Source organism: Triticum aestivum, chromosome 4A (genome assembly GCF_018294505.1).
Source record: "Triticum aestivum cultivar Chinese Spring chromosome 4A, IWGSC CS RefSeq v2.1, whole genome shotgun sequence".
NCBI lineage: Eukaryota > Viridiplantae > Streptophyta > Magnoliopsida > Poales > Poaceae > Triticum > Triticum aestivum.
In genome coordinates this window covers 631,364,018-631,430,665 of record NC_057803.1, presented here as the reverse complement: position 1 = coordinate 631,430,665, position 66,648 = coordinate 631,364,018, and the positions used below count along the sequence as shown (strand labels likewise).

Genomic DNA, 66,648 nt, shown 5'->3' with positions numbered 1-66,648 from the left:
AGCAAAAATGATCAAACATATATGATATTTTGGACAAAAATGAACATGTGAAATTTGACACAAACAAGTTGATGAATAAAAGTTCGTGCCCACAAGTTCATCCAACCAAGTTCAAAATCATGCCCACAAGTTCATCCAGCCAAGTTCAAATGCAAACTAAAGTTCAAGACATGAAAGACACATCAATCTTCATCTTCCTCGTCTTCGTCCTCATCTTCGTCCTCATCTTCCGAAGACGACTCTTCTGCCTCCGAAGATGAATCTTCCTCCCTCTCCTCATCACGCACCGCATCACGCACCGCATCATGTGAAGCTTCGACGGTGTTGGCAAGATCTTCAACGGCATCTTTATGGGAATGTGTGTGAGAAGCCATGGCGGCCGGAGGTGCACCCATGCCTCCCATGAGAGAAGCAAAACTCATGCCTCCCATGGCGGCCATAGCGTCGGAGGGTGATCCAAAGCCACACATGCCTCCCATGGCGGCCGGAGGTGCACCCATGCCTCCCATGGTGGCCGGAGGTGCACCCATGCCTCCCATGGCGGCCGGAGCTCCGCCGCCTTGTTCTTCTTCGCGGATGTTTTGCCCTTCTTCGTCCGCGCCGCATTGGGTACTTTCTTCGACGGTGCGGCGGCGGCACGGGACGGCGCCGGCGCGACGCCACCCGGCGCCGTGGTCATCCGCGGCGGCAAGAAGAGGCTGCGCGCGAGGCCGACGCTCGGCGGAGCTCCGGCGGTGGCGACGCCAGCGCTCGCCGCGCTAGGGTTTCCGGCGGCGGCGGCGGCGGCGGCGGGGTCGCGGCTGTACAGCGGGCTGAGCGGGGTGTCGGTGTGCGCGTCCATGGGTGGGTGGCAGGGCGCCGGCGCCGGCGCGCGCGGGGCGTAGGACGAGGTGAGCAGAGAGTGCGGCGCGAGCGCTCGAGTGTGCCGCGCGCTGTAGCTAGCGCCCCAAATACACCGCGCGGATAAGTGTTTTTGTCCGCGCGCCCAACCCGTTATAGCGCGCGCGCCGTTTTTGCGCGCCCGCTGGAGCGACCCGCCGCGTTGCGCGCGCGCTAAAACGGCAGAATTTGCGGCGCGGCACTAGTTTAGCGCGGCTGTTTGAGATGCTCTTACTTCAGCATTCTTCATGCTGTGGAATGTAGCTTAATTTGTTGAACTAATAATCATGCTGAATGCTGCAATGCAGAGGCTGGTGTATGGAGCCAAGGCAGAAGCTGCTGTTGCCATTGGATTTGATGCCTTCATTGCTGATGCTCTCAGAGGAACTGGGCACTACCGTACGGCCAACCTGGAGATAAAGCGAGCAGATGGGAATGGAGCGCTGCTTGCTGAACAGGTCTTTGAGAACACCAAGGGGAAATTTCCATTGAAATAATGTGTATATAAAGATATGATGTGATTTCTCATCACGGAAGCCCTTGATGCTCAGAAAAGATAATGTAATTGTCAAAATTATGTCGTCGGTGATGGACTACATACTATAAATTTAAATATGCCATTTGATTCTAAATTGATCTTACTTAATTCTGAGATACTAATTGTGGATAATAACATGAACATATGCAAAGAAAAACAGAAGTACAACTATTATGTTTCGCATGAAAACTGTCATGCACACTTTCGACGCTAACATGAACATGTACAAAAAGAAATTCACAACATTTTAAATTTACATTTCCTGGCTCCACAATCTGAATTTTCACTGTAATCCGCAGGTCATGTTCTCAAAAAACAAGAACAAAAAGATTGAGTGTGGGTTAGTGCCATGTCCCTGTCTAGATTGTCCCCATTAGAGAAGCAACAACAGAATACCTTCAGAGCTTTCCCCACACGAAAAGATATCAGGACAAGAAAAGTTTACGGAAGTGAAACGATTGTTTTGGTATTATAGGTAGTTCAAGACAACAAGTTCCCCTGTTCGTTCAAGACAACAAGTTCCCCTGTTCGTTCAAGACAACAAGTTCCTCTGTTCGTTCAAGACAATGTGTGGCGCTTAGCCATTTCCTATTGAGCAATGTGTTGTTCAAGACAACAAGTTCCCCTGTTCGTTCGACATTATAGGTAGGTTCATATCAGTAGTCGGTAAAAAAATCCAACTAGAGAAAACAAATCCGACTTTCAAAACTGACCCTAAAACCGAATGGTAAACAAGACCACGTCAAAACTGGGAAACCGGTGTGGTTTAGCCTCTTTTTTGTTCCTTTAGGTTTCCCATATTTGTTCTCGTTTCCAGCTGACTTTTCAAATCAAACAAAAAATATGAACATATATTTTTAGAAAAAATATGAACACTTTTCTATGGCTACATAATTTATAAGGGTGCATTTTTTACGAAATATAAATGAAATATTTTTAAATATTATTTTAGGACGCCGATAACTACCAAACGTCGGGTAGGGGCAAAACGAATGTTTTTTTGACGGTTTATATTTGTTGAGGATAGCAAGTTTAGTGGGCAAGCGTGGCAAATCTGTCTTAATTTTTTCTTTTTTGCAATGAAATTTCCTTGCTTGCCCACTAAACTTGGTATGGGCACGGGCACGAGCATAAGCAGGGTTTCATATTTTTTCCGTGAGTGCGCATGGGCACGAGCATGTGAAGATGATGATGGTGATGGAAATGGAAAAGAAATCCCGTTGACGGAGACCATGCCCCGATCTCATCGGACACGTCGCCTCCGGCGTGCCCGTCGGTCGAATCGAATCGAAGCAGAATAATAAAAGAAATAAAGCGCCACCGCTTCGTACTACTACTACGACGTGATGCACGTTGGCCTTTCTGTTTTAGAATAGAACCGATGCACCTTTACTTTGACGTACGCGACCGACCCACCGCTAGTTTCCTCCCTCTTTCCCCCTTTGCTTCCGGCGGCGGTGCCCCCCGCGATCCGGCCGCCGGCGGCCCTTTTTGTACGGTATTCACCGATGATTTTGCTGGCTCGGAGATCGTCTAATCTTGTGAGGAAGGTAAGCGCTTGTTAGAGGTTGAACATAGTCTGCTTTGTAAATTTCTATCCCCCACCGAGCCTTCTTAGGGCATCTATCTCTGACGGACGGATGATCCCTAAAATCGGACACGTATCCGTCCGCTGACTTGTCCGGATAGATTCGCCCACAGTCATGTGAAATCCGATCATTCAACCGTGCCCGCATCCATTTGAAAACAAATTTAAACATTCTTTTATTGCTCGGACTAGTGTGAGCTATTGAAAAAAAAAAGTGTAGAGCTTGAAGGAAAAAGGATGAAACAATTGTGCTTTTCATCATTGCGACTTGAAAAACTTGGTGCCTTCCGCCATTGGCGAAATATGACCGGCCTTCCGTCATTGGGAACACTTGAAAATAGGAAAAAGAGTGTACACTTGAACAAGAAAAAAATGAAACAATACTGGTTTCCCCAAATGCTAGTAGCCCTCTACCAGACTGGAAAAAACTCAGCAGCGGCCTTCCGTCATCCAGACATAGAGGATACGTGGTGGATTTGTCATGTGGATGTCCGGATTCCCGCAAAGCCTCATGATTTGCTTCGGGTTTATGGGAAAATGGATAGCCGGACCCAGTCAACGGACTTATTGGATTCCACGTTGGATGGCAAAATGTGTCCGAACAGTTGCCGGTGGTTTAAGGGTCCGTCTTGAAAATGCCCTTACTGTAAGCCATGATGAAATGGATTAGTTATGCTTGATGGGCTGCATAACCGACATCCATGTGATGTTATTAAAGCCTTCATGAACGTGAAGCAGGATAGTGCTTGCTTTTTTGTTCCATGGACCAACTTGACTGTGCTAAAATAGCCAACCCTAAAACTTGAAATAGTCTTTAGTAGGAGAGAAAATTGCTTATTTACCATAGACAAGCTTGACAATTGCTCATTTTGCTATCGAACAAACCAATGTTGCTCTTGTACCGCTTAAAAGCTCATTTCGTTGTCAATTTGCCAGCGATGTTGCACTGTCGTTATGTCTCTACCGTTAGATTGAATAACCATTGTCAGTTTATGTAAAAAAAATACCAATACCACCCTTCCATACAATGATCTGGTAAAACACAATCTAGTTCAAAAAAATCTTCTATCACCCAACACACCTCACCACAGAATTCCCAACGCTAGCCAGGTCATGGCGGCGACATGGCAGAACCGCCACTGCCACTCCCGCATCTGCTCCCACCGGCTGGAGATCCTCCAACCATCGTCGTCTCTCCAGCCTTCACCGGACCTACAGTTGTCGACCCTGCGCCTCCTCCCCCACTGTCATCATCGCCTCTACACCTACTGCTCCCACCGCCTTTCCTAAAGCCGTCGGCCTTGTGCCCGCGTCCCCCACAGCCGTCGTCCCTGAAGTTGCTTCTCCCACGTCACCGGCCCTGCAGCCGTCGCCCAGGACGCCATCGTACCTGCTGGGAGGGACTTCATGGCGCCTCTCCCAAAATATTTAGGTTCAAGCCATGCAGAAGCCATGATTTTTGCTCTGTCCACTCAATACATTAGGATGTTGCTTCTACGACATGGCCTTGATCCTCACAATGAATTCCTGTAGTAAGTTAGTGTTGGGGAACGTAGTAATTTAAAAAAAAATCCTACGCACACGCAAGATCATGGTGATGCATAGCAACGAGAGGGGAGAGTGTTGTCTACGTACCCTCGTAGACCGAAGCGGAAGCGTTGACGCAACGTAGAGGAAGTAGTCGTACGTCTTCCCGGTCCAACCGATCCAAGCACCGTTACTCCGGCACCTCCGAGTTCTTGACACACGTACAGCTCGATGACGCACCCCGAGCTCCGATCCAGCAAAGCTTTCGGGGAGGAGTTTCGTCAGCACGACGGCGTGGTGACGATCTTGATGTTTAACCGTCGCAGGGCTTCGCCTAAGCACCGCTACAATATGATCGAGGTGTAATATCGTGGAGGGGGGCACCGCACACGGCTAAGGAACGATCACGAAGATCAACTTGTGTGTCCTAGGGTGCCCCCTTGCCCCCGTATATAAAGGAGCCAAGGGGGGTGCGGCCGGCCCTAGTAGGAGGTGCGCAGGAGGAGTCCTACTCCTACCGGGAGTAGGACTCCCCTCCCTTTCCTTGTCCAGGTAGGAGAGGGGGAAGGAAGGGAGAGAGGAGAGGAAGGAAAGGGGGGGGGGGCGCCGCCCCTTCCTCCTTGTCCAATTCGGACTAGGGGGAGAGGGGGCGTGCGGCCTGCCCTGGCTGCCTTTCCTCTTCTCCACTTTAGGCCCATGAGGCCCATTAACCCCCCGGGGGTTCCGGTAACCCCCCGGTTCTCCGGTTTTATCCAAAACTTCCCCGGAACACTTCCAGTGTCCGAATATAGCCGTCCAATATATCAATCTTTATGTCTCGACCATTTCGAGACTCCTCGTCATGTCCGTGATCACATCCGGGACTCCGAACAACCTTCGGTACATCAAAATACATAAACTCATAATGAAACTGTCATCGTAACTTTAAGCGTGCGGACCCTACGGTTCGAGAACAATGTAGACATGACCGAGACACGTCTCCGGTCAATAACCAACAGCGGGACCTGGATACCCATATTGGCTCCTACATATTCTACGAAGATCTTTATCGGTCAGACCGCATAACAACATACGTTGTTCTCTTTGTCATCGGTATGTTACTTGCCCGAGATTCGATCGTCGGTATCCAATACCTAGTTCAATCTCGTTACCGGCAAGTCTCTTTACTCATTCCGTAATACATCATCCCGCAACTAACTCATTAGTAGCAATGCTTGCAAGGCTTAAGTGATGTGCATTACCGAGAGGGCCCAGAGATACCTCTCCGACGATCGGAGTGACAAATCCTAATCTCGAAATACATCAACCCAACATGTACCTTTGGAGACACCTGTAGAGCACCTTTATAATCACCCAGTTACGTTGTGACGTTTGGTAGCACACAAAGTGTTCCTCCGGCACACGGGAGTTACATAATCTCATAGTCATAGGAACATGTATAAGTCATGAAGAAAGCAATAGCAACATACTAAACGATCGGGTGCTAAGCTAGTGGAATGGGTCATGTCAATCAGATCATTTAACTAATGATGTGATCCCGTTAATCAAATGACAACTCTTTGTCCATGGTTAGGAAACATAACCATCTTTGATTAACGAGCTAGTCAAGTAGAGGCATACTAGTGACACTTTGTTTGTCTATGTATTCACACATGTATTATGTTTCCGGTTAATACAATCTAGCATGAATAATAAACATTTATCATGATATAAGGAAATAAATAATATCTTTATTATTGCCTCTAGGGCATATTTCCTTCAGTCTCCCACTTGCACTAGAGCCAATAATCTATATTACACAATAATGATTCTAACACCCATGGAGCCTTGGTGCTGATCATGTTTTGCTCGTGGAAGAGGCTTAGTCAACGGGTGCCACATTCAGATCCGTATGTATCTTGCAAATCTCTATGTCTCCCACCTGGACTAGATCCCGGATGAAATTGAAGCGTCTCTTGATGTGCTTGGTTTTTTTGTGAAATCTGGATTCCTTTGCCAAGGCAATTGCACCAGTATTGTCACAAAAGATTTTCATTGGACCCGATGCACCAGGTATGACACCTAGATCGGATATGAACTCCTTCATCCAGACTCCTTCGTTTGCTGCTTCCGAAGCAGCTATGTACTCCGCTTCACATGTAGATCCCGCCACGACGCTTTTTTAGAACTGCACCAACTGACAGCTCCACCATTTAATGTAAACACATATCCGGTTTGCGATTTAGAATCGTCCGGATCAGTGTCAAAGCTTGCATCAACGTAACCGTTTACGATGAGCTCTTTGTCACCTCCATATACGAGAAACATTTCCTTAGTCCTTTTCAGGTATTTCAGGATGTTCTTGACCGCTGTCCAGTGATCCACTCCTGGATTACTTTGGTACCTCCCTGCTAAACTTATAGCAAGGCACACATCAGGTCTGGTACACAACATTGCATACATGATAGAGCCTATGGCTGAAGCATAGGGAACATCTTTCATTTTCTCTCTATCTTCTGCAGTGGTCGGGCATTGAGTCTGACTCAACTTCACACCTTGTAACACAGGCAAGAACCCTTTCTTTGCTTGATCCATTTTGAACTTCTTCAAAATCTTGTCAAGGTATGTGCTTTGTGAAAGTCCAATTAAGCGTCTTGATCTATCTCTATAGATCTTTATTCCTAATATGTAAGCAGCTTCACCGAGGTCTTTCATTGAAAAACTCTTATTCAAGTATCCCTTTATGCTATCCAGAAATTCTATATCATTTCCAATCAGTAATATGTCATCCACATATAATATCAGAAATGCTACAGAGCTCCCACTCACTTTCTTGTAGATACAGACTTCTCCGAAAGTCTGTATAAAACCAAATGCTTTGATCACACTATCAAAGCGTTTATTCCAACTCCGAGAGGCTTGCACCAGTCCATAAATGGATTGCTGGAGCTTGCACACTTTGTTAGCTCCCTTTGGATCGACAAAACCTTCCGGTTGCATCATATACAACTCTTCTTCCAGAAATCCATTCAGGAATGCAGTTTTGACATCCATCTGCCAAATTTCATAATCATAAAATGCGGCAATTGCTAACATGATTCGGACAGACTTAAGCATCGCTACGGGTGAGAAGGTCTCATCATAGTCAACCCCTTGAACTTGTCGAAAACCGACAAGTCGAGCTTTGAAGACAGTAATATTACCGTCAGCGTCAGTCTTCTTCTTGAAGATCCATTTATTCTCAATTGCTTGCCGATCATCGGGCAAGTCAACCAAAGTCCATACTTTGTTTTCATACATGGATCCCATCTCAGATTTCATGGCTTCAAGCCATTTCGCGGAATCTGGGCTCACCATCGCTTCTTCATAGTTCGTAGGTTCATCATGATCTAGTAGCATGATTTCCAGAACAGGATTACCGTACCACTCTGGTGCGGATCTTACTCTGGTTGTCCTACGAGGCTCAGTAGTAACTTGATCTGAAATTTCATGATCATCATCATTAAATTCCTCACCAATTGGTGCAGGTGTCGCAGAAACCGATTTCTGTGATGAACTACTTTCCAATAAGGGAGCAGGTACAGTTACCTCATCAAGTTCTACTTTCCTCCCACTCACTTCTTTCGAGAGAAACTCCTTCTCTAGAAAGGATCCATTCTTAGCAACGAATGTCTTGCCTTCGGATCTGTGATAGAAGGTGTACCCAACAGTCTCCTTTGGGTATCCTATGAAGACACATTTCTCCGATTTGGGTTCGAGCTTATCAGGTTGAAGCTTTTTCACATAAGCATCGCAGCCCCAAACTTTAAGAAACGACAACTTTGGTTTCTTGCCAAACCATAGTTCATAAGGCGTCGTCTCAACGGATTTTGATGGTGCCCTATTTAACGTGAATGCGGCCGTCTCTAAAGCATAACCCCAAAACGATAGCGGTAAATCAGTAAGAGACATCATAGATCGCACCATATCTAGTAAAGTACGATTACGACGTTCGGACACACCATTACGCTATGGTGTTCCGGGTGGCGTGAGTTGCGAAACTATTCTGCATTGTTTCAAATGTACACCAAACTCGTAACTCAAATATTCTCCTCCACGATCAGATCGTAGAAACTTTATTTTCTTGTTACGATGATTTTCAACTTCACTCTGAAATTCTTTGAACTTTTCAAATGTTTCAGACTTATGTTTCATTAAGTAGATATACCCATATCTACTTAAGTCATCTGTGAAGGTGAGAAAATAACGATATCCGCCACGAGCCTCAATATTCATTGGACCACATACATCTGTATGTATGATTTCCAACAAATCTGTTGCTCTCTCGATAGTACCGGAGAACGGTGTTTTAGTCATCTTGCCCATGAGGCACGGTTCGCAAGTACCAAGTGATTCATAATCAAGTGGTTCCAAAAGTCCATCAGTATGGAGTTTGTTCATGCGCTTTACACCGATATGACCTAAACGGCAGTGCCACAAATAAGTTGCACTATCATTATCAACTCTGCATTTTTTGGTTTCAACATTATGAATATGTGTATCACTACTATCGAGATTCATCAGAAATAGACCACTCTTCAAGGGTGCATGACCATAAAAGATATTACTCATATAAATAGAACAACCATTATTCTCTGATTTAAATGAATAACCGTCTTGCATCAAACAAGATCCAGATATAATGTTCATGCTCAACGCTGGCACCAAATAACAATTATTTAGGTCTAATACTAATCCCGAAGTTAGATGTAGAGGTAGCGTGCCGACCGCGATCACATCGACTTTGGAACCATTTCCCACGCGCATCGTCACCTCGTCCTTTGCCAGTGTTCGCTTAATCCGTAGTCCCTGTTTCGAGTTGCAAATATTAGCAACAGAACCAGTATCAAATACCCAGGTGCTACTGCGAGCTCTAGTAAGGTACACATCAATAACATGTATATCACATATACCTTTGTTCATCTTGCCATCCTTCTTATCCGCCAAATACTTGGGGCAGTTCCGCTTTCAGTGACCAGTCTGCTTGCAGTAGAAGCACTCAGTTTCAGTCTTAGGTCCAGACTTGGGTTTCTTCTCTTGAGCAGCAACTTGCTTGCTGTTCTTCTTGAAGTTCCCCTTCTTCTTCCCTTTGCCCTTTTTCTTGAAACTAGTGGTCTTGTTGACCATCAACACTTGATGCTCCTTTTTGATTTCTACCTCCGCAGCTTTCAGCATTGCGAAGAGCTCAGGAATAGTCTTATTCATCCCTTGCATATTATAGTTCATCACGAAGCTCTTGTAGCTTGGTGGCAGTGATTGGAGAATTCTGTCAATGACGCAATCATCTGGAAGATTGACTCCCATCTGAATCAAGTGATTATTATACCCAGACATTTTGAGTATATGCTCACTGACAGAACTGTTCTCCTCCATCTTGCAGCTATAGAACTTATTGGAGACTTCATATCTCTCAATCCGGGCATTTGCTTGAAATATTAACTTCAACTCCTGGAACATCTCATATGCTCCATGACGTTCAAAACGTCATTGAAGTCCCGATTCTAAGCCGTAAAGCATGGCACACTAAACTATCGAGTAGTCATCAGATTTGCTCTGCCAGACGTTCATAACATCTGGTGTTGCTCCAGCAGCAGGCCTGGCACCCAGCGGTGCTTCCAAGATGTAATTCTTCTGTGCAGCAATGAGGATAATCCTCAAGTTACGGACCCAGTCCGTGTAATTGCTACCATCATCTTTCAACTTTGCTTTCTCAAGGAACGCATTAAAATTCAACGGAACAACAGCACGGGCCATCTATCTACAATCAAACATACATAAGCAAGATACTATCAGGTACTAAGTTCATGATAAATATAAGTTCAAGATACAATATGATCGAGGTGTAATATCGTGGAGGGGGGCACCGCACACGGCTAAGGAACGATCACGAAGATCAACTTGTGTGTCCTAGGGTGCCCCCTTGCCCCCGTATATAAAGGAGCCAAGGGGGGTGCGTACGGCCCTAGTAGGAGGCGCGCAGGAGGAGTCCTACTCCTACCGGGAGTAGGACTCCCCTCCCTTTCCTTGTCCAAGTAAGAGAGGGGGAAGGAAGGGAGAGAGGAGAGGAAGGAAGGGGGGGGGGCGCCCCTCCCTCCTTGTCCAATTCGGACTAGGGGGAGAGGGGGCACGCGGCCTGCCCTGGCTGCCTTTCCTCTTCTCCACTTTAGGCCCATGAGGCCCATTAACCCCCCGGGGGGTTCCGGTAACCCCCCGGTTCTTCGGTTTTATCCAAAACTTCCCCGGAACACTTCCGGTGTCCGAATATAGCCGTCCAATATATCAATCTTTATGTCTCGACCATTTCGAGACTCCTCGTCATGTCCGTGATCACATCCGGGACTCCGAACAACCTTCGGTACATCAAAATACATAAACTCATAATGAAACTGTCATCGTAACTTTAAGCGTGCGGACCCTACGGTTCGAGAACAATGTAGACATGACCGAGACACGTCTCCGGTCAATAACCAACAGCGGGACCTGGATGCCCATATTGGCTCCTACATATTCTACGAAGATCTTTATCGGTCAGACCGCATAACAACATACGTTGTTCTCTTTGTCATCGGTATGTTACTTGCCCGAGATTCGATCGTCGGTATCCAATACCTAGTTCAATCTCGTTACCGGCAAGTCTCTTTACTTGCTCCGTAATACATCATCCCGCAACTAACTCATTAGTTGCAATGCTTGCAAGGCTTAAGTGATGTGCATTACCGAGAGGGCCCAGAGATACCTCTCCGACGATCGGAGTGACAAATCCTAATCTCGAAATACGTCAACCCAACATGTACCTTTGGAGACACCTGTAGAGCACCTTTATAATCACCCAGTTACGTTGTGACGTTTGGTAGCACACAAAGTGTTCCTCCGGCGCACAGGAGTTACATAATCTCATAGTCATAGGAACATGTATAAGTCATGAAGAAAGCAATAGCAACATACTAAACGATCGTGTGCTAAGCTAGTGGAATGAGTCATGTCAATCAAATCATTCAACTAATGATGTGATCCCGTTAATCAAATGACAACTCTTTGTCCATGGTTAGGAAACATAACCATCTTTGATTAACGAGCTAGTCAAGTAGAGGCATACTAGTGACACTTTGTTTGTCTATGTATTCACACATGTATTATGTTTCCGGTTAATATAATTCTAGCATGAATAATAAACATTTATCATGATATAAGGAAATAAATAATATCTTTATTATTGCCTCTAGGGCATATTTCCTTCAGTTAGTTCTTTCTCTCATGTGTTTTTTATATGTTTTCTTGTGATATTTAGTTGCATAGTCACCTTGTGAACAAATTGGTTGATGATTATCATGGTCGCGTTTGTAGGGTGGCCTGGACCTCAACATGTGGGATCGAAGTTAGGATATGTAGCAGTCCGTTGCGAATCACACATACAAATAACATCAATCAAGCAAAGTCATTCCAATGACCCCCTACACAAATACATAGGGTTGCAAAGCCTTGCCTCAACCCATTGCCTTTAGGAACTACTCACACATCGCGTTTAGATCACAAGAATAAATATTGAAGACGACATAATGATTGATTATGTGACAAAAAATTTAGCATGAGTGCTTCAACAATTGGATCAACAAGCACAGGGGCCTAATGTTGTTTTAGTTGGTGGACAAATTTGGAAGGAAGATAGTGGTTCGGATGGAGAAGAGAAGGAGGGTTGGTAATTTTGTTTGGAAGGTCATTGTACACTGCCTAGTGTCATGAAGGAGTTGAATGCAAAGAGTTTTTGTCACTTGTTGCTTTACCAGGTTGGAGTCTCTGCAGCAGACCAGTTGGCGAATTTCGATGGAGATCATAGTTATAGGACATTTGAAGGAGGTCTTCATATTCTGCGATCTTTAAATTTTACCAAGCTCATACAAAAACAACATCCACATGAACACCTCAACTATATATAATACTCCCTCCTTTCCGGTTTATAGGTCCTGCGGTTATATCTAGGTCGTCCATCTTACCAATGAAATACATATTATATATCATCCAAGCTATACCATTAGAAAATATAACATTTGAAGTTTCTAACGATACATTTGTGGTATAAAAGTCATGAGACATTTGTTAAACCATGAACATAGGGATATTTCTGAGCCTTCCAAACCGGAAAGGAGGTAGTACTCTCTGGCTTCCAAAATGCAGTGCATATTTCTTTTATTTTCTAAAAGTCAAACACATTTATGTTTGAACAAAAAGTAGAGAAAGAAAAAACATCCATAATACAAAATCAGTATTCGTAAGATTCATCATCAAGTACACTTTCATGTTTTATTTATTTAGCATATAAGCTTGGTCAGCCACAAACATTATGGAGTGGAGGTAGCGTGGACATATATCTTATGACCGAGTCTAATGAAACCAGTTTGATGAATAAAAAGTTGGTATATTTTTTCTGTAGACATGTTTGGATTTATAGACGTTTGATTCGATGTGATCAATGTTTTGCCCGTGAATCAAAGAGAGGTGCTCATAGGAGTACGGCGTGCGTGGGCGCCATGGACCTGATGAAATTGGCACCGTATGCCAACATGATTGTAATGATCTCCGTTGATTAGCACAATTCTTTTACTCGCAAAGAACACACTTTCTGCTTAGACAGAAAGGGTGAGAGATAAAAAGTCGCACATGTGCGGCGGAGGATGAAGAAGAATCCCGGCGACGCAGGCCATGTTCCGATCCCATCCCACGAACACGTCAGCCTTTCGTGTCGGCTCATCCCACGTCGTCAGAAGGAAAGAGTAAAATGCGAACGCGCCGCGGCAGCGTGATGCACGCGACCGACCGACCATGCCAACCGACGGTGGGCCGCCCCGCCGCTCCATCACCGCCGTCCGTCACGCGCCGCCCTCCCGGTCCACCATCGGCGGGCGTCGGCGCTTGCTTGCCTCCCTCTCTCTATCCCTATCCGGTTGCGTCCGGCACTCCGCCAGTGGCCCGGCGCGGCCCTATTTACACGCCGCGCACGCGTCCACGACGACCCACACACCTCTTTCCTTCCTTCCCAATTCCCGTTCCTACGGACAGGCAGACACGCAACAGCCCGACGCGCATCTCGCTCGGGGAGCTCCGCCGCCGATCCGCCCGCCCGCTCGCCCCCTCACTCGCCCGCCATGGAGGAAGCCAAGGGTGAGCATACGCACACCCACGCCGCGCTCTCTCGTCCATCCGTCCATCCGCCCGCCCGCCCGCGGATCGCCACCGGCCGGCGGCAATTCGTCCTGCTCCGGATCGGTCGCGTGCTAGCTTTCCTTCTTCTTTTAGTTAATCGCTCTCGGGGGTCGCCGCCTCCTGCGCTGCGCCGGTCGATCCGGCGAGCGTGGGGCGGATCCGAGCGGGGGCGCGCGCCGGACGGGGGGGGGGGGGGGGGGGGGAAATGCGGCTGTTTTGTTTCGGATGGGTCCTCTGCTCTGCTTCGGCCTCACCCCACCCACCCACCCAAAACAGAGCAATGGCGCCGATAGCATAAAAGGCAAAGCCACCGCCCTGCTTTTGCCACATCTGGGAAGTCTTCTTACTTTTGCCACACAAAATCGTACTGCACCTAGCATTGGGAAAACAAACTAGGCCTGTAGATAGATAGCCAGTTCTGTGCTCTGGTTAACAATTTTGTTCTCTGCTCCGATCACACGCAGTCACTCCTTCAAGGGCTGCCCTGCAACTGTTTACAACCTTCCAAGTTCATTGGGAGTCTTGTTTGTTTGTTTGTTTGTTTGTTTGTTTATGTGATGTAATCCTTGTACGCATTTCATAGTTTCTTCTACCAGATTTTGGGAAAATCCTGTGCAAATTATGAAATAACATGGCTGCCTCAGTAATCATCTTCTTTGGTCTTCCGCAGTTGTGGAGACCAGGGATGGAACTATCGCAGTTGCTTCAGCGTTTCCCGGTCATCAGGAAGGTACTAATTACCATTTGTCCTCCCTCTAGTTCTTACTTACCACACTGCAACTCTGCAAGGCAAGGCATATCTGACCATTGCAGGGCCCTTTGCTACATTTGTTATTTTCTGTAATTGGGGGGCTATTCAGAAAGGCTTTCTTCTTTATGCTTATGTTTTGCCTCGTTCAACAGCCGTACAAGATAGGGATCACAAGTTCTTGTCGAAAGCTGTAGAAGAGGCGTACAAAGGAGTTGACTGTGGCCATGGAGGACCGTTTGGCGCGGTCGTCGTCCGCAACGACGAAGTAATAGTTGGGTGCCATAACATGGTTTTGAACAACACCGATCCAACTGCCCATGCTGAAGTCACTGCAATAAGAGAGGTAGGGTTCCATGTGCCCAAAGGTTATCCCCACCAACTACTTGACGCTTGTTGTTTGCATTTTGGTACTGAATAGTTCCTACCTTGTGGTAGCCTCACCTGCTGATATAGGTTGTGCCCATTTGGCCATTTGATTCTTCCTGCATATGAAACTAGTTCTCACCAACTACTTGGTGCTTACTGTCACCTGTCGATATAGTCTGTATCCAATTCAGGCTTCATGCTTTTGGAACCAGCACCACATCATTCTTGCAGAATGTATTTGTTATTTGTGCTCACCTGTCTACACAGATGAGACAGAATATGTTTTAGCCTCTTTGTCCATTCTTGTACATCTTCATGTTTTAGATTTTCAGCTTTCCTGATGCTCACGTTAGTGGTGATATTATCTTGTACCACCTTGTCAAATTATGCTACTTCAGTGCTACTACATAAAGTTGAGTGTTCAAGCGTGTTATATACTTTGTTGAAGACAGGGCTAAATAAAGTTCCATGGTGATGCAAACAAACTCTACCAGCCTAACAACTGTTTCTTTTAATTTTCATCAGAAAGCTTGGTAATTGATGAGTTATCAGTGATGGATAGCCTTTATATTTTAAAATTTCCTTGCTGAATGGTAACAGAGTAGACACTGTCCACATTAGTGGATAAAAATATAACATATTTATTTTGACACAAGAACATGCATTTATTTTTCGGAATAATCCACTAAGGGCTGTTGTCAGTGGCACTAGGTCGTATGGTTCATATTCCCTCTGAGCCTGTATATAATGCATGGCAGTTTTGCATTTTATATTGGTTCTTTTCCATTGTCTGGTTATCTGTCTCACACAATCAGTTTTCGCTTGTACTCTAGGCTTGCAAAAAGCTTGGGAAGATTGAGCTGTCGGACTGCGAAATGTACGCATCATGTGAACCTTGCCCAATGTGTTTTGGGGCTGTTCATCTATCCCGGATCAAGGTTGGCCCTTACCTTACCATTCCTCATCTGGTACAATATGGTTTGTCTAATCCTTAATGAGCAATCTTGTTGAATGCTTCAATGCAGAGGCTGGTGTACGGAGCCAAGGCGGAAGCTGCTATTGCCATTGGATTCGACGACTTCATTGCTGATGCTCTTAGAGGAACTGGGTTCTACCAGAAGGCCAACATGGAGATCAAGCGAGCCGATGGGAATGGAGCTCTGCTTGCTGAACAAGTCTTTGAGAACACCAAGGAGAAATTCCGAATGTACTAATGTGTAGCAAAGACATGGTAGAATTTCACAGCATGAAAGACCCTGATGCTCAGAAAAAATAATGTAATTGTCAACATTCTGTCATTGGTGATGGACCACAAACTATGAATTTGAATATACCATTTGATTCTCATTACGCTTCTATTTCTCAGAAATAAGTATGTTATTGTTCGAGGAGGATCAGTACTACCTTGCTCCTTCATTTGATCTTTCTTAATTTGGGTACATTCCTGGTGATAATAAGGCCTTCATCATCAGCCCATCTTAAAAAAATACGGCATTTCATAATTTTTACATAGCAGAAATAACTGAATACTGTTTTTCTAGCCATCCCATGTTTTTGGTTGTTTCCTCCTGCATTTCAGTTGATGTTTTTTGATTCGTTATTTGCATAGCAGCAATCATTGAATATGTTTTAATTCTGTGTAAGTGTTTAGATCTTTACTTGCTAAAAGTGAGTTTCCTCCTGCATTTCAACCATGCATACTCAACTTGCAATGAAGGAAGCCTGCTCACAAAACTGAACATATCTAATTGTTCTTAAATCTATGACTCAAAACTGAAATATTACAGTAATTTTGCTTTTGTTCTCATGCTCCAACAAGGCTTTGGAAACAGAGAACAAATCAAGATCATGACAGAACAAGCTAGCACTGACACTCATCTCCACATCTATATACAAAGAAACAAATTGCATTCTAAGCAAAACTGATTGCAAAAATAAGATATACATGGCTAACACGATGCATCCGATGACGCAAGCCCCTTTGCAACAAATAACAAGCATCTATATCTACCTACATTACAGCGACACCAACTGCAATAATGAATTTAGTAATATGTTGGCACTAGGCTTATTATGTATGGATGCCCGTGAACCAACGGCTAAAGAACTGCCACCGTCATAGCAGATCGATGTCTCTCACAATCAGTTCTGAGTTGCTCGCACGACTCTGGAGTCACAGAGTTTGAATATCCTTGAATAAGCGAACAATTCCACGGATGCCTGGATTGTACGCTGAGGGAGACATTGGAGATGCATATGCTGCTGAAGTTGTCGCCCTCAATGCCCTCCAAGATGCCAGCAACACCAACATCAACGCCAACAACGTTCTGAATTGTGATGTTGCTTATAATGGGGAGAGCATTCCTGTCATAATTGTTATCAGGATGTTCGCCGTAGTTTCCATTGATCCTTATGGCCATCGAAACATTGTGCATGCTGACATTAGCTATGTAGACGTTCCTTACATACCCTCCACGTCCTGGAGCGGTCTTGATTCTGATTCCATGCAATGAGTTCACAATGCGGAGGCCTTCAGCCCGGACTTCAGATATGCCACCTGACATCTCACTTCCGATGGCAATTCCTGCACCACCCCCAGTCTCTCCTGTGATGTTGCTGATGCTGATATTGGAGCTAGGCTGAGCAAAAGAAATGCCGTACTCATCCCAACCACTTTTGATGACAATAACATCGTCTCCATTTCTGACATAACAATGACTGATGCAAACATTTGTGGACGAATCTGGACAAATATAGAGTTGCATTAGTAACAGGACAGATTTAAGCCTTTTATGATTGCATAATAAGATGGCCTCGAAACTGTTGTGCATAGTACATCCAAATAACTAGGTTATAGTTTCATTTCAAACAATACATAATGTTGGCAATATTCTGAATTAACACAAATTTTCATATTTAGATTACAGGTGCATCTCATCGTAAGGCAAAGTAACTTTGCCCAAGATAGTAAATTATTTCAACTGGTTAGCTGCAATCTGTACTAACATAGTGTGATCAATTTACAAAAGAATATTTGCATATTTATTAGAATCTCAGTTATAAATGCAAGTTAAAGTTAACTTTCAAAACACAATGGAAGGAAAATAACATTTAAAAGGGGCATGTGAAATTATATTGCAAGAACTGATATTTTTCTTCCTTTTGGTGCTCCCAAGACACAGCGGCGTAAAAAGGGACATAAACAGGTATAACACTAAGAATAACAGGGATAGAGACCTCAAGTGGAAGAAACAAATCAGAGCTTCATATTACCTGGATTAATGCCGTCGGTGTTTGGCGAATTCAAAGGTGCTAGGATTGTAACGTGCTCGACAATAACTTGGCTGTTTATTCAGCAAAAGCACTCTAGGTAATGAATTGTCATTTGCAGATAAATTCTTAAGTTTTAAAAGAAAGCAAGTATTTGAAACACCAACCTGCAGTATACAGGATGGATATTCCAGAACGGGGAGTTCTTGAAAGTCAAATTTGATATAACAACATTGGTGGAGTACATCAACTCGACAAGATGTGGCCTAGTATAGTTCAGTGTGTTGTTATGGAACCAATCCCACCAAATGGCTCCTTGACCATCAATTGTCCCATTAGCACCTACCAAGAGTGCCACATTTAAGCACTTGCAAAACCAGCATAGTAATAAAAGGTCGCTGATGCAAGCATAGACACAAGTTAGCTACTAACCAGTAATTATTACATCTGTCAAATGGGAGCCAAAAATTAAGCTCTGGTGCCTTCCTCCGGGGAGCTCTCTCCCGCGCCCATAGGATGGAAGAGGGTCTATAACAGGCCAATCAGATGAGTGCTGCAGATACAGTATTTTCAATCAATAAAGTTGGAATTTACTATTTGTTCGGTAACCACTTCAAGAAAACATCATTTTGTAAAGCACATAAGAAGATTACATATATAGTTTTTCATTTAGAGTAAATTGTAATCAACATGACAGTATAAGATATCACGGGCATGCGCATCATGTCATAAGCATACAATTCAAAATAGTAACAGGATGCAAATTATTATGTGCAAAGAGCGATGAGCTATATTACCGGAGATCCGATTATTACTGCATCTTTGTCCAGCGACAAAGTGAGATGGCTGATCAGACTAAAACCGCCTGTCAGCCACCTTCCAGCAGGCACAAAGAGCTGCGCGCCACCCTTGTCCGCAAATGAATTGAGGTAGAAGATGGCATTCTGGAATGCTTTGGTGTTGAGAGTCACGCCATCCCCGACAGCACCAAACTCAGTTATAGTGACACTATGTGGTCGGTAGACGGTCGATGCCATGTCCGCGCAGTACATGCCGGATACGCTGGACCATTGGGTCTCAATTATTGTTATTAGGAAAACCAAAAGGGCTTGAAATACCTAGCAAAAAATCCAAAGAGAGTAACGTCAACAGTCATCGTGTATTCGCATATTTGAAATAACCAAAGCAAAATACTAGCAACAACATGGAACATGTGAACCGAAGAGTTGCAAGCAGGCTTCATTCTACTCTGTTTCCACAGACACGCAAGGTAACACAAATGGAGCAAAACAATGCCTCACAGAGAACAAAATCATTCTTTATGTCTGAATGCACTTTTTCTCACAAGCATCTGTACACGTAGAACACCTCCAACAAAGCCCAACAAACTAATCTGATCTTCGTTTATGTCCCCTGTTCCCCACAAAACTAATGGTCCCTGCAAGCACATGTATAGGCATCCTGAACCCACAAAATGCGCAGTATCATTTCACTCCAATTTCTGAATTCGCTATCGACAACCAAGCGTGTGGCATCAGGCACATGCTACGACAGGGCAGGAGGACAGGGCGCACTACACCATAATTACGCCTCACCGAGAACAGAATCATTCTTATGTTTGAACGAACTTTTTCTCACGAGCATCAGAACCCTCCAGCAAAGCCAAGCAGGCCAAATCTCATCTGGTTTATCCCCTCTGCTCCCCACTAACTAATGGCCCCTGCAAACACATGTATAAACCCAAGGCATCATGAATGCATTCCCAAATGCGCAACATCACTTCCGCCGGATTCCTGAATTGGCTATCGTGGGTGGACACAAGCAGGCATTTGGTGTGGCACACGCAAGGCAAGAGGACAGACAGGACACAACAGAATACAACTCAGTACGCACATTCTATCCACCTCTGAACACGGGCCGGGTGAAGGGCGGATCACGCCCCGATGCCAGCGGGGATCAACCCGCAGGAAGGACCAACGCCACTCGCCCAGCCACCGGACCGGTACCAATCCACCAACGGCAGGCACGGAGAAGGCAATGGGGGACGGATCCCACCGCCGCCGCCGCCACCAAAACCAAAACCAGGCGCCAGCCATCCATCTGCGATCCATCTCCCCTCCCCCGTCCGAGAAAAGAGATCGAGGAAGGAACACTTACAGACGCGGATCTCCCCATCTTGCCGGCGGCGACAGATCTTCTTCCCCTTCCTTGCTGCTCCCCACCGACGCCCCCTCTTAACTCGGGTCCGGTCAAAAACCGCGCCTTGAATGCGGCGGCGGCGGCGTGAACTGCAAACAAAAGACACGAACCCCATCAATCAAGAGAAAAAGACACGAAAGAACAGAGACAAACCGGCGCCGTTGGCTCACCCGCCGGACGGAGATGGATCGGGAAGAGGAACCTCCTCTTCTTCCGCTCGGTGAGGAGGGTGGAGAGGAGCGAGTCAGGTGGACTGGGTGAGTGAGGGGGGAGGAGTGATGTGGTGGGCAGAGGGTAGACAGGATCCAATCATGCTGCCGCCAGCCAGTCCGCCACGGTGGTGCGCGCCATCCGCTGGTACCAGGAGGAGTCAAAGGTCGCGGCAAGCGCAGAGGAGGAGCAGAGGCCTGGCTTTATAACCTGCCAGCCGCCACCAAACGGAACGGGAGGGGAATGAGATGCATCCCCACCCCTCCCTACCCACTCCACCCTAAAACCCCGGCCAAGTCTGTGGCCAAATCTCCTCCCTCTGTTTCTCCTTTCATTTTTCTGTTACCATATTGGCCCTGGTTTTTCATACTATCTATTCCGCGCGCGCTTGTTCCAACGCCCAATTTCGGACAGCAGTCTAAACAAAGTCAAGTTTCCTTAAACAAATCTGGGTGAGGGTTAATTAAATGACGCAGCGGGCCCCCCATCGGTTGAAATCACGGGGCCAGAGAGATTTATGGTAGGAGGCAGTGGGCCCCATCAACTGATTTCACGGAGCCAGACTTTTGACTTGGTTCATCAATCCCACCTGGTGGGTCCTACTTCCTTCGCTGATGTTGCCGTAAGAAAAGATTCGCTCGCTGCAGCGATCGACCGCGAAAGAGTCGTTTCGCATACTATATACCCACCATGCTTATAAATGTGCAGCATCTTTTTTTTTGCGGGCGTCTCCGAAAAATGTAATCTGATTTATCGAATGGGTACGAGTTATGGAATCGTGAAGCGGGTGGGATGCCGGGATGGCGGGATTGTCCACCGTCGTGGTGTCTAGTAACTGGTTACAGATCAAGCTAGTGTCGTCTGCTTTTGTTTTCTCATGTTTCGGTCGAGTCTAGCGTTTAGGCATAGGCGGAGACGGAGACGGCGCTGAAAGAAAGCAACGGGTAAGAGACGGGATGGCCTAGTGGCTTGTGGTGTCATCGAGGAGGGTGAACCGGGATCCAGCTAGAGACATAGCATCCACATAGTCATTTAAGGAGACGAGCCCGAGGATCGACTGTACGGGCGCGACATCAAGGTGATGGGTGGTTGCCACAACAGAGAATGGGATTTAGGGGGATGACCTAGAGTGGCAAAGGCGGCACGAGTAGGACGGCACCGGAGGCGACCGTTAGGCCGGTATTCGCTGACAAGCAACACTATTGGGAGAATTGTAGCATTTTTCTTGCGCGAACCTACGTGTGGTTGAATGATTAGGAGGACAACGGTATCCACGGCCTATCGAGGTTCAAGTCCTAGACTTGACATTCACGCTCACATTTTTCTGGATTTTATTTCTGGTTTTTCGGCGATGCTTCTGCAGTAGAAGAGACGTCACGTGGACTACAAGGCGCACATGATGACTTCGTCAATCTTAAGATGTTATGTTGGTTCAATCTCTTGGAGTTGCTCATAGAGATAGGGTGTACGTGCGTGCGTTTTTAGGGGTGAGTTGTATATGTGAACAACTTCGATTGTACTGTCGCTCCATACGTCGTTGGATGAGGCAAGATCCACGTACGTACCCTCGTGGCGCCTGCATACCACCTTCGTATCCTCATCCCTTATCTTTTTGACAAAGATTGAATTCACCTTAGCCACTCTCATCTGGTCATCTACCTCCTAGCACTCTCTCTCATCTCAAACATATGGATCCACCATGGATAGATTCAACCCGAGAAAGCTGCTACCGAGTTGCGCCACCGTCGCCAACCCCTTTCTCCTTCCCTCTCTCTCTCTCTCTCTCTCTCTCAAAACATGAGTTCGTGCCCAAGCTCCCACTGTGTGCTCTCCTCGGACTCCCTCTCAATTGAGATATGATGGATTGCAACATCGATGATGTTTCTGAAACATAATCGTTGTTGCAATGCGTGCTCTCGCCTTCCGATTCTCTCTCAATTGGAATTCAATTGATTGCAACAAAGATTATGTCTCTGAAACATTATGTTTGTTGCAATGTGTGAGGCAGGGGGGGTATGGAACATGATCTATGTTGCAACAACAATTGCAAAGATTTTCTGCAACACTAGCTTTGTTGCAAAGTTTTCTACAACATTAGCTCTGTTGCAATGATGGAGGATGACGCTCGGCCACTCGTTGGCGCGAATCTGACGGCTAGTGACCGATAGATCTTTTTAAAAAGATTTGCGGGCTACTAGTCGACGCATAGCATACCCCTAAAAGAAAAGGGATGTGCTACGCATCCATCGGCCGGCCGGCTCGCGAGCCATCAGATTTGGCTGGCACATGGCATCATCCAGCAGTTGAGGTTGACCTCACCATTGCAAACAGAGGCAACGTTGCAGAACCCTTTGTAATAGAGCTTATGTTGCAGAAACTTTTACAACAAAGATAATGTTGCAGATTTTTTTATCATCACTTTTTTTGCAACATAGATGTTATTGCAGAAGAAAGTTTTGCAACATAGATGATGTTTCAGAAAAAATTGTGAGAAGTATGAAGTTACATAAACGCCACTGTTGTTGCCATTGGCACCGGTGACCAAAGGTGGTCGTGGCGGCTACCATGGCAGCAGGGGCGTTGTAGGGTGGTCCTGTACGCGCCAGGCATGCACATGGGGACGTGGTCACTGCAACCGAGCCCATGTTGCGTTTAAAAAAATTGCAACAAAGGTCATGTTGTAGAAATAGAGCATGCGTTTTCCGTCCGATCACAGTTGATCCAACGGCTTGCGCTGCGCGAGCGCTGGATCGCAACCATTTTCAAAAAGAGAGGCATTTCCTTGTTCATAGAAAAGAAAAGGAGAAACGCACCGTTCCATTTCCTTTTTACGGTGCATGTGTAGATGTCCAGGTACGCGCACTGGTGTAGGCGTGTTTCGGGACATATAAATGAATATCACGAGGGGTTGCCCGATTAACCCAGCGAATCATGCGGAAAGAGAAAACCATGCGCGTTCGGAACCTAGCTCGCGGCGGGCAAGGTGAGTCGGTACGTGGGTCGGTGTACCTTAGAGCATCTCCAGCCGTTCGCCCTTCCAGGGTGCTAAAAAAGGATGGTCTGAAGTGAACCGGCGCTAGTTCGGTCTCTGGGGACGATCTAGCTTCCAGTCACGCCTCCAGGTGCCGCCCCCAGGACGTGAAAAAAATCGAATTTGGTCGTTCCCGCTCACAAAAGACGCCACAAGTCGGGCGACCGCAAGCCACAGTTCGGCGTACAAAAAATAGAGCGGCAGAAGTTCGCGTGCGCATCACTCGGCGGGCTCTGCCCCAGGCATCAGCAGAGTTGGCGTCCGCGGGCTTGGCGGTGTCGGAGCAGCCTCTGCGTTGGGCGGTGTCGGCGCGGCTTCGGTGGTGCTGGGCGTCGTGGAGGCGTCGTCACGCGGGCTCGGCGTCGGCGTCGGCGGCCTTGTCGAGGGAAGCTGGTTCAGGATGAGGCCGCGCTCCGCCAAGTACCACGCCTTGACCGCCTCATCGGTGCTCTGGAGCATGTCCGCCCCGCCCAACAGGAAAGCCAAGTCGGTGTTTCTCTTCTTCGCGGCGACGTTCGGTCGGAGCAGATCGAGGTTGACGCTGCTCGACATCAACGCCAACCACCGCGCCTCGGTCTTCTCTTCACGAAGAACGGCCGGGGCATGCGCGTCAGCGCGGCGGTGCTCGATGGACTCCTGCACTCGAGTGGGGGCCGTGTCGGCGTATTTCCCCTTCTTGGCAACTTTGTTGCCGTCCGGCCGCCCTTCCGATGCGCCAGGAGTCGGCGCGTCCGGCTTGTAGGTCTCCTTGGCCTTGTCGAGGGTGCGCCGGACTTTCGCCCACTTCTCACACTTGTCAATGCGCTTGTAGACGTGGAGGTACTTGAATTCGGCGTCGCGGTTGCCGCCGCACGGGGGGCGACGGAGGCTTTCGCGGTTTCCGCCGCGCGGGGGGCGACGTACTTCTTTGGTGGCATGACGGTCGGCTAGGAGGAAGGCGAGCGGGAGGGAGATTGGCGGGAGGAAGGAAGAGTACGGGAGGGAAGTGGGGAAAACGCGGGAAGACATGACGGGAAGAGGCGCTCGCCTCGCCGACAGGGCGGACCCACGCGCCCTTTTCGCTTGTGCCGGCGCCCCAGGCGCCTCAGGAAGCCGGGTTCGGCCTGGGTCCGCCGGCACCAGTTTCGTCTTGAACCGGCGAAAAACGGACTTCTAAGATGTGACTGGGCCATTTTTTCGACGCCGGTGCGGCAAAATCGTCTGGAGAGAACCTGTTGGGGGCGCGGCTGAAGATGCTGTTACCTCCTAGTCAACCAACATGACTACACCACACACGAGCTGGCCGCGTTAGGCTTAGGGCCTCGTGCCACAACAACCAACTCCCTCCCTTTCCGTTGGTTGGCGCGAGGATCCAAAGGCCATGGGCATGGGCATGGCGGTGTCCATCTCGACTAGGTCTGGTCTAGGCGCACCAGCGTCGTGGCGTGGCGTGGGGTTCATTTTCCTTCCATCTCGCGCGACCACGGATGAAGTAGAAAGGGAAAATGAGAGAATAAGATGGAGGCCCGTAGATAGACAGAGCACGGTGTTGCTGTCAGCGGCGGCAGGAGTGGAGTGGAGCGGGCACTTGGGCCTGCCTGCCTCCCTGGGCCCGCTGTAAGGCAAGGCGGACAGGGTGCCCTCCGCGTACGTACGCCGTGGCAACGGCAAAACGTGGTGTGTGCCCTTCTGGGGGCCCACCGCGCCCAACAACCTCGAACCCGCAAACTTCACCGTCGCTCACGGTTGGCTCTGCCTGTGGTGTGGGGAATCTTGCGCAGGGCCGGTCGTGTGATTCCGGTGGCGCCACCGTCCAAGCGCCCACCAGGCCGGTTGGCCATGCCCGGTGTCTCCATCGCCTTCTTAAATGTTTCTTAAAATGGATCACCTTGTTAAATATTACCGCTGTACCAAAATTCTTGCCTTAGATGTGTGTAGATACGAATGTATCTAACACTAAAACGTGACTAGATCATCTGTATCTAGACAAATCTAACACAAGAATGCCGGCACCCTGCTCCCTGCCGGCTGGAACCCTAGCCGCCGCTGCCAGGAGAGGCCTTCTTTCAGCGCCGTCCTCCGGCGGCGGATGGTGGGGGGGGGGGGGGGGGGGGTGTCGCCGGATTCACGCGCGTGGATCGTTTTTAGTCTAGGTTTTTAGGTTGTTCATCATCTTCGCTTCGGCGGCAACGATGACGGCGCTGAATAAAGATTCTTCGGATCCTTCCCTGACAAGGCCATCGGTCCTATGGTTGGGGATGGATTTGGAAACCAGTCTATTCAAGCAAGGACGGCGTGGCGGCGGCGACATCCTCGTGGCGGACCTATGTCCTCGGCCTTCATCGTCGCGACGGCGTTTGCTCCAACGTCGGCGTGGAGCTTGGGAGATAGTCCAGGAGCCGATGCAGATTGTGGTCTGCATCGACGACATCTGGAAGACAGAACATGTGCTGGGTTCGTGGATGGCAGGTATGGTTTCCTCCTTCGGCGTCTAAGTCATGGTGGACTGCCAGACCCGGAGTTCGATGGCGTGTCTGGCGTGTTGCCCCGGTCTGATTCGTTCAACGGCAATGGCTTTACTTTTGGTGAACCACTTTGAAGGTCCGCAAAGCTGCATATCAGCGATGGAGCCGCGTCGAGCTTGGGGTGAGGAGGTGACCTATCATTCTTTTCTTCGGTGGTTGCTGTGGTGGTGCCGAAGACAGGTGACGGGCGTGGGTGTCAAGCTCAGAGATGTTATGCTATCTTTTCAGTTTTGTCATGTCGGTTCTTACGTGACTTGTACTTTGTTTTTCATGATATGAATGAGACACATATTGCTATGAAAAAGAATAACACAAGAATGCCGAGACGGAGTAGGGGTATACTAGTATGCGGATGCTGGTGGTGGTAACTACCGGAGCGATCAATAACGTAGTCTCGCCTAATATTCTGCAGATTACCGCTGCATGCTTGCCCAACTGCTCCCAGAGATAAACGCATCCTCGCGCCGCCGCCGTTATTTTACTCGCCCCTCTCTTCTGCCAACGCCGTGAGATAATGTGCGCTGGCTAGCTAGCTGTTGGCGCCATCCATGGCGTCCATGCTGGCTGGCTACGCGTGCGGTGCGTCGCAACCGCAGCCTGCATGCCACTGCGTGACATCCATGCACATGCCACAGCCATGGATCGTCGCCCTGGACGGCATGGCAACGCCGACGCCGACGCCGACGCATTGATTGATCGACTACATGTACGTACGTACGTACGTACGTGTGGCTCTTTCAGTCTCGCCGCGCGAGATAAGATGGATCGATCGATGCTGCTACGTACCACATTGTTCGGCCGGCTATGAGTTACCTGCTCCGGATGCAACGTGCCGCTCCACAGTGCGCTGCTACAGTTCATGGCCTCGAAAGCCCGCGGAAGCGGCCATGCCATGCCGGGCGTGCACCGGTCGTCGTCTCCAGAGTCCAGAGGACGGACGGACGGACGCAGTACGCCCAAGAAAAGAAGACAAGACGGATGCTAGTTACCATCTTGCCTGGACGGTCACCTCCGCCTCGCCGTGACCAGTGCGCCGGCACCCAGCCAGCAGACGTCGTACTACTACTGCGTCGCCGGCGGGGCCTAGCTCACCAGCACATGTACGTCGGTTTCAGGCGAACTGCCTACTGGCTGCGTGTGCTGCTCCGCTTGACTGTTGGAAAGTAAATCCATATGCCTGGCTGACACACGATACGTGCGCACGCAGAGATCAGGCTCAGGCTCGCCGGCGGGTCCTCCGGCCGGCAGGTTTCCGTCCAGGTCGCCGGCCGGCGGCAGTGGCCTCGGCCGCATCAACCGATACGCCGCCGAAGCGCCGATCGAGTGCGTCCACAGTTCCAGCCAAAAGCCCCAGGGCACGGAAACCTTTGCGACTGTCAGCGGCACGCATGGCCCCAAGGCCAGGCGCACGCGCGTGAACGCGATGACGCCATTGACAGGCAAGTCCAACCAGCCTTGCCGGCCAACATCCCTATACATACATTTTCAGCCCGGGAAGAAAAAGAGTAGATTATGACTGATAATCACCGGCCATTGGCCATTAACGTACGTCTTGCGAACGAATGATGAACTACAGCAACGCCATGCACATACAATGCTACCAGTACTACATTACCTTTTCGCTGTCAGGTAATTAAGGTCATCAATGGGCCGCGGCGAGGCATGCGGCTGCAAAGTATACTAGCCTTAAAGATTAAGGGTCGCTAGCCCAAGCATATATAATTGCGCTGGATCTTTGTCTGTCTCAGCGACCGGCCTAGCCGATCGATCGTACTGATGCTAGGTAGGTCCCGGCGCATGCATCATGTCTAAACCTCATGTCCCATTGGCCATCATGCAGGTATGCAGCAGCAAAGCTTTGATCGACGGCGATTAACTACTAGCTTTCTCTGGTTAATTTATCCGGCGAGAACCATCCGTCGACTCCGGCGGCCAATGGAAGGAGACGCACTTTTTGGGCACTGATCTCATCTCCCTGGTTAGCAATTACTATAGCCAGCGAGGTACATTACATTGCATACACTGACAGAAGAAGAATCATTAACCATCCTTTTTTTTGTTGTGAGAATCATTAGCCAGCTTGATTGGGACCTGCCGCTGGCTACTTGCAAAGCTCCATCGCAGCAGACAAGGAGGCAGGCAGGCGATGAGCCCCCAGACACAAGAGAAGGCCGGTGCACATGCATGCGTCAACCAACGGTTAATTTTCTATGCAGATCAGACCAAAGCCAAGGGCGGCAATCATTGACGGGTAAAAAAAGAAACTAATAGGAGGTGCTTGTAGTTGCACAGCATGGACCATGGAGCCTGCTTGTGGAGGCAGATGCATGCACATGGACTCTCAGTCCAGATCCTGACAAGAACCAAGGTAGCATGAGATGTGTTTATATAGAAAAGCGGTAAGTATTTTTGATTATCCGGGATTAAGCCTTGATCAGCAGCCCACACATACAAATTCCTTCTGCTGGCATCTTTGGCTGTCCTATTGGATCGACGACATGACACCAACTGAGCTACTACTGATCACCAGTGAGTGTTTATATTCTCCATTGTTCTACCGATGGATGCACTGCCTGATAATCCGACTAGAACAGAACACTCGGGGCGTATGTGCAGCAACTGCAGTTGCATGGTCGTCATGGCAATGCACCAATAATTCTGAATCTAGCTTGGCCGAGAAGAGCACCCCCTAATAAGTAGCCACAAATGTACAGCGGGATCACATCAGTGTCTGTGTGTCACCTGCATGAAAAGACAGAGAGCGTCGGTCGGGATCGATCGGCGAGATGCATGCATCTCCTGGACAACGAATGACATGCTAACTTGATGATTAACTCGGAGCTGGCTGCCTACCTACCTTTGATCCCATCTGATCTGAATGTTCGGGTCGGGCAAAAAATGAACCCAGGTTAAGTCCATAGATGTAATGTGGGTTGAACTGAGGCTAGCCTCTGGTCGAACGAGCAGTGAAGGTGTGTGCTACTACATGACGAAGAAGATAGAGATGAGAGGAGCTGGACTGATTGAGGGCAATAATACAGAGCACCGAGCAAGCAGTGAGTGTGCCATGCATATGTCTTGCCATGCACATGGCTGCATGTGGTGTGCATACATGAGCTCATGCAGTACGTGTGTGTGTGTGTGTGTGTGTGTGCACTGTCACTCTGTTGTCAGTGGGTGTGGTGGTGAGACCTGGACTGATCCGAAAAGTTTGGACCCAGCTGGGTCTACTCATCCACTCCCTGCTGGGCACTGCACTGAATGCCATTTTTTGCATAGGGTTTGGCTGGCCAGTGGAGGATGAAAGGCGACCAAATGATTTTTCAGTGACCGCGTCTATGTGATGGTGTTATGGGATCAAGGCATCTCCAATGCGGATCATCAAACTTTCGCTCGCAAATGTCCACGGACATCGGTGGGCGGCGGAGGCCCTCCAACCGTGAGTAGCATATGCCGGTCCTTGTCCTTGCCCTCAACCTAGGCACACGGGTGACCGGTGCGAGCCTTTCGATGGTTGGATCAACACTATCGTCGCCACCGGCTTCAATGTTGACGATCTTGGCGGAATGGGCAATGACTGCCCGCTTGCTTTGACCATTCAACTTGAAACTACAAATGCATGAAAGTGAATGGCTTGCCCTCGCCCTTGCGGTACAAGGCGGAGGCACATTTGGCTAGCAAAGCAAGGCAACAAAATGACCAATAAGCTACAACAGGGAGTCGATCAATCCAATTACCAACACATAAAGCATCACGAAAGAGAAACTTACCAGCTTGGGGAGTGACATGCCACCTGGCCATAGGCTTTGTTTTATGCGCTGCTATACTTGTTGACCTCATGTTGAATGGTGTACAAACGATGGCTTGGCGACTTTGCATTCCGATCATGGAGGGGCAATGTTTTTGCTCATGATAAAAATCATTAACTCTTCTTTGTTCTTGTTGTTGTCTTTGTTGCTCACACTTTGCCAAGCTCCGTGCCTTGAGACGGATAAACACTTGTGGCCAACAATGCCTCACACACCAATACGTCCTCTTTGTTCGAGTACGACGAACCTCCCTTCTTCTTTGCATCTGCATCGAGTATGCGGCTCCAACTACGACGAACAGTTGTCCTCAACTTATCCGTCCTTGTGGCCGCCCACATTGTGGATCATGTTCATCATCGCCTCATCGGTGGCCTCCGTCCAGCTTGGGGGAGGTATTCTGCCAAACAGTGATCGAGCCGCGCCGGACGAGGGCTCCTCGAACGAAAATCATGGCTGGACGAGCTATGGCCACTGCGACTCTATGAACAAGTAGTTAGTGTTGAGGTCGACAACGTACGATGAATGGTGGCAGGAGTGCACGGAAACAATACCGGATCATGAAATTGCGCGGCCTCCGGATGACGGGTTTTTGGAATTCAACATGGTGGACGTTTGGACCCTTGCCTCGACTTTTGGAATTTCGGGTGCCCGGATCAGTATACGGCTCAAATTCGTGATCTGTGCTGGAGACCTAAAAGCGTTTTCGACATTCATCGGTGTCACGTCTCTCTATGGGCTGTATTGTTTTTTTACACAATGGGCTGTATCGATCTAAACCACTGGGCATGGTTCTAAGCCGGCCGTTTCCCGAGGCCCGCCTCACTCGCCCATTGATTGGGCCTGGTTCTCCGAGAATATGGCAACTGATTCACAAAACCAACCCTAGTTTTACGTACTCCGGCGCCGCCGCTGGTTTTACCTCTTCCCCCAGTCGATCTTCGCTAGCGGGCTCGACATACTCGGGCTGATCAAGGGGGGTCCCTTGCGACCTTCCCCGGCCTTGGTTCGCGTGTTTCTTCTAGCAGATCGATCTAGGGTTTTTTACGGTGATAGATAGATTGGTTTCTTATGGCGGCTGAATCAAGTTCACATGGACGGCAGGGGAAGGAGACGACGGAGGAGCTGCTTGCCAGGCTGAATCTGCAGGAGGAGGAAGACGACGATTTTGTGTGGGAGGAGGAATTGCCGGACTTGGAGGCGCCGACAAAGTGGCTGGCTATAGCCAGAGTTCACACTCCCAAGACCTTTAGCCCTAATGCTCTGTATGGGGACATGCGTGCCGCATGGAACCCAGCAAAACCGGTGGTGTGGAGGAAGATCAAGGACAATCTGTTCACAGCTCAGTTTGGATGTCTAGGGGACTGGAACAAGGCCATGGTTGAGGGTCCCTGGCTGTTTAGAGATCAGGCGGTTATTATGGTGGAATATGATGGCTTTAGAAATCCTGATAGTATCATCCTGGACAAGCTGGCAGTATGGGCGCAGATCCATAGGCTGCCTGACAATTTTCTTATCGAACCAGCAGTCAGGGGGATGGCATCACGGATTGGAGAGGTCGAGGAAGTCCAGCTGAAACTACCAGCAGGCTACTTTGGTGAATTTGTTCGTGTTAGGGTGAAGATTGATGTCAATGCAAAAATTAAGAGATTTGTTACTGCTAAGAAGGGAGAGGAAAGGGTTAGATACCAAGTTAAGTATGAAAAACTTCCATTGTTCTGCTATAACTGCGGTGAATGTGGCCATTGGCATGAGGAGTGCGGGGATGGAGTTCACGACGAAACAAAGTTTGAGTGGGGCGATTTTGTGTTGGCCGATAATGTTCGCTTCAGACAAGCGGGAAGAGGAGGATTTGGCACTCAGAGGGGGCGAGGTGGCCCAAGGAACGCAGGTGGAAGAGGCAGAGGGCGAGAGCAATATAACCCTAATCAGAGTTGGCGCTTCAACGCTAACCAGCAGGAAGTCCATCGCGAGCAAGGCCGGCAGGAGGAAAGGACAGGTGCTGCACAGGCTTTTGTTTAGTCGGGGCCGAGTGAGCACCGGGTGTTGGCCGAAGCGCCGAATTTGACACTAAGGGCACCAGTTGGAAGCAACAAGAGACAGTCTTTTGAGAACAATCCATCAACAGGCACAACCCAGTCCGCCGACGGGAGAGCTGATGCTGATGCTCCTGTGAGCTCTACGACGCTTGTAGTAACGACCTGCCCCCCGGGGGTGCCCCCTATGCCGCTTGTTTATGTCTCCCCACGGAAGGAAGTGAAGCGACCCAAGAAGAATGGGGCTAACAAAGGGGTTTTGTTCGAGGGAATGACGAGCAAGGAGGCAGAAGGAGTGGATGAAGGCAAGGACACAAATGCAGGATCGGCGGGCTCCCTCGAGGAGTGCCGCCGGGCACAATGAGTTCCCTTTGCTGGAACTGTCGCGGTGCGGGTAAAGCCGCGACAGTCCGAGAACTTCGCGACCTGGCGAAGAAATTTACCCCTACCGTGCTATGTATCGTGGAAACACAAATAAAGGGTGCGCGTGTAGAAGCTTTGGCTAATAATTTGGGCTATGATAATGCCTATGCAATAGATAGTAGAGGTAGAAGCGGAGGAATTGGAATTTTCTGGAATAATACAATAAGTCTTGAGATTTTGGGTGACTCTGTTTATCATATTGATGCGAAGGTTGAAGAGGAAGGCCGAGAACCATGGAGGCTAACATGTGTATACGGCGAGGCTCAGACTCATCCGAGACACCAGACTTGGGACCTTTTAAAATGGTTATCAACTTTGAATAACCTCCCTTGGCTGTGCTTGGGGGATTTCAACGAAGTGTTACGTCCGGAGGAACATGATGGAGTTGCTAACCGGAGTAATGCACAAATTCAAGGTTTTCGTGATGCGATTGATGTTTGCATGTTGATGGATTTGGGCTATCAAGGCAGATTTTGGATATTCGAGAAAAAAGTGACGGGGGGTTCCTACACCCGTGTGAGATTGGACAGGGCACTGGCTACGACGGACTGGGCAGCACGGTACCCTTTGGCCAACGTAACACACTTGACAGCAGCCTCCTCGGATCATGGACCTATTTTGGTGCAGTATGAGGAACCAGTGGCACGTCCAAAACCGAATTTTCGCTATGAGGTGATGTGGGAGTCCCATGAAGCCTGGCGTGACACTATTGCTTCTGGATGGAATGAGCATCAAGGAGATGGGGGAGTGGAAGCACTTCGCAGAAAGCTCGAACTACTCTCAAAGAACCTCACGACATGGAATGATGAGACTTTTGGGAGCGTTAGAAAGGAAATCAAGAAGGCTAAAGGTGAACTAGAAAGGCTGTGATGTGTTCCGTCAAGGACGTCTCCAAATCATCTCGAGATGAAGCTTAATGAGCGGCTGGTTGAACTATATCATAGAGAAGAAATTATGTGGAGATAGAGATCGAGAATTCAGTGGCTAGCAGCGGGCGATAGAAATACAATTTTTTTTCACATGAGGGCAAACTTGAGGAGGAAGAAGAACATGATCCGGGCACTCCATAACGCGCTGGGCATACGTGTGGATGACAAGGCCGACATGAAACAGCTTGTTACAAACTTCTATAAAACGTTATACACCACAGAGGGAGTTCAAGGGATGGATGACGTGCTTCAGCACGTGCCTCGTAAGGTAACAGCAGATATGAATGCTTCACTTTGTGCCCCCTATTCAAACGAGGAGGTGAAGCAGACGCTTTTTCAGATGTTTCCCACCAAGGCCCCAGGCCCAGATGAATTCCCCGCACACTTTTATCAGCGTCATTGGGACATTTGTGGAGAGGAGATTACTAATGTGGTACTTCGGATTATCCGAGGAGAGGAGAGTGCAGCTAGTATTAATGACACGGTCCTTGTGTTGATCCCCAAGGTACAAAACCCCACTCTCCTTACCCAGTTTAGACCTATTAGTCTTTGCAATGTTATCTACAAAATTGCGTCAAAAGTTGTAGCGAATAGACTCAAAGTGATATTGCCAGATATTATCTCAAAGGAGCAATCAGCTTTTGTCCCAGGAAGGTTAATCACCGATAATATCATATGTGCCTATGAATGCTTGCACTTTATGAAGAGAAAACGATCCAAGTCTAATAGCTTTTGTGCACTCAAGCTGGACATGATGAAGGCGTATGACAGAGTGGAATGGCCTTACCTACAAGCCATCATGGGTAAGCTTGGTTTTGCTCCGGAATGGGTCCAGACCGTAATGAGTATGATCACTTCGGTGTCGTTCTCGGTTCTGTTTAATGGAGAGAGATTGGAGAGCTTCTCACCATCCAGAGGTATTAGGCAGGGAGATCCTATTTCCCCTTACTTGTTCTTGATCGCAGCGGAGGGCCTTTCGTGCCTCTTAAAACATAGTTCTCAGTCATTAGTGCTCGGTGGCATAAAGGTGGCACCCACGACTCCGGCAGTGAATCACCTTTTGTTTGCAGATGACAGCCTGCTGCTTTTCAAGTCTAGCATCCAAGGGGCAAATGAGGTATCAAACCTACTCGATACTTATTGCTTGGCTTCAGGGCAAAGAGTAAACCATGATAAATCATCGATCTTTTTCAGTAAAGGGTGCCCAGAGACTTAGAGGGGACATTAAGAATATACTCAGTGTGCAGAATGAGTCTCTTAGTGAGAAGTACTTGGGCATGCCAACAGATGTGGGACAGTCAAAGAATGGCACTTTCAAATACTTACGAGACAGAGTTTGGGAAAGGATAAAAGGATGGATGGAGAAACTCTTATCTGTTGCCAGAAAGGAGGTTCTAATAAAGTCCGTGGCCCAAGCAATACCAGTTTTTTCGATGTCGTGTTTCAGGCTTCCGAGGGGCCTTTGTGATAGCATCACTTCCCTTATACGTTAGTTTTGGTGGGGAAGCAAGAGGGGAAAGAGGAAACCTTGTTGGGTTGCATGGGATTTGATGACACGATCAAAAAGTTTGGGAGGATTGGGATTTAGGGATATCGAGATATTCAACTTGGCACTTCTGTCCAGACAAGTTTGGAGACTTTTGAATGATCCGTCCTCATTGAGTGCACAAATCCTTAAAGCTGTTTATTTCCCACAAGGCTCTGTTCTAGACGCTCAATTAGGCCCGCATCCCTCACAGATCTGGCGCTCTATACTTGATGGGAGGGATGTAATCATCAATGGGGCCATCAGAAGGATTGGGGATGGAGCCTCCACGCACATATGGAATCATAGCTGGATTCCTCGGAATGGAATGATGCGGCCGATTACATCTCTGGTGGATGTTCCTCCACAGATGGTGTCAGAGTTAATTGATCACACTTCGGCTGAATGGAGGGAGGACGTGGTCAGGCAGGTTTTTATACCACTAGATGCTGAGGCTATTTTACAGATTCCATTGTGCACTCGGCAGGTGGACAATTTTTGGGCATGGCATAATGACCCCAAGGGACGTTTCTCTGTACGGTCTGCTTACCGGATGATTGTCAGCATCAAGCTTGGGCGCGAGGCATGGCTAGAAGAACGGGAGGATCCTTCAAACTCTGCAGCTGAATTGCGGGGGTGGAACTCCATTTGGAAAGTGGCAGTACCACCGAAGTTGAGAGTCTTCACATGGCGACTGGCGCACCACTCGCTCCCGACGGGTGACGTTCTAAACCATCGGAACATGGCAACCTCGAGTGTTTGCCCACTATGTGGAGGTCGGGACAGTTGGCGCCATTCCTTGCTGGATTGCAGTGCGTCCCGCTGTGTCTGGGCTTTGTCTGACGGCGAATTGGTGGAACATATGCTGGCAACAACATAACCAAACGCACGACTATGGCTTTTTGCTATGAGCGAAACACTTCCAGCAGAGCAGCTTACTGTGTTGATTGTCACCTTATGGGCTATTTGGAGTTCACGACGCAAGGCTATACACGAAGAGATCTTCCAGACCCCTTTTGCCACGGACAACTTCATCAAGTCTTACCTGTCAGACATAGAATTCATGAAGAAGAAGGTGGGAACACAGGTGACAGCGATTTCACGGCCTGCAACGTGGGTACCGCCACCTGCTGACCACTTCAAAATCAATGTGGACGCAGCTGTGTCTCGTTCAGGCACTTTTGGTGCAGTTGGAGTAATATGCAGGGATGCAGGGGGCTGTTTTTGGGAGCTTCGTCACTAACCTTGAGGGGCCTTCGTGATCCTCAAGTGCTTGAAACATTGGCTATCCGGGAGGCATTAGCTCTCTAGAAGATCTCTATCTCAACCAAGTTTTGGTGGCCTCGGATTGCAAGGTGGCAATTGATGCGATCAGGGAAGGAAGTCAAGCAAATTTTGGCGCCATCGTCCAGGAGATCAAGGCTAGAGCAGCTAACTTCATTTCATGTTCTTTTAGTCATGAGTATAGGACCTCCAATATGGAGGCTCATAATCTCGCAAAGTATGCTTTATCTTTAGGTTTTGTCCGTCACACCTGGCTAGGCCAGACCGGCGACCTTGTTTTTGTACCCTTGAACATTAATCAGTAATAAAGCTTTGTGAGATTCTAAAAAAAAAAACCAACCCTAGTAAGCCCTCCCCTTGTTCTAAAACAAAAATAGTAAGCCCTCCCCGCCCCCGGCGCACGCACGAGCCCCGGCGAGGCGAGCGAGCAGCCAACCGTCTCCGGCGCCGGCGGCAGGCGAGGATGGGTCGCGACAAGTCACGGAGGCTGTCGGGCAGCCGAGACTTCCGGCAGCGGCTGGTGCTGGCGACGCTGACCTCCACCCCGATCACCATCAAGGACATCCGCACCGGCGAGGGGGGCCTCCGCCCGCACGAGATGTCCCTCCTCCACCTCATCCACAAGGTCTCGGACCAGCACGTCATCGACGTCAACGACACAGGCAAGGGACCGCCGACTTATGACCGCTTCAGGGGCTTCGATTTGGGCTGGTGGCTGATTCTGGTGGGTTCTCGCAGGGACCAAGGTCGGGTACAAGCCCGGGGTGGTCGTCGGCGGGAAGGACCTGGAGCACGACTGCGGGGCGCACCGCGGGATCGGCTACTTCATCGAGCCGCTCCTTCTGCTCGGCCTCTTCGCCAGGTCGCCCTTGTCGATTCGGCTCAAAGGTGAAGGGCGTTTGCTTACCCTGTTTCTGCTCGAGTTCGATTGATTGATTGCCATGTTTTCTACCGGAACTCCGGAATTGCGATACAATTGCAGCCAGGGGTTGTGCGATTAGGTTGTTCTAGATAGAATTATTCGTTATCCAGTCTGATCCATTGTTCGGCCCAATGGGTTGTTTCTGTTGGTGTATATGTGACTTATCACTTGTCTGAGTGGACCCTGTTCTGGTGTGGATTGTTTTGACAAAGGTGATTTTATTGGGGTTTAGTTTATTTGGCTGAATTCACTGTCGCCGAGTAAGCAAACCCTTTTAGCTCTTTCTCATGAACTCATCATCCTTGTGGCCGTTCATATTTCCTAATGGAGATGCTCTGTTCACATCAGGCCTCACAAGCTTTCATAAGCCAACATCTAAAATACGACTTCTTTAGTTCTGCACAAAATTGATGGTCATCGTTGTCACTGATCATACAAGCACCTTTACGGAGTCTAAATTCGATGCCATGCTTGTAGGAATCACAATTTCTCCAGAAGGTTGATGGCCATCGCCGTTACTGATCATACAACGCCTTTTGCTTCTGAATTTAGTATGGAGTCTAAATGTGATGCCATTGTTTTTAGGAATCACAAATGATACAAAGGACCCTTCTGTGGATACTTTCCGGATGGTTACGTTGCATATGCTCAAGCACTTTGGCGTTCCTCTTGAGGGGCTGGAGCTCAAAATTGAAAGCCGGGGAGCTCCTCCTCGTGGTGGTGGCGAAGTGCTTCTCCGAGTTCCCAATATAAACAGTACACTAAAGGTGTGTTGGAGCTTACTTCTGCTCATGTTTCATGATTTCTGTTGACATTCCCGTTCTAATATCAAGTGTTTTTGCAGGCAGTTAATTGGATTGATGAAGGAATGGTAAAGAGGATAAGAGGTGTAGCATTCTCAACGAATGTATCTGCACAGATTGTAACCCGTATCTTCTATGCTGCACGTGGACTCTTCAATAAGTTCATTCCGGATGTTCATATCTTCACCGATCATAGAGCTAGTTCATCTGGTGGATGTGGATTGTACGTTTCCAGCTTGAAGTAGAACCTGTTGAATTTTATTAGTGACACACTGTGCTTTTATCTCCTGGTGTCCTGCTATTCAAAAATTTAAATGGATTCATCTTTTGGCAGGTCAGCAGGCTATGGCGTATCTGTAGTTGCTGAGACCACAACAGGCTGTCTGATTTCTGCAGATGCTACTGTGAGCTATCCCAATGTTGATGAAATGAGTGAACAATCTGAGAAGCCTGAGCTAATGTCTCCAGAGGATCTTGGTGAGCAAGTTGCATCGATGCTGCTAGAAGAGGTGGCTCAAGGAGGAGTTGTTGACTCAACACACCAGGTCTGGTATTTTCATTCCAGTTTATTCCTTTCTTATATTATTTAGCAGGCTGGTGGCAGATATTTTTATATTGTGGCTGATAATTTGTGTTTTCTTTACACGCCTCTCGTATGATTCACAGTCATTACTGTGTTTTTTTGTCTACTCTGAAGCACCTGGACCGTTCTGCAATAATAATGGTCATTTTATTTTGGCTGATGATGTTGTAGGAAGATAAATTGGCAATTCTAGCACTTTTTCCCCCTCGAGAACACAGCAGGGGGAATCCTTTCTTCAATTGTATTAACTCAAAAGCCAGCCAGAAAGCTGGATAAGAATTACAAATTTAAACTGAACATAGTTTGCATGGATGTAGTCCGTTAGAATGATTGTTTTATGCAAGTTCTTCTGCCAACCTAGTCCTTGGTTCATTTTGGCAAGATTATATCTTATCTGCCTTTCCTTCTATGGCTCTTTGTGAATCTTGCTTCAAAATGCTTCTTCTTCTGTTAAGTCACATGATGTTTCTCTTGTAAACAATTTGCAGGGCCTTCTGTTCATGCTGTGCGCTCTGTGCCCGCCCGATGTGTCAAAGGTTCGCGTGGGACAGCTGACACTGCGCGCTATAGAATCACTTCGAAACATCAAGGAGTTCCTTGATGTCAAGTTCATCATCAAGCCCGACCCAAACTCAAACACGGTCACTCTAAAATGTGTTGGTGCGGGAGTGAAGAATCTTGCTCGGAAGATTTCATAAACAGAACTATCATGAACCTCATCTAGGATGGAAAACAATGTTTTGGAACCGCATCACGAGAATCTTCCCGTAGTAGTTTTGATGTAAGCTAGTTGATCCAGAATGGATCTGCTTGAGCATATTATAGAGTACCCTCAATTGTATATCATAGATCTAATAGAGCAACTACTTCTGTCTCCTGAGAAAACATGGGCGTGAGCTTTTAACATAGAGATTTCTGGTATTTGGTGTTAGCATTCAGCATGCACACATTTTGGTGTGCTTTTACTTCCTACTTATTACTAGCCTGGAACATCTAGCAATCTGTGACTGCAAATCGCGCATGCCATTATACTCAGTGTCGAAAGGTCTATTATGAAAGGTGATGAAAAAGAAGATGAAGCTTGCAAGAAGAATATCATTTGATATCATAACATAGTTCATAGAGAATGAACTCCATGCTCACCTAACACATACTATTTCTTAGCTATAAGCAACATTCTGCTCAGCTTAGTCCAATACACACACACACACAGGCACAAAATTATCTAGTCTTCTCTCCCCTCTGAATTCATTTATCCATCTCTGTACACAAGTGAATATCATGTCAACAAGAGAAGAGCACATCAGCAGCAGCAGCAGCAGCACATGGATGCTACACCTTCACCTTGACATAAGCAAAGGTGAACATCCAGATCAGAGACAGGACCCAGCTGCAGTTCAGGGAGGCGGCGCCGCTGCTGGTGTCGGAGAAGCCGGCCGGGTTGCCCGGGCCGTACATCGAGGTCCCGCCTGGGTAGTTGTTCGCGTTCAGCACCGTCGAGCCTGACCCTCCACTGCTGACCGCCGGTCCCGTCCCCGTCCCGGTCGTGGTTCCCACCGGCCCGAAGCTCGGCGTCACGCCCACCGGCCCGGAGGTGGTGCCCGTCGCCGCCGGGCTGTAGCCGGCGGCAGAACTGCACATGTCACAGTTGCATGATCAGCTTAGCAGAACAAGTGTAAGAATTTGACTGTTTGATTTGAAATTCCTGACAAGATCATGTGTTCTAGAGACATGTCTTGAACAAATTGTTCATTCTTACCCTGAACCTGATGATGCCTGGTACATGCAAGTTCCTGAACCTGAATAATTCAGCAGCTCGTCAGTGATAATCAGGAGGCGTTGCTAACAGTTTCAGAGCCAGCTGAAGAAGATCAAGTGATGGAGTGGGAGTGAGGGTTTGGTCACTTGGGTTGGTGGCGACGAGCATGCCGGCGCCGCCGAAGTCGCAGCTGGCCGGCGAGGGGCTGCGCTGGTAGTAGGCGTTGAAGGCGTAGGAGGCGTGCGCCTGCATCGTGTTGGGGTTGTAGCAGCTGCCCATGGGCTGCAGCGCCGAGCAGTCGGCGCCGCCCATGCCGCACGCGTAGTCCAGCCCGTCCTGCAGCGCCGCCTCCGTCACCCCGGCCTTCGCCACGCACCATGTTGACTGCCCCGTCCCCCCCGCCGCTGGCTGCACCGTGGTCGGCGTCGGCACCGTCGTCGCCGGCGCCTGGTACACCGGGGTCGTCGGCACGCTCCCCACGCCGGAGCCGGCACCGGTACTGCCGCCTGGGTACGTCGTGGCCGGGTTGGTGATTGGCGCCGTGCCGGGCACCGGCGTCGGCGTCGTGGCTGGGTTGGTGACCGGGGCGGTGAACGGCGCCGGCATGGTCGGCGCGGCGACCGGGTTCGAGAACGGCGCAGGCATCGTCGTCGGGTCGGGCGTCGTCGACGGCTCCGGGTACAGCGGCGGGAGGTTGGGGTTGGTCGCGGACCCGGTGCCCGTGCCCGGGTTGGTCGCCGGCACGGTGACGATGCCGCCTGGGGACGCCGGGTTGGTCGCCGGCACCGTCACCGGGTTGGTCACCGGCGCGAACACGTCACGCGTCGTCGTCGCCCCTGCTCCCGCAAGGAGCTCCCTCCGGCGCCGGGAACCACCCGCGGCACCTTCCACACCACCACCCAAGAACCTCTCCCTGCCCGACGCTCCATCCCGATCCGCGGCAGGCACCACCTCGCCGGGCACGGTCTTCCTGGCCTGCGCCGAACCGTGCGAGAGCAGGAGCATACACAAAACCAAGCTGAGAGCAGGAGCCGCCATTGACGAAGCAATCGGCAATGGCGAGGGCAGTATGCTTGCTGACTAGGCTATGGAGGAAACGGAGCTGGAAATGCGAGGAGAAAGGAGCTCGTTCACCAAAGGCGAAATTTAAAGGCCGGAGGTGCGTGATACAAAGCGGAAAAGCACGAGCAATAGGGGAGAAAAAAAAGGCGGCAAAGCGGATCGTAATTCGTTTCAGATTATAATACTTGCAATTTGAAAATGCAACGCAATGCATGATGCTCCTTTTCTCTTTCTGCTTTGAAACAGCATTTCAGTTTTCAAATACATGTGCACATCCTCTGCTGTCGAGAGAAAAAAAAAAAGAAAAGATGCGCCGGGCGCTTAATAATAAGATAGATTTTCCATGTTATCTTCTCACTTTCAGTCGCAGAAGATGCACAAAGGAGTTTGTGCCGACGATTCGGCGAAATGCTACGGCGAAAAGGAAATCTATGTGCATTGCCTCTTTGGAATGCTGATTCAGAAAGGGGTGGCAATGGCATCCCTATTTTCATCAGGAGAAAAGCATACATGTAGAAGGTGGTGAGGGTGTGATGTAACTGCACACACACTGGCAAGCGACAGTCATTTGCTTGCTGTTCTTGTCAACAGGCAGTCACACAAAAGGGAAAAATGCTTTGCTCTCGGCAGAGGTTTTCAGGTCCAATCGACGACAAAGGTGCTTTCTCTCCTTGGTGACTGTCTCTCACACACAGAAACGGTCCTGATCTAGTAGCCTTGCACTGATGATCACTGTGTCTCCAACCCAATCCAATCCAAGTAGACTTGCTGTTCTGGTAGTGGCAGACTTGGCTCTGAAGAAGAAGAAATTTCAGTGTTTGGACCAGTTGGGGCATACCAGATGGGCTCCAAAAAGGCTGCTCTTGGTTGCTCATGCCATGTGCATGCACCAGCTAGCACCTCAAGGACTGGATTCTTGCTTAATTTGCACCATTGCTCTCTGGAATCACTTTTTTTTTTGTGTGTGTGTGTATGTGTGCATCTCTCTAGCCAGAGAGGGTTCTTGCCGTTTCCCTTTTGCGAAACGGCCGCGGCGAGCTATTTGTGGCCAAAGATGAGAGTGGAAAGATCAGACAGAGAATTTACATGTACTCCCTCTGTAAAGAAATGTAATTAAGATCGTTTAGATCACTATATTAGCGATCTAAACGATCTTATATTTCTTTACAGAGGGAGTAAGAATTAATTACACGGATTAGATGCTGGAATCCACTGGACCAATGCAGGTATGAAGCTGCCGTGGCTTTCTGAACCCTGAACTGTGAGGCAACAGGAATCTGCCAGAATCAGAGGGTTCAGTACATTCTGTTGCGTTCCTTGTTGGTTGCCAGAATCGGCAAGCAGCGCTACCTACCTGGCTACATCAGCAGGATGCAGGCCGGTTGCATACCGTTTCCTCTATCACCACCTGAAAGAAACTTTTTCTGAAATTTAACCATGAACATAGTTTATATATGAAAATTTAGTAGTGTTATGATTGGTCTCGAGACACATCATTTTGACAGGGAAATCAAGGGGGGCGGATTGCAGGGCTTTGGCTGCTAGTAGATTATAAGTGTCATACGGCCCCTCTTCTATCCAAAGTTAGGATTATGATCTGATCTGACCTGTATGCAGCTGCTTTTTGTTAGCACGCAATGCTAACAGTGCCAGCCATTAAAGTCCTTCTGGCCACACCGGATGGAAGCACTCGCATTGCTTATCAACATTTTATCTGGGACCACTTTCGATCGATTCGATTCGCGTGAAAGTCGTCGAATCGAACTCATCGGCGGCGATAATCTTTTTCGTAGCCTATCGTCATAGATAGGGTTGTGATATTGTTAACCATACGTAGCGCACATGTCTATGTGGAGTTGTCACTTTGATGATGACAGCAAAGGTGCTGACTGGAGAACTTGCGGTGTTTCCTTTGCTATGATTATTTCAGGTGATTTTTGGGTAGAGAATAGAGTACACGGTTTCTCTCTTGCCCCACTCTGGCATATGCTACATTGCCATATAGGTAATCATTATCAAAGAAACACATCATGAGATCGATCGCATCAACATGTTGCTTGGCTATGTTTTCCTAGTATAAAGCTACTAACCAAGGAAGGACAAATGTTTCATTTCTGCACTTATATTAATTGTATAAAAACAATTGGAGAATACACAAATTATGAAAAACTATGAACGTTTACAGCACGAAACATATACCATATAAGAATGTTTTTCATGATGAATCTCGTACCGATATGGCACTGTAGATATTGACTTTGTTTATAAACTTGATCAAACTATACAAAATTTAACTTACGACAAAACTTATATGCATTATAATTTGATAAGCATGGAGCATATTTCCCATGGATAGAGAGAATCAGAGCAACTATGGCAGAGTCACCAAAAGGCCTTGAACTGCATAATAACCATCAATATGGGGGGCAAAGGGCTAAAAACTCACTCTAGAAGATTTGCCATCCACCACTCAATCGCCATATTTTTGGAGTCCCCTCCATATGGGGCCTCCCAGCCTCCACATTTGAAGGATGTGGAGGCCTCGTTTAGAGCTTGCTCAAACCCCACTGCTAGTGTGCGAGGGAGGTTTCAATTTCTTCCGCCTTGTGCCACAGGCGGGATTTGAAGCAGTGGAGCCTCTCTCACACCATTGGCAAGGCAACCACCCAACCATTATGGCGTGAGTCCTCCATCAGATTCCCATGACTGTCGGTTTGATGGCCGCCATGCGACAACATTCCCTAGTTTGCGTGTGAGCAGCCCAGGAGTAAGGTTGTGACGCGGTCATGTTTCTCACTAGGAAGCATGCCCCTTCATGGCCGCCCGTCGCCTCCCACCTCCCCAACTGCCCTCTTATATTAATGGCACTCGCGGAAGGCCGACACCCTCCCCTCTTTCCGGTGCCTCCCAATCCCCTCTTGCCCGTCTCCGTTCCACCTCTTCCTTTCCAATGGTGCATAGGAAGGATCTCCCCCACATCTTCGGTTTGAAGATGAGGTGGAGGAGAAGAAGCCGGTGGATCCCCTAGACTCCTATTGGGAGCAGATGGAGTGGTCCTTGTTGAGCTTGCGAAGGATACGACGAAAAGGGAGCAACAGATTTGGGACCGCGCGCTCGCCCCCCATCGCCGCCAATGCATGGCCGGCCTGGGACGCAGCCGCCGAGGCGCATTTCTAGGCTATCGAGGCCCACATTGCTGCATTCCCACTTGACCCTGCACCGTCCCCGCCAGTCATGGTCACAACTAGCCGCAGCCGGGGAATCCCAGTCACCGACTCCATGGTGGCTGTGGCCGCAAACTATGAGCTACTTAGTTTATAGTTTAACTAATTATTAGTTAGTCTATCAATGTAAAAGTCGCACTCTGACAATTTTTTTGTCAAAATGAATAGAAACGAAATCGAATTGAATCAAATGTGTTTTGAACTTGGGGATTATTGGGGAAAAACACATGAACCCATGACAGATGGGTCCTACTTGCAAACTGGTATCCTCTTATAAACTGGATCGAGCAATTGTGTTTTTATTCCCACTGAATGACCGCCAGACTTGCTCAACTGGACCCGGGATGGATGGATATGTGTCTCAAACAAACTTTTGGTCTTTGTCAGGTGCCACCATGCATGGTCTGCGTTGACCCTGGCAGCTAGTCTTGAGCAAATCCGCTGCAATGAACCATGGACAAGGAAGGAAGAAAGAAAGAAACAGCTAAAGCACGTAGCTAGCCATTGGGCGATGGATCAAGAGGAAGGAAGGATGGAAGAGAAGATGAGGCAAGAGCCAAGTGGGGGAGGGTAGGGAGGGACTAGTCTAAGCCAGGGATCAGAAAGATAGAGAGAAAAGGCAGCACTTTGCTTAACAGCTAAGGCCAAGAAGGATTGTGAATGGATCGGTCTATACGATTGGTATTGGGGGGTCGTTGATTAAACTAAGAGAGGATTAAAGGAGTTAGCGGGGCGCCCGATCGAGATCGATACGATTCGCACGCACGGCGCTGCACGAGAGAGCATGCATGCAATGCACACGTCGGTCTGACTGACTTGACGAAAAAGGCAGAAGAAGAAGAAAAGGTGGTAGGAGTGAGAGTAATATATGGCCAGCTAGCTACCAATAGCATGCTCGACATGACCGTGATTATGTTCATGCGGTCCTAATACAAGTCGAGTGAGGATTCTTGGAACATTCTTTCGCTCGATCCACCAGCCCGTGCCATGCCGTAGATCGTACGCACGTGCTGCGCGGCTTTCTTCCCGGTGTGTGCATGTGCTTAGCAGCTACACCCTCCGTTCGTGAATAAGTGTACATCTAACTTTTATGTTAAATTAAAGTTTTAAAATTTTGACCAACCTTAGAGCATCTGCAATAGTTTGTATGTTTAATCACTGGTATAATTGTCCACATCAGCAGCCAACATCACATCATACAGACTCTTCAATGTGGCGTATGTTAAGCATATGTTAAATAATTAGGCGGGTCCACTAAATGTTGAATAAATGAATAAGCTTGCCTCGGAGCTTGTGCCTGGAGCGTTGGTTCAGATTCATACGGTTTCATTCGCTCTCTTCTTTCATTATGTGCCATGTCATCAAAATAGTTTAGGTGGCAATTTAACCAACGATGATCATACGACTGTTGGAGATGCCCTTATAGAAAAGAGTAGTAGCATATATGATATCAAATTGATACATTATGAAACTACATTTTAAAATGAATCCAACGATAGTAATTTAGTGCCATAAATGCTACTACTTTTTCCTATAAAGTTGGTCAAAGTTTTAAAACTTTGATTTAGGACAAAATCTAGATGTACACTTATTCGCGGACGGAGGAAGTATGGTAGAAGAAAAAGAGTGGATCACTAGAATGGTTTTTCTTATTTTTACAAGGTAATATGTGTCTTATTTATATCATAAGGATTAAAGTGTAAGCCACCTACGCATCGACCTAGCAAAAATGAACAAATAGCAGAACGTCAGACTTTGCATAAAGAAACATTAGGCAAAAAGTAAATTACAAACAAGACTGAATAAACCTCTGAGCTTGACACCAACGTCCGGCACCTGCCTCTGGCACCACCACAACAGCCACCAAAAAAATGACGGATCACCTTCACACTCGAACTCGACGTGGCTCCATCGCTGATATGCAGCTCTGCAAACCTCCAAGGTGGCTCGCCAGAGGCGAAACCATCACCGTTGAACGATTAGACCGGGGCAACACTCCGAACACGCCATCAAACTTCAGACCTAGCACTCCTACATGACTAAGACGATGGAGGAGGAAACCACACCTGTCATCCACGTACCACGAAGCCAGTACACGATCCACCATCTTCCAGATGCCGCCGACGTAGATCACAATTTGCATCCGCTCCTGGACTACCTCCCAAGCTCCGGGCCGGTGCTGATAGTGGCGAATTTAGGGGGAGGGGGGGGTGCTTCGACAGGCTCGAGCCCGCCCACCCCTTCCAAAAATTGGAAAAACAAAATTACTAGTATTCGCCCAGCCACGTATCAAAATTTTAACCTTATTTTGAACTAAAAAATTGCGAGTTAGTGCCATTTTCGTCAAACCGTTAACATTGCCCCACCCTTTCTGTTGACGCCAGATTTTGGCATGGTCAAAAACACGATTAAAATGACCTCAAATAAAAAGTGTTCAAAAATAAGCAAGTTCTGTATTTTCAAAAGGAGAAACTTTGATATTTGGGCCATAACCATCCGGTCTCATCTTTAAGGCCGAAGTTGTGTTCAAAGTACTGAGATTTTGTATTCAGAACACTATTCGGCTGATTACGCCCCCAAGACGGCCTCATATGGAAAAATGATCTACACGAATTGTCTTCGTCTCGTTGAAACGATCAATTTTGATATAGAAATTGTCCCAATCCGAGTTCATATGCAAAAGTTAGAGGCAACACTTCGCGGGCTGGCCCTGAGTGAAAAAGTGACGCGAGGGACCAGACACCCACCTAGGAAGTGTCCGATGGGCCGCGTGAGTTATTTGGCCTTTGCCAGCTGAATGAAAACCTTGCCGGGGTGGAAACCTTGCTGGGGTGAAAACCTTGCCGGTGTGAAAGCTTGCTGATGTGAAAGCTTGCCAGGGTAGAAAGCTTGCCGGGGTAGAGAGCTTGCCGGGGTGGAAAGCTTGCCGGGGTCAACCCGACTGGAAGTTGGAGATGGGCTCGAAAGGTTACTCAGATGACCTCGGATAGAAAAGTGTTCTACATGGAAGTTGTGCGTATCGTCGAAACGGTCAACTTTGTTTTTAGAGTCATCATCATCTGAGATAGTATACAGCCTGTAGAGTTTCTGAAAGACTCTGACAGCCAAGAAAACTGCATGACCAAATCCGACTGGAAGTTAAAGATGACCTCGTAAAGTATTGAAGATGACCTTATTTGGAAAAATGATCAACAAGAGAGTTGTTCGTCTCGTCGAGGCTCATAAATTTGGTATTTCGGTCTTCTCAATTGGAGGTCATATGCAAATTCCACGGCCTGTACAAGAAACAAGACATAAGTTTCGGGCTGAATCCGAGTTGGATTGGAATTAGAACTAGAGGACGTGATTTGATGTAATTTTCTTGTAAGGAAAGCCTAGATGAATCATTTGCTTGTACGGGAAGTCCAGCCGCCTCTTATATATGTTGGGGGTGACGGCCGATTCAAACAACACACAATCGAACAAATCAATATACTACTTTTTTAGTCTATTATCTCCCCGCCGTTTTCTCTCTCTCGTTCTTCGCAGTTTTTCGTGTTTGAGAGCTGCGAGTCTCAAGGCTCTAGGGGCGAGCAAATCAACCTAGGGCAGCCCATAGCCGCCGCAATCCCTGACGGGGTCCCTCCCGGGTGCGCGGGGTTTCGGGTCTGCAAAAGCGTCCGCCGACTGTCTTGCGTGCTGTCGGTCGGGTCTCCTTCGACGTGAGCTGCGGTACATCACCCCCGGCGTCGAGGGTACACGTGACATGTTTGTGTGTCAACACACTTTTTGGCGACTCCGCTGGGGACTGAAGATCAATCGTCATCATCCACCATGTCCGATCTTCCCAAGCCATCTGAGGTAGACGCCGATAACATCATCAAGCTAGTCTTGATGAGACATCGTTCAATCATCGCGAAGTCTATGAGGAGTACAAGAAGGCGCGTAAGGAGAAGGACTTGCAGGAATTCCTTACAAAGTTCAAGAAGGACGCCAAGGCAACATCACTTCGATTGAAGAAATCAAGTTCCCTCCTCTTCAAGCCGAGCAGGTTATACCCTCTGTGAGTACTACCTTTTCTCCTGAGCAGTGGGCTGAGACTGAGAGTTGTATTGCTGATGGTAACAATCTATTCTATCAAACTTTCATAGAAAATACTAATGCTCAGAAGAATATATCTTAATCGTCTAGTGGTAATGATGGTGTAGCTGCTAGTGTGCAAAACCCTAATCTAGCTTTACCTATCTCATCGGCGCCTCCCATGCCGATGACTTATTATCCTACCCAAACAAATCAGATTGTGGCTGCACCCATTAATCCTATTATGAACATGACAAGTTCGGTGGCAACGCCGAACCAAACCCTACCTACAACCACATCCACTCGACCACTACCAAATTATGGGTCGATGTACATGCCACAATTCCTACCTACAGCTAGTAACCCTACTCCTTCTATGCCACTGCCACAAGCTGCATCGTCCACTATGGATGATGGTCTAGCTAATCTTAGAGAGGATATGGCTACGATACTTCGAGAGAATTTTGGAGTTGAGCTACCTCGGAATCGGATTTACCAAAAGCCGTACCCCGAGTACTTTGATGCCATCCAGTGCCCTCCAGGACATAAACTTCCAGATTTTGTTAAGTTTAATGGAGAAGGCACGAAAACCACCTGGGAGCATGTTAGTCAATATTTAGCACAATTGGGAGAGGCAGGCTCATTAAATGGATTGAAAGTGCATTTATTTCCTTTATCATTAACTGGTACCACATTTTCATGGTTTTCTTCTTTACCACATGGTTCCATTCGAGTTTGGTCGCAGCTAGAGCAGAAATTTCATGATCACTTTTATAGCCGCGACAATGAACTCAAGTTGTCACATCTAACATCGGTTAAACAGAAGCATGATGAATCGGTCTCCGATTACGTCAAGACATTCAGAGAAACAAAAAACCGGTGTTTTAGTTTGGTGATAACTGAGAGGGACTTGGCGGACCTAGTGCTGAGTGATTTGAGGATTCCCATTAGAGAAAAGCTAGAAGGCTATGAGTTCTTAAATATCAACTAAGTCTTACAAAGGGCTTTGGCTCAGGAAAGCTGAAGCAAAGATCTCAAAGAAGTGCATAGATACAAAGCCGATCGTCCAAAGATGAATATGGTTGAATATGATAGTGATCACTCGGACGATGAGGGTGATGTTTTTGCTACTGAATTTGTTTGGCCATCTAAGGCCAAACCCTTTACTTGCAATGATCTAAAACCGATTCATAAGAATCGTGATGAAGAGATGAAATTTACTTTCAACATTGCTAAGTGTGATAGAATATTTGATGCTTTGTTGCAAGCCAAGATTATTAGAATATCTCATACTTTACCGCCATTTGAAGAGCTAAAATGGCGTGCTTATTGCAAGTATCATAATTCTTTTTCTCATGCTACTAACGATTGCAATGTTTTCGACGACAGATACAATCGTACATTAATGACGGACGATTGAACTTTTTTGAGATGCAAGTTGATAAACAACCTTTTCCAATGAATACCATGGATTTGGAGGGGAAGAAGCTACTCATTCGGCCGGAGGTAGCCGAATCTACTAATAAAGCTAATATCATTGTTCGTGAGCCCACGAAAAACAAGGAAGGCAACAAGGTCTTGGGGAGACAAGTCGTGCTTGACAAGCAGCCCGGTGGCAAGGAGATAATCAAGATCACCATCAAGAATCCGACACTCGGGGGGCAACCACAAGTGCAAGAGAACACTCATGTCAAATTTGTTAAGCCCAAGAATCCAGAGGTTGGTAAGTGGAAGACGAATAAAGCTAAAGTGCAGCACAAGAAAATCAAGACAACTTTTGATATGTTGTTGTCCAGGTATGTCAATCATGCGACCGGTTCTAGCTCTAACCGGTCATCGAATTTGAAGCGCTCAAGGTCACCTCCTCGGAAAGAATTTCAGCATCATGCAAGGCCATATGGGTCGTGGGTGCCGGGACCATGGATGCCACCACCCCCCTATGTGCCATACTACATGGGAGACTTCAATGGAGGATGGTGGCAGCCCCCAATGGCCCCTTATGCTTTTCATCCGGGTTGGGTAGAACTGAGGAGGCCCATTCATGAGAGACTTTCTTATCCCACACGAAGCCGTTTGAACAATGGTGTCAATCGGCCAATGCAAGATAATCAAAAAAGGGTCGGCAAGCAAGAATGGCGTGTTAAGTCGCCAAGTGCTGCAACGGTCGAGTCAAGCAAAGGCAAGGAAAAAATCGATGCCAACTCACTCATCTTGGGCACCGAAACATTCACCATATAGCAGCCGATTATGCATAGCAATCCGACTGAGCCGATACTTGCTATCGCGCCAAAGCACTTGGCTAATGACCATGAAGCAAGCACCAGCCAAGTAAAGACGAGAGATCCTAAATACACTCAGCCAAAGTGGTGTCCTCCAGGGCTAACAAAGACACGAAAGAGGAAACTACAGAGGTTAAGGAGTTAAGAAATGACAGAACAAGAGGCCGATAAGCAAAGTGATAAGTTGTTCAATGATAGTCGGCCCATGGTTCCTACAAAACAAATGTGGAGGCCTAAAAAAATACAAGATACAATGGCTTTTACACCTATCACAACATCACCTACACCACCAAAAGAGGACGATGTAATCATTGCATCGTCGGCATTACCTATTTCTTCCTCTTCGCTCGAACAAATTTTAGAATTGGTGGATACACCAGGGGAAGAGGAGGATATGTTAGATTACGAGTCTACACCGGTTCATAAAGGTATGGATTTTAATATGGTGTATTACTTACCCGCTGAGTTTCGTGCTATAGTTGAGGAAGGTGGCTCAGCTGGATTTTGGCCCTAAAACGCAATATTCGAGAAACCAAAAGACCCAGTGACACATTTGAAACCGTTGTATCTCAGAGGTCATATCAACGGATCGCCACTCAGTCGAATGCTTGTTGATGGTGGTGCTGTGGTAAATCTTATGCCCTATTCGGTCTTCAAGAAATTGGGTTTGCCTGATGAAGAGCTGATAAAGACGAATATGGTGCTCAATGGATTTGAAGGCAAAGAGAAAACTGAAGCCAAAGGTGTGATGTATGTGGAGCTTACAGTCGGAAGCAAAACTTTGGCTACTGCATTGTTTGTCGCTGAGGTGCAAGGTAACTACAACATCATACTAGGCCGTGATTGGGTTCATGTAAACCAGTGCGTGCCATCCACTATGCACCAGTTTTTGATCCAGTGGGTTGATGATGAAGTGGAAGTCATTCATGCGGATAACTCGGCCTATGTTGCTTTGGTCGATGCATCGGTGGATTGGCAACACCCTAATGCTACTTGCTTGACGGGGCGTGACTTGTCAGAGTTTGATTTTCTCAGCGCGACTAAGAATGGTTTCGTGCCCGTCTCTTTAAAGCCGACTGAATGTAATCGGCTCCAAGGTATTATATGTTTAAATGGATTCTAGTTCCGAGTGGTTACAAAAACGTCTTGTAAAATATCGGTCCAGCGAGAACAATATATATGAGTCTATAGAGGAGTTGGATGACATGGATAAACTTGGACAAGGTTTTACATCGACGATCCATTAGAAGAGATAGATATTGGAGATGGTTCAATCGCTCAACCGACGTTTGTAAACAAAAATTTGAAAGCCAAGTTAATCGAGCTATTGAAAGAATATGGTTGTTGCTTTGCATGGGAATATCATGAGATGCCAGGTTTAAGCCGAGAACTAGTGGAGCATCGGTTACCTATAAAGGCTGGTTTTAGACCATATAAACAATCGGCCAGAAAGTTTAACCCAAAAACATATGACCGGATCAAGGAGGAGATCGGTCGTTTGCTTAAAGCTAATTTTATCAGACCTTGCAGGCATGTCAAGTGGATTTATAACATTGTCCTAGTGGAAAAGAAAGGATCCGGCAAGTTGAGGGTGTGCATTGACTTCAAAGACTTGAATAGGGCTACACCCAAACACGAGTATCCCATGCCAATAGCCGATATGCTTATTAATGATGCTTCTGGACATAAGGTTATTAGCTTTCTAGATGGCAATGCCGGATACAATCAAATTTTTATGGCCGAAGAGGACATGTCCAAGACAACTTTTCGATGCCCTGGTTTCCTTGGTTTATTCGAGTGGACAGTGATGACATTTGGATTAACAAATGTTGGAGCCACACACCAAGGGGCTATGAATTTGATTTTTCATGACTTACTCGGTGTCATACTTGAAGTCTATATTGATGATATTGTTGTCAAATCGGATGCTTTTGAATCTCACTTGGCTAATTTGCGTTTAGCTTTTGAAATAATGAAAAAGTATGGACTGCAGATGAATCCTTTAAAGTGTGCATTCGGCGTGTCAGCTGGCAAGTTTTTGGGTTTCATTATTCATGAAGATGGCATAGAGATTGATCCCCAAAAAATAGAGGCCATATAGAAAGTGGAGGCTCCAACATGCAAATGAGATATGCAAAAATTCATTGGCAAGGTCAATTATTTGAGGAGATTCTCAGCTAATCTGTCAGGAAAGGTTGATGCGTTTACTCCTATCCTTCGGTTAAAGAATGATGCTGATTTCACTTGGGGGGCAAAACAACAAGAAGCATTTGATATGATCAAGAATTATTTGTGCACTCCTCCGGTGATGAAAGCACCCAAACATAGGGAACCCTTCAGGCTTTACATTGCAGCAGATGAAGGAGTTATTGGTGCTATTCTAACTCAAGAAACCGAAGGAAAAGAACATGTCATCACTTATTTGAGCCGCCGTTTATTGGACGCTGAGACAAGGTATACATTTATTGAAAAGTTATGTCTATGCTTGTATTATGCTTGCACAAAATTGAGACATTACCTAGTGCCGAGTGTTTGCATAGTGGCTTACCAAACCGATGTCATTAAGTACATGTTGCATAGACCAATTCTTAGTGGTAGAATTGGCAAGTGGGCTTATGCTTTGATTGAATATGATTTGGCCTATGAATCTCTAAAGTCCATGAAAGGCCAAATCGTAGCTAATTTTATTATTGAACATCGGGTTGATGACAATCATGATGTTTATGTAAACCTGGTCTCACTAGTACCATGGAGATTATATTTTGATGGTCCAGTTTGTAGAAATGGCCATGGTGTTGGTATTGTTTACATATCTCCTCATGGTGTTGTTTTTAAAGCATCATGCCGCTTAGAATATTCTTGTACAAACAATTAAGCTGAATATGAAGCATTATTATTCGGCCTAGAGATGTTACTTGCTATAGCTGTTACACATATTGAGGCTTATGGTGATTCATTATTAGTAGTGCAACAAATATCCAAAGTCTTTCAATGTTTTGACGAATCACTTAATGTTTATCTTGATAAATGTCTAGATATAATTTCTACTTTGGATTATTTTAGCATTGCTCATATATCTAGACATGACAATTGGAAAGCAAATGAGTTGCCACAACAAGCATCATGCTATCATGTTGATCATGGCATGTTTCATATTTCTGGAAAGCCGATGTCTAGTCTTGCCAACATAGGGGAGGCCAAACCGGAGCCCACCGTTTCGGCCACTAATGAAATATTCAATGCAGGAGAAAATCAAGACTGGAGGAAACCCATCATTGATTATTTGTGTGATCCTAGTAGAAGGGTGGACATGGATGTTCGGCATATGGTTTTCAAAATACACAATGAGAGATGATGGTCTCTATCGCTGAACAGTTGATGATGTTCTTTTAAAGTGCTTGGACGAGGACCAAGCGAGAATTGCTATGGGAGAGGTCCATGAAAGTATTTGTGGCACTCATCAGTCGTCCCCCAAGATGAAATGGTTACTATGACGTGCTGGGTTTTATTGGCCGACTATGATTAATGATTGCTTCAGATATTATAAAGGGTGTGAAGCTTGTCAAAAATTTGGTGATATTCAGTTGGCTCCTGCTGCTATGTTACATCCCATTATCAAGCTGTGGCCTTTCAGAGGATGGGGTTTAGACTTTATTGGACAAATTCATCCGTCTTCCTCAAAGGGGCATTGGTTCGTATTGGTAGCAACCGATTATTCCACTAAATGGTCTGAAGCAGTACCTCTCAAGAACATGACACATACAGAGGTAATTAAATTCATAACCGAGCACATTATTCATAGATCCGGCATTCCTCAAATGTTGACTACAGATCAAGGCTCATCTTTCATGTCACATCAAGTCAGAGAATTTGCTGAATCTTATAACATAAAGTTGCTCAATTCCTCTCCATATTATGCCCAAGCCAATGGACAAGATGAGCCTAGCAATAAAATTTTAATCAAACTCATCAAGAAGAAGATTGAGGATAATCCAAGGAGATGGCATGAGTTGTTGTCTGAAGCTTTGTGGGCACATAGGATCTCAAGGCATGGTGCGACGAAAGTGACTCCATATGAGCTAGTATACGGTCAAGAGGCTGTTTTACCAGTGGAAGTAAATTTGAATGCTTTGAGAATAGCCAAACAAAATGATTTATCGGCGGTAGACTTTTATAACTCGATGATGGACAATATTGATGAGGTTGCCGATAAACGTTTGGCTGCTTTGAAGGCCATAGAGAGGGACAAGTTGAGGGTAGCAAGAGCTTACAATAAGAAAGTTAAGTTGAAGAATTTTCAAGTTGGCAATCTTGTCTGGAAAGTAATTCTGCCGATTGGTTCAAGAAACATAAAATTCGGGAAGTGGTCTCCAAGTTGGGAAGGCCCTTTTAGGATTACAAGAATAGTTCTCTAAAACTCTTATTTGGTGGAATCCGTACAAGGGGAACTATTACCTCGAGCTCTCAATGGCAAGTACTTGAAGAAATACCACCCTAGTGTGTGGCAAGAAGCCTAAGTAGGCAATGGCCGATATATGATTATCACCCTTAGCACAAACATGGACGATACCTGATTATCGTCCTGAGGAAAATAAATGGCCGATGGAGTGTTGACATCGTCCTTAGAACAAGCTATGCGCAAGTTATTTTTCGGCACACAAACTTTGCCGAAAAACAGGAGGGCATGTGTTGACGCCAGATTTTGGCATGGTAAAAACATGATTAAAATGGCCTCAAATAAAAAGTGTTCAAAATAAGGAAGTTATGTATATTCAAAAGGAGAAACTTTGATATTTGGGCCATAACCATCCGGTCTCATCTCTAAGGCCGAAGTTCTGTTCAAAGTACTGAGATTTTGTATTCAGAACACTATTCGGCTGATTGCGCCCCAAGACGGCCTCATATGGAAAAATGATCTACACGAATTGTTTTCGTCTCGTCGAAATGATCGATTTTGATATAAAAATTGTCCCAATCCGAGTTCGTATGCAAACGTTAGAGGCAACACTTTGCGGGCTGGCCTTGAGTGAAAAAGTGACGCGAGGGACCAGACACCCACCTAGGAAGTGTCTGATAGGTCGCGTGAGTTATTTGGCCTTTGCCGGCTGAATGAAAACCTTGCCGGGGTGAAAACCTTGCCGGCGTGAAAGATTGCCGATGTGAAAGCTTGCCGGGGTGAAAGCTTGCCGGGGTAGAGAGCTTACCGAGGTGGAAAGCTTGCCGGGGTCAACCCGACCAGAAGTTGGAGATGGGCTCGAAAGGTTATTCAGATGATCTCAGATAGAAAAGTGTTCTACACGGAAGTTATGTGTATCGTCGAAACGGTCAACTTTGCTTTTGGAGTCATCATCATCTGAGATAGTATACAACCTGTAGAGTTGCTGAAATACTCGGACAACCAAGAAAACTGCATGACCAAATCCGACCGAAAGTTAAAAATGACCTCGTAAAGTATTGAAGATGATCTTATTTGGAAAAATGATCAACAAGAGAGTTGTTCGTCTCGTCGAGGCTCATAAATTTGGTATTTTGATCTTCTCAATCAGAGGTTATATGCAAATTCCACGGCCTGTACAAGGAACAGGACAGAAGTTTGGGCCAGATACGGGCTGAATCCGAGTTGGATTGGAATTAGAACTGGAGGATGTGAATTAATGTAATTTTCTTGCATGGAAAGCCTAGATGAATCCTTTGCTTGTACGGGAAGTCCAGCCGCCTCTTATATATGTTGGGGGTGACGGCCGATTGAAACAACACACAATCGAACAAATCAATATACTACTTTTTCAGTCTACGTTTTATCTCCCCACCGTTTTTTCTCTCTCGTTCTTCGCTGTTCTTCGTGTTTGAGAGCTGCGAGTCTCGAGGCTCTATGGTGAGCGAATCGATCTAGGGCAGCCCATAGCCGATGCAATCCCTGACGGGGTCCCTCCCGGGTGCGCGGGGTTTTGGGTCTGCAAAAGCGCCCGCCGACTGTCTTGCGTATCGCGCTGTCGGTTGGGTCTCCTTCGACATGAGCTGCGGTGCATCACCCCCGGCGTCGAGGCACGTGACGTGTTCGTGTGTCAACACCTTCCTCTTCATTTTCTTTCAAGATTCATCATTGGGTGTTGGAGCAAACGTCATCACAACGCCGGAGCCCAAGGACACAAATCCACCACGAGGATGCCGCCACTGCTGCACCATCCTTACTTGAACAGTCTGGATTCCAGATCCACCTCCAACCATAGGACCGAATGCCTCATCAGAGTAGGATCTGAAAAAAAAATTATTAAGCGTTGTCATCACCGCTGCCAAAGCTAAGACGATGAACAATCTAAAAACTAAAACTAGTCTAGCCTAAAACTATCCACACACGTGGATCTGACAACTCCCTCACCATTGACAACCGAGATCACCGGCGGAGGATAGCCATCGGAGGACGACGGCGGAGAAGCTCTTCTGGTGGGAGGCACCAGTGCGGTCGCTTTTTTCCTTCAAGACGAAGAAATAAACGGAGAGTACCTATCCCGGCCCAGCTTGCTTCCATTTTCTTGAACCTCTTGCCAACGCCAATGAAAACTGAGCCGGTGAAAAAAAATATGAAAAAATTTCTAATATATTCATCAACAATCATGGTAGTACAACGAACACTAGAAATAATAAAAATTACACTCAAATTCGTATGCCACCTAACGACGACAACAATCACTAAAGCGAGTCAAAGGCGCACCGCCATCATCACCACTTCCTCACTGGAGTCGGGTAAAACATGTTAAGGCCCCATTGGACCAGCGCACCAGAACAACAATCATCACCAATGAAGAGAAGCGTAGATCTAAAGGATCCAACCTAAAAACACAATGACGTTGATGAACGAAGCGAAGATCCGAACGGATCCACCAAAAATAATCACCCAAATCCTGCGTGATCCACCAGAGACATACTTCCACACATCCTCCGACGATGATATATGCTTCACTGGGACGGGGTCTAGGCGGGGAGATCTTATTTCATTTTTAGGGATCCACCGTCGTCTCTTCTTCCCGAACAGGACACAAACCATAGCAACACTCAAAGAAACATATGCTAAAATGGAGCCCTCCCGCCGTTAAGGACCGGAATCCATCGCGCCCCCATGGTCCTAAAGCCACAGAAGAAGAGGCAGATCGGCGGCACTGCTATCGAGAGGCAGAAACCCTAGCCGCCTTTTTTGCTTGGAGAAGAGGCGAAGGGGTCGGATGTACGCACGACTAGAGACGGGAGGTGAAAATTGAGAATGACAAGTGAGCACACATGTTTGACATGTTTATGACTTGAACCCGAGTTGGCTGGTTTCTGCAAAAAAAGCTAACTATCCGAGTTATGTGGAAAATCCACATAGAAAGCAAAGCTAGCAATCTGGTCTCTGGATCCACCAGAACTGAATCGAGCCCGGCCCCGTGTCGCCCCCCGCGGGCGATCCAGGCGCTCCAACCTAGCCGCCGCTAACCTACCTGTAATGCCCCGAGACCGATGTGCCAGGTGTCTTCCAGTTATTCGCTGTTGTTGCCTTGTCATTGCTTGCGTGTCATGCATTGCATATGATGTCATCATGTGCATTTCATTTGCATACATGTTCGTCTCATGCTTCCGAGCATTTTCCCCGTTGTCCGTTTTGCAATCCGGCGCTCCTATGTCACCCGGTGTCCCTTTCTACCTCTTTTCGTGTGCGGGTGTTAAACGTTTTCGGATTGGACCGAGACTTGTCATGTGGCCTTGGTTTACTACCGGTAGACCGCCTGTCAAGTTTCGTGCCATTTGGACATCGTTTGATACTCCAACGGTTAACCGAGGGACCGAAAAGGCCTCGTGTGTGTTGCAGCCCAACACCCCTCGAAAGTGGCCCAAAACCCACCCAAACCTCTCCCATCATCTAGAGCGTTCGATCACGATCGCGTGGCTGCAAACCGCACCTCATTTGGAGCTCCCTAGCTCCCTCTACCTCTATATATAGACCCCTTCATTTTCGTTTTCGGATCTTTTCCCCGAAACCCTAGCCATCTCCCTCCTCGCGCCGCCGGACACGTCCAACCCGCACCGGACATGTCCGCCGGACGCGTCACCCCGACGAATCAGGGCGTGCCATGTCGTCTCCGCCGCCGCTCTCCTCCAACCAGCGCGCGCCACCTGTCCCCGCCTCCCTCTCTCTCCGCCGGCGCCGCTGAGGCTTATGGGAGGCCCGCCCGAGCCGCCCTGGGCCCCGAGCGCCCCGCGCTCCGTTCGCCGCCCCGCGCCTGGGAGCACCCGCCACTGCCGCCGAGGCTGTACCTCCCCCGCGCCGCCATCCAAGCTCCCCGCCGCCATCGCCATCACCTTGTCATCGGCGCCTTCACGCCGGTGCAGCGCCGCCACACCGCACCGCCGCGGCCCGCCTGCGCCACCGCGTGCCCGAGCCCCTCGTCGGCGAGCTTCCTCCGCCCGGGATCTCCTTCTTCCTCTCCGGCCGGCCCCGCTCGCTCCGGCCGTCTTCAACCACTCCGGCGAACAGCTCCCCGGCGTTCCTCGTTCCCCGTGCCGCCCGATCCGGATCTCAGATCTGAAAATCCCCCTCGGTTGACTTTTTCGTCTCTAACCCTAATTATTTTGCATACTTCGTCATGCCATAACTTCTTCATCGTAGCTCTGATTCGCGCGTGTAGCATATCAAAATGTTCGTCTCGACGAGTACATCATTTCATCTCATTGCATCATTTTCATCGGAGCTCATCTTGATGCCCGAAATGCTGTTGGAAGCGGGCTATGTGATGAATATGTCAGATCTGTTTCAGCAAATGGCCTTTTGTCATTTTTCCATGATTATTGTGTGCATGCTATGATCCTGAGCTCTACATGTGTTTTGTTATATGCCATGCCATCTTTACAAGGGTGTATGCCATGTATTTTTGTGATCTTTGTGGTGACTAGCGCAAGCATGCAAAGTAGCTTACTCAATGATGCTGATTTCAGGGACTTAGAATTTCACTAAGTCCTTGTCCTGTTTTTGTTGTTATGCCATATGTTCATGTTGTTTCCTAGTGATCCGTGCATCTTTTGGGCATGATCAGCAAGGATGTTTTTATTAATATTGTGGTTCTCTATCCTTCCATGTCTTTATTTGCATTTATGGAGCACCCTAGCTTGAGTCAATCGAGCTCTACTTTTGCTATTAAATGTTCCTGGCAGATTGTTCACATGTTTAGCGATTTTGCCGAGGATGTTGCTATTGATCCGTGCATGCTATGTTGTTGTTCTAGCCATGTCTAGATTCTATGCCATGTCTTCTTGATGGATGTATGCTTAGATTATCATGCCATGCTTTGTAGTGAGTGTATCGAGCTCGTAAACATGCCTACCTGTTATCTGTTTTGCCATGCTCCAGTGTCTGAATCTGTCTATGTTTTTGCTATGTTCACATGCTTGCAATTGTATTTTCTGATCCCTTTTGGCTCATGGTCACTAAGGGACTTTTGTTTTATACTTTGAGGAGCTTCATGCCATGCCTTGATTTGCCATGATATGTTCCCGTAGCATGTAGTTATCATGCTCTAAACATTGCTTCCAGATGATAAATTCCTGACATGCTGTTAATTTCACTAAGTCTGAAACCTGTTATCTTTTGCTCTTTTGCCATGCTTGTTTGAACGTGTTAATGAGTGAATTAGCCACAGCTTAGTGTTCATCTTTTGTCAATCATCATGAGTGTATCCCTGCCATGTATTTTGTTGCTATGTTTGAGTGCTGTAGCATAGTTATCTTGATGCATTTAGAAGGCTACTTGCTGTTAATCGTAGACCGGTGCCATATTCGTTTTGCTTGCCTTTTCCAAACCGTGCATCCGATTCCGGTGACCTTTATATCGATTTCAACCGAAATCAACTCCTCTTTCCAGTGGCACTCTTGGTTTTCCAAGTTGAGGCCAGGTTTAATCATTCATTTCCAAATCATGCATATGCATCACATATCGCATCCCGCATATCATATCATACCATGTTCATGTGTTGGTTGTTTACTATGTTGTGTGCTTCTTTCCGGTGTTGCTTCTTCGGGTTGGTTCCGATAACGTCGCGTTTGTGGGGAGCCATTCGACTACGTCTGTTTATCTTCTTCATGGACTTGTTCTTCTTCCTTGCGGGATTTCAGGCAAGATGACCATACCCTCGAAATCACTTCTATCTTTGCTTGCTAGTTGCTCGCTCTTTTGCTATGCCTATGCTGCGATACCTACCACTTGCTTATCATGCCTCCCATATTGTTAAGCCAAGCCTCTAACCCACCTTGTCCTAGCAAACCGTTGTTTGGCTATGTTACCGCTTTGCTCAGCCCCTCTTATAGCGTTGTTAGTTGCAGGTGAAGATTGGAGTTTGTTCCTTGTTGGAACATGGATATTATTGTTGGGATATCACAATATCTCTTATTTAATTAATGCATCTATATACTTGGTAAAGGGTGGAAGGCTCGGCCTTATGCCTAGTGTTTTGTTCCACTCTTTCCGCCCTAGTTTCCGTCATATCGGTGTTATGTTCCCGGATTTTGCGTTCCTTACACGGTTGGGTTATAATGGGAACCCCTTGACAGTTCGCCTTGAATAAAACTCCTCCAGCAATGCCCAACATTGGTTTTACCATTCGCCACCTAGCCTCTTTTCCCTTGGGAGTCACGCTCTCGAGGGTCATCATTATTTTAACCCCCGGGCCAGTGCTCCTCTGAGTGTTGGTCCAAACTAGAGCCCCTTGCAGCTCCACCTTGGGGAAACTCGAGGGCTGGTTTTAGTTGTACGGATTGCTCATCTGAGTGTGCCCTGAGAACGAGATATGTGCAGCTCCTATCGGGATTTGTCGGCACATTCGGGCGGTGTTGCTGGACTTGTTTTACCATTGTCGAGGATGTATTGTAACCGGGATGCTGAGTCTGATCGGATTGTCTTGGGAGAAGGAATATCCTTCGTTGACTGTGAGATCTTGTGATGGGCTAAGTTGGGACACCCCTGTAGGGATTTGAACTTTCAAAAGCCGTGCCCGCGGTTATGGGCAGATGGGAATTTGTTAATGTCCGGTTGTAGAAAACTTAAACCCTAACTTACTTAAAATGAATCAACCGCGTGTGTAACCGTGATGGTCTCTTCTCGGCGGAGTCCGGGAAGTGAACACGATGTTGGTGTAATGCTTGACGTAGGTTGTTCTAGGATCACTTCTTGATCATAGTTGTTCGACCATGCTTTTGCCTTCTCTTCTCGCTCTCTTTTGCGTATATGTTAGCCACCAAATATGCTAGTCGCTTGCTGCAGCTCCACTTCATACCCTTACCCTACCTATAAGCTTAACTAGTATTGATCGCGAGGGTGTGAGATTGCTGAGTCCTTGTGACTCATAGATACTTCCAAAACCAGTTTGCAGGTGCCGATGAAACCGTGCAGGTGACGCAACTGAGCTCCAGGATGAGCTCGATGAAGACCGTGTTCGTTATGTTGTTCCATTTCCAGTTGATCAGTAGTGGAGCCCAGTTGGGATGATCGGGGATCTGTGTAGCATTTGGGGTAGTCGTCTTTTATTTTGGTTCCATAGTCGGACCTTGATTGTATCTGTATGATGTAATGCTTTATTCTTGTATTGTGTGAAGTGGCGATTGTAAGCGAACTATGTATCTCTTTCCCTTATGTATTACATGGGTTGTGTGAAGATTACCTCACTTGCGACATTCCTTTCAATGCGGTTATGCCTCTAAGTCGTGCTTCGACACGTGGGAGATATGGCCGCATCGAGGGCGTTACAAGTTGGTAATCAGAGCCTTCCCCGACTTAGGAGCCCCCTGCTTGATCGAATCGCTAGCGTTGTTGAGTCTAGAAAAATGTTTTGAGTCATTTAGGAATTATATATATCGGAGAGTTAGGAATTCTTTTTACTCCTTAGTCCTTTCGTCGCTCTGGTGAGGCATCCTGACGTAGAGTTTTTACTCTTCTCTTCTCAAATTTCACTAAATTTTTTTAGGATCACACGGGTATCTTGGAATCGTTCCGATGGTTTTGTGACGAGAATGTTGTTCTTGGTGCCTCCTGTCATTTAGGGGTTGTGGCAGTGTCCCGAGGAGTTGAGCTCCGAGGTGTTGTCGTCACAATTTTATCGTTGTAGTTCTAGAATACCTGAGTTTCACCGACATCGAAAATCTCTTTTATGCAGTTGTTGGTGAGATAACCTCGACGTCACCCAGTACTGGGGCGGGAGTTCGGGAGTATTGCCATAACTTGTATAACAGATGCTTTTCGAAGGTTGAGGTAAACGATTTCCGAAGGTTTCTTGGTTATGTGTTGAAGGATGGATACACCTGGATGTAGGATTTGCTAGTTTTGGGTGAGATATTATGCTTCCCCTGTATCCCCAACACCTGATTGCATAACCGGGAGAATTTTGGGAGTTTATAAGTGGGAATTCAAGTAGCTCTTAGGATATTTTTCTGACAGATGTATGATATGAAATTGGGGTTCGACGTCTAGTGGTCCGCCTATCCACGGTCAGTTTTACAGTGGTCTCGTTGTGTCTTAAAGAGTCCTTGGCTATGCTGACTCGGGGACGCTTCGTATGTCATGTGCACTGCCTTGTACATGATGGTGCTGTACGATCGAGCCCGTGTAGGCCCCACCACGAAAATTTCGGACGAAATCTCTATCATATATTTGTTCCGGCTTATTCTGCAAGCCAATCCTTTGTTTTTGTTTTGAGTTGTGGTATTCGAGTTGCTTCGAAGTCAAGTGTTGATTCCATACTTTTCCTAAACGGTGTTCTCATACTCCGATGTGAATACCAATCCTTCATGATAATCAAGATTGTCATGCCAATTCCTTTTTCAACTGGTGTGCTTCTATTCTAGTGGATCTAATCTTTTTCAACATCCGCAAGATCAACTCAAGTCTTTTAACGGTGTTGTTTCATCCGTCCCAAATTACCTTTGTTTTCCCACCCTCCCACCCTTTTGCTTCGAGGACTCGGATTTCTTTATCAAGTATCCTCTTATTGATGTGAAGTCTCTCCATTCTTTTCCGTCAATGTTCTTATCCGGTGATTCTCATGAAGATTCTAGTGGAGCTTCAAGTTCATCATTCTTCATTCTTTTCTTCTTCGATGGTTTCAAGTCAAGCTTTGTTGACCATATGTTTTCCTCGTTTCAATGCTTACTTATGCCGGTGCACCTCTTAATCTTCCCCGCTTGCTATTCAATTGTTCCGGAGTGCTCAAGATATCTCGAAGATTCGTGTTTCCACTCTACTTTCGTTCAAGATCTTTCGAGGATGTTATCTCATTCAAGCCTTTAATTTAACCGATGCATTCTCTCTTTTAATTGTTCTACAGTGTTTCTTTTGAGTGGCCCCTAACCCACAGGTCTTTTCCCAGGATCTTACCTGACTCTTCTAATTTTTTCCGGAGCTATCCTAAATTCTTTTCAAAGTTTGACGTAAGAATGAATTATCATAAGTCAAACGCCTTTCTCTAAGATCGGTTAAATTCTTTTCATCGTTGGCTAAATCTCTTTGCTTTTGATTCTTTCGGAGCGTATAAATAATTCATGGTGGTGTTTCTCGTTGTCATTCTCAAATTTTAAGACCGAAGAAGAGTTTCTCCTTAATCTTGCTTGAGGGAGTCCTGGATTAGGGGGTGTTCGGGTAGCCGGACTATTCCTTCAGCCGGACTCCAGGACTATGAAGATACAAGATTGAAGACTTCGTCCCGTGTCCGGATGGGACTTTCCTTGGCGTGGAAGGCAAACTTGGCGATGCGGATATTCAAGATCTCCTACCATTGTAACCGACTCTGTGTAACCCTAACCCTATCCGGTGTCTATATAAACCGGAGGGTTGTAGTCCGTAGGACATCAACTCCATATACGACAATCATACCATAGGCTAGCTTCTAGGGTTTAGCCTCCTTGATCTCGTGGTAGATCTACTCTTGTACTACCCATATCATCAATATTAATCCAGCAGGAGTAGGGTATTACCTCCATCGAGAGGGCTCGAACCTGGGTAAAAACATCATGTCCCTTGTCTCCTGTTACCATCCGGCCTTGACGCATAGTTCGGGACCCCCTACCCGAGATCCGCCGGTTTTGACACCGACATTGGTGCTTTCATTGAGAGTTCCTCTTGTGTCGTCGCCTTTAGGCCCGATGGCTCCCTTGATCATCAACAACGATGAGGTCCAGGGTGAGACTTTTCTCCCCGGACAGATCTTCGTCTTCGGCGGCTTTGCACTGCGGGCCAATTCGCTTGGCCATCTAGAGCAGATCGAAAGCTACGCCCCTGGCCATCAAGTCAGGTTTGGAAGCTTAAAATACACGACTGACATCCGCGGAGACTTGATCTTCGACGGGTTCGAGCCACGGCCAAGCGCTGCACTATCTCGAGGGGCATGATCTAGCTCTGCCTCTGGAAAGTGTCCTGGAGGCCGCACATGCACCGGTTCCGACCCCTAACTCGGAGCCTATTGCGCCAATCGAGGGTGAGCGGTTGGACGTCACCTCGGGGGCTGCGATCTCAAAGGCGATCGAGCCAAGCGCCAGCCCCGCACTCTGCATGACCTGTGACTCCGAGGATCCGGACTCCTCCCCAGACTCCGAACCCCCCGCGCCCCTGCCAATCGAATCCGATTGGGCGCCGATAATGGAGTTCACCGTCGCGGACATCTTTCAGCACTCGCCTTTTGGCGACATCCTGAATTCTCTCAAGTCTCTCTCTTTATCAGGAGAGCCCTGGCCGGATTACTGTCAGCGAGGATGGGATACGGACGATGAAGAAGTTCAAAGCCCACCCACCACCCACTTTGTAGCCACTATCGACGATTTAAGCAACATGCTTGACTTCGGCTCCAAAGACATCGACGGTATGGACGACGATGTAGGAGACGAACAGGAACCAGCACCTATAGGGCGCTGGAAGGCCACCTCGTGATATGACATATATATGGTGGATACTCCAAAAGATGGAGATGGCGATGGAACAGCGGGGGATGACACCTCCAAGAAACAGCCAAAACGCCAGCGTCAGCGGCGCTGCTCTAAATCCCGCCAAAGCAAAAACAGTGATTCCGGCACGGGAGATAATACTACCCCGGATAGCGCCGAAGAACACCCACCCCAGCAAGATTCGGCACAGGAAGATGGAGAAGCCAGCCCTCATGAGAGAGCGGCAGACCAAGAGGTCAAGGATGATAACTATATGCCTCCCTCCGAAGACGAGGCAAGCCTCGATGACGACGAATTCGTTGTACCATCAGACCCCGCCAAACAAGAGCGTTTCAAACGCAGGGCTTTTAGCCACGGCAAGCAGCCTCGAGAAAAAGCAGCAACAGCTTAGAGCTGACCAAGACTTGCTAGCTGACAGATGGACTGAAGTCCTTGCGGCCGAAGAGTATGAACTCGAACGCCCCTCCAAGAGTTACCCAAAGTGTAGGCCGCTACCCCGATCAGAGGAGGAAGCACCTACATCACCAGCGCACGACATGGCAGACCGGCCACCTCGCGGCCGCGACAGAGAGGCCTCTCGGCCCTCCACCCAAGCCATGCCCTGACGCCGCTCAACTAAGGCACGGGAAAATGCGCCAGACCTGCGAGACATACTGGAGGATAAGGCAAGACAAACAAGATCGATCTACGAATCGCGTAGGTGCCCTACGACACGTGACGATGATCTTCACTCCGGATACAACAAATTCGGCCGGGCCAAACACAACAGACATAGCTCTTCCGAGATGCATCGTGATATAGCCCAGTACAGAGGCGCCGCACACCCGCTATGCTTCACGGATGAAGTAATGGATCATAAAATCCCAGAGGGTTTCAAACCCGTAAACATCGAACCATACGATGGCACAACAGATCCGGTGGTATGG

General features: G+C 47.5%; 4 protein-coding genes across 6 annotated transcripts; 2 read left to right on the top strand and 2 right to left on the bottom strand.

Moving 5' to 3' along the window:
- Positions 1-13,375: 13,375 nt before the first annotated feature.
- Positions 13,376-16,215, top strand: LOC123087782 (guanosine deaminase). Its single transcript, XM_044509889.1, has 5 exons — positions 13,376-13,706; positions 14,419-14,478; positions 14,652-14,842; positions 15,699-15,803; positions 15,891-16,215. The coding sequence occupies exons 1-5, from the start codon at positions 13,691-13,693 to the stop codon at positions 16,077-16,079; spliced, it is 561 nt and encodes a 186-aa protein (XP_044365824.1). The 5' UTR covers positions 13,376-13,690; the 3' UTR covers positions 16,080-16,215.
- A 381-nt stretch (positions 16,216-16,596) lies between these two features.
- Positions 16,597-20,783, bottom strand: LOC123087780 (probable polygalacturonase). Its single transcript, XM_044509888.1, has 7 exons — positions 20,505-20,783; positions 20,293-20,423; positions 18,933-19,253; positions 18,568-18,688; positions 18,303-18,477; positions 18,139-18,209; positions 16,597-17,608 (listed from the first exon to the last, which is right to left on the bottom strand). Exons 2-7 carry the CDS (start codon positions 20,308-20,310, stop codon positions 16,965-16,967), a joined length of 1,350 nt encoding a protein of 449 aa, XP_044365823.1. The 5' UTR covers positions 20,311-20,423; positions 20,505-20,783; the 3' UTR covers positions 16,597-16,964.
- Positions 20,784-36,412: 15,629 nt separating this feature from the next.
- Positions 36,413-39,359, top strand: LOC123087779 (probable RNA 3'-terminal phosphate cyclase-like protein). Of its 3 annotated transcripts, XM_044509886.1 has the most exons (7): positions 36,414-36,744; positions 36,821-36,875; positions 36,921-36,970; positions 37,590-37,771; positions 37,849-38,030; positions 38,142-38,352; positions 38,879-39,359. In XM_044509886.1, the coding sequence occupies exons 1-7, from the start codon at positions 36,546-36,548 to the stop codon at positions 39,086-39,088; spliced, it is 1,089 nt and encodes a 362-aa protein (XP_044365821.1). In that variant the 5' UTR covers positions 36,414-36,545; the 3' UTR covers positions 39,089-39,359. The 3 variants fall into 3 exon arrangements, with proteins under 3 accessions (XP_044365822.1, XP_044365821.1, XP_044365820.1); XM_044509887.1 differs by lacking the exon at positions 38,879-39,359 and adding an exon at positions 38,562-38,817 and having other exon boundaries at positions 36,413-36,744; positions 36,821-36,970; XM_044509885.1 differs by having other exon boundaries at positions 36,821-36,970.
- A 91-nt stretch (positions 39,360-39,450) lies between these two features.
- On the bottom strand, positions 39,451-43,860 carry LOC123087778 (mucin-5AC). The gene is made up of 4 exons (XM_044509884.1): positions 43,658-43,860; positions 40,296-41,251; positions 40,150-40,189; positions 39,451-40,023 (listed from the first exon to the last, which is right to left on the bottom strand). The coding sequence occupies exons 2-4, from the start codon at positions 41,185-41,187 to the stop codon at positions 39,723-39,725; spliced, it is 1,233 nt and encodes a 410-aa protein (XP_044365819.1). The 5' UTR covers positions 41,188-41,251; positions 43,658-43,860; the 3' UTR covers positions 39,451-39,722.
- Positions 43,861-66,648: the final 22,788 nt, after the last annotated feature.

Bases quoted from the DNA above. Each gene is read 5' to 3' on its own strand.
- LOC123087778 (XM_044509884.1), bottom strand. From the start codon at position 41,187: ATGGCGGCTCCTGCTCTCAGCTTGGTTTTGTGTATGCTCCTGCTCTCG. The intron at 40,190-40,295 runs GTGACCAAACCC...TGAATTATTCAG, and splicing joins GCTCGTCGCCACCAACCCAA to GTTCAGGAACTTGCATGTAC. The intron at 40,024-40,149 runs GTAAGAATGAAC...TGACATGTGCAG, and splicing joins CAGGCATCATCAGGTTCAGG to TTCTGCCGCCGGCTACAGCC.
- LOC123087782 (XM_044509889.1), top strand. The intron at 14,479-14,651 runs GTACTAATTACC...CTCGTTCAACAG, and splicing joins GTTTCCCGGTCATCAGGAAG to CCGTACAAGATAGGGATCAC. The intron at 15,804-15,890 runs GTTGGCCCTTAC...GCTTCAATGCAG, and splicing joins TTCATCTATCCCGGATCAAG to AGGCTGGTGTACGGAGCCAA.
- LOC123087780 (XM_044509888.1), bottom strand. The intron at 18,689-18,932 runs GTAATATAGCTC...CTGTATCTGCAG, and splicing joins CAGTAATAATCGGATCTCCG to CACTCATCTGATTGGCCTGT. The intron at 17,609-18,138 runs GTAATATGAAGC...ATATTTGTCCAG, and splicing joins CACCGACGGCATTAATCCAG to ATTCGTCCACAAATGTTTGC.
- LOC123087779 (XM_044509885.1), top strand. From the start codon at position 36,546: ATGGGTCGCGACAAGTCACGGAGGCTGTCGGGCAGCCGAGACTTCCGG. The intron at 37,772-37,848 runs GTGTGTTGGAGC...GTGTTTTTGCAG, and splicing joins ATATAAACAGTACACTAAAG to GCAGTTAATTGGATTGATGA. The intron at 38,353-38,878 runs GTCTGGTATTTT...AACAATTTGCAG, and splicing joins TTGTTGACTCAACACACCAG to GGCCTTCTGTTCATGCTGTG.